Source organism: Mustela lutreola, chromosome 3, assembly GCF_030435805.1.
Source record: "Mustela lutreola isolate mMusLut2 chromosome 3, mMusLut2.pri, whole genome shotgun sequence".
Classification (NCBI taxonomy): domain Eukaryota; kingdom Metazoa; phylum Chordata; class Mammalia; order Carnivora; family Mustelidae; genus Mustela; species Mustela lutreola.
In genome coordinates, this window is record NC_081292.1 from 45,683,485 (window position 1) to 45,755,573 (window position 72,089).

The window sequence follows — 72,089 nt, forward strand, 5'->3', positions numbered from 1 at the left end:
TAGATGTACTCCAAGTTTTAGAATGTGAATCCCTCTGATTTTACAATGTGAATCCCAGGGATAACTTACCAGAAGAAGAAACCTATAGGGTTTCTGGTCAGTAAAAATTTAGAGAGCACAGAGCTGTGGAATCAAGTCCAAATTATACAAACTAAGATGGGTATTATTGTCTCAATGCATAAGCAGGTCCAAGATGTTGGTAAGAGAGTGACATCTAAAGTATTTCTAAAGATAAATATGGCAGACACATCCTAAGGTGACCTCTAAGGAATCACTCCTATATAGCCCCACCACCACCATGAATATAAGCAAAAGCTGTAACTTGCTTATAACCAATAAGACATTACAAAAGTAATGGGGTAGTCCCTCCCTTGAGTAAATTATATGCCAAACATGAAAGAATTTTGCAGATATAATTTAAGTCCCTAATCAGTGGCTTTAACATAATCAGAAGGAAGGTTATGGAGGGGAGGGCTGATCTAGTTAGGTGACCCCCTGAGAGTCTCAAGATTAGAGGCTCTCCCTTGCTGGTCTTAAAGAAACAAAAAGCCATGTTGTGAACAGCCTATGGAGAGGGGCAGCCTATAGTTGCTAAGAGCCTCAGTCCTAAAATCACAAAACTGAATTCTGCCAACAACTTAACTGACCTCAGGAAAAAATCCTGATTTCCAGATGAGGATGAAGCCTAACGGATGATTTTATCACACCCTCATGAGTCCTTGAACAGAGAACTCAGTTAAGTCATACAGACTTGTGACCCATGGAAACTAAGAGAGAATAAATATATATTGTTTTAAGCCATTAAATTTGAGGCAATTTTTATGAATTATAGAAAACTAGTTTGCCAGAGGTCAGGGGATTAATATTTCTTGTTTGTTTGTTTGTTTGTTTGTTTTTAAGATTTGTTTATTTTATGGAATGCCTGGGTAGCTCAGTTGGTTAAGCATCTGCCTTCAGCTGAGGTCATGATCCCAGGGTCCTAGGATCAAGACCCACATCAGGCTCCTTACTCAGTAGGGAGCCTGCTTCCCCCTCTCCCTCTGCCTGCTGCTCCCTCTGCTTGTGTTCTCTCTCTCCCTCTCTCTCTGTCAAATAAATAAATAAAATCTTTTAAAAAATAAAAACTTATTTATTTTAGAGACAGAGGGGAATAGAGAGGAAGAGAGTGAGTGGGAGGAGAGGGAGAAAGAGAATTTCAAGCAGACTCCTCAGTGAGCTTGGAGACTGCTGTGGAGACTGCTGTGGAGACTGCTTGGAGACTGCTGTGGAGAGAATTTCAAGCAGACTCCTCAGTGAGCTTGGAGACTGCTGTGCTGAGGCTTGACACAGGGCTTGACATGGGACTCCACTCAGGGATCCATTACAGGCTTGACTCCAGGCTGGATCCTACAACACTGAGATCATGACCTGAGCCAGACACTCCTTATGCTCTACAAGTAAGTGAACACTGAAAAAATATAAATAAATAAATAAATATAGAAATAAATATTTATTTATTTATATTTATTTATTGATATTGATATATGTATTTATATATTTTATATATCTTTATATATTATATATTTTATAAATATTTATATTTATATAAATATCAATATCAATAAATAAAATATAAATAAATAAATAAAGCCAGACACTTAACTGACTGAGCAACCCAGGCTCCCCAGATTAATACCTCTTGTTAATGTGATTGCTATGAGTTGTTATGTGTGATAGAGTCACTGAAAGAACCAAACAAACCCTCTTAGACAGTAGGAACTTTATAAATTACTGTTGATCATGAGTGAATAAATGATCATGGTTTCTGAGAACTATTATTCTAACAGAATGGATAAGTAAACTCACAGTGAAATCTGAAAAGGCTATAATATAGTTTATTCTACTGTAAGTACGTTATGGATTATTGCATATAAAATTGGTCACATTTTACAGCTAATCAACATATATTAATCACCTTCTTTGTGTGTAGCACAATGTATCTACTATAAAAATTCATGAATTTTATTCTTAACCAGCTTACAAACAAGTAAGAGAAAAGCACATAAAAATGTGAAAAGTTGAAAAATAGTGGCCAGCTAATTTTTACACATAAAAATTGGTGCAAACAGTATGATTTGACATTTCATAGGTAGAAGAGACCTTCATGGTTTAGAATCAACAGAAAGGCATCCAAGAGGCACAAACTCAGCTTGGAGGTTGAGATGAAACAGGGAGGGAAGAAAGGAATAAGAGGCAGTTTTAGGGAGGCAAAAACCACTTTATACACCAAGGAAGAGAGAAATGAAAGTGGAAATGAAAGAGAAAGCAAGTAATGGAAGAAACGGTAAAAAGTAGCAGAATCCAACTGTTTTCATCATCCACCTATATTATTTAATTATTCTAGTAGGAGTAAACTCTTTTCAATCCTTTTAGTTACTGGTAGAAAATCACAAGATCTCTTTATAGCTTGTCTGGGAATCTTTCCTGAAGAACATATTTAGCTGTGTATCCTTATGTTGCAATGATAAGATTTTGTTCTTGTTTTATTGCTGATTGTGTACCAAGCTTTATCAAAGCAATATAATCTTACCATAGCCCACATTCTGGACAGGAAGCCAGAGGACCTCAATTTTAATTCTGATGCTGCCAGAAAAACAGTGTAACTTTGAGCCATAGTTTCCCTACCATATGTTCTAAATATAGTGATATTTACTTTCCATTAAGTCTGTCAAGACTGCCATTCATTCTATTAGGCCAGTATCACCCTGAAACCAAAACCAGATAAAGACACCCTCCCAAAGAAGAGAACTACAAACCAATTTCTCTGGTGAATATGATACAAAAATCCTCAACAAAATACTAGTAAATCAAATCTAACAAAACATTAAAAATATCATTCACCATGATCAAGTGGGATTTATTCCCAGGATGCAAAGGTGGCTTAATATTTGTAAATCAATCAATGTGATGCATCATATCAATAAGAGAAAAGGTAAAATCTATATAAATATCTCAATAGATGCAAAAAAGGCATTTAATGCATGCATTCATAGTAAAAACCCTCAACAAAGTAGGTTTAGAGGGAACATACCTCAACACAATAAAGGCCATATATGAAAAATCCATAGCTAACATACTCAATGGGGGAAAAACTGAAAGCTTTTTCCCAAACAACAGGAATAAGACAAGAATGTCTACTCTCTCACCACTTTCACTCAACATAGTACTGGAAGCCCTAGCCATAGCAATCAGACAAGAAAAAGAAACAGAAGACATCAAAATTGGTAAGGAAGAAGTAAGACTTTCACTATTTACAGATGACGTGATACTATGTATACAAAACTCTAAGGACTACTAAAAAACTATGAAAACTGATCAATGAATTCAATAAGGTTGCAGGATACAAAACAAATTATATAGAAATCTATTGTATTTCTTAGGGGTGCCTGGGTGGCTCAGTCAGTTAAGCATCTACCTTTGGCTCAAGTCATGATCCCAGGGTCCTGGAGTGGAGCCCTCATTGGGCTCCCTGCTCAGTGGGGAACCTGCTTCTCTCTCTTCTTCTATCCCTCCCCCATTCCTGTGTTCTCTCTCACTCTCCTTTCTCTCTCTCAAATAAATAAATAAATCTTTATAAAAAAAGAAATCTGTTACATTTCTATACACTAATAATGAAGTAGCAAAAGGAGAAATTAAGAGCACAATCCCATTTACAATTGTACCACAAATAATAAAGTATCTAGCAATAAACCTAACCAAGGAGGTGGAAGACCTGTACTCTGAAAACTATAAAAAACACTGATGAAAGAAATTGAAGATGATATATACAAAATGGAAAGACTATCTATGCTCATGGATTAGGAGAGCAAATATTGTTAAAATATCCATACTACCCAAAGCAATCTACAGATTTAATGAAATCTCTATCAAAATGCAAACAATATTTTTCACAGAAATAGAACAAATAATTCTAAAATTTGTATGGAACCATGAAAGATCCCAAAGCCAAAATAATCTTGAAAAAGAAGAGCAAAACTGGATGTATCATAATCCCAGATTTCAAGATATACTACACAGATGAAGTAAGCAATATAGTATGGTAATGGCACAGAAATAGACACATATACCAATGGAACAAAATAGAAAAACCAGAAACAAACCTGCAATGATATGGTCAATTAACCTTCAAAAAAGCAGGAAAGAACATACAATGGGAAAAAGTCTTTTCAACAAATGATGTTTAGAAAACTGAATAGCTACATGGAAAAAAATGAACCTGGACTAATTTCTTATACTACACACAGAAATAAATTCAAAATGGGTTAATGACCTAAATGTGACACCTGAAACCATTAAAAATCCTAGAGAAGAACACAGGCAGTAATTTCGCTGACATTGGCCATAGCAACATTTTTCTAAATATGTCTCATGAGGCAAGGGAAATAAAAGCAAAAACAAACTATCAGAACTACATCAAAGTGAAAAGCTTCTATACAGAGAAGGAAACAATCAACAAAACTAAAAGACATCCTACTGAATGGGAGAAGATATATACAAATGACATGTCAGATAAAGGGTTAGTATCCAAAATATAAAAACAAAACAAAACAAAAACTGATACAACTCAACACCCCCAAAACAAATAGTTCAATTAAAAATGTGAAGAAGACATGAATAGACATTTCTCCAACGAAGACATACAGATGGCCAACAGACCATGAAAAATGTTCAACAGCATGAAAAGATGTTCAGCATCATTCGTGATCAAGGAAATGCAAATAAAAACTATAATGAGATATTACCTCACACCTGTCAGAATGGTTAAATCAAAAAGACAAGAAACAAGTGTTGGTGAGGATGTGGAGAAAAAGGACCACACTTGTACTGTTGGTGGGAATGCAAAATAGTACAGCCACTGTGGAAAACAATATAGAGTTTCCTCAGAAAAATACTAGAACTACCCTATGATCCAGTAATTTTACCACTAAGTATTTATCCAGAAAATAAAAGAACACTAATATAGCATGAGATATGCCCCCTTATGTTTATTGCAGAGTTATTTATGATACCCAAATTATGGAAGCTGCTCAAGAGTCCACCAATAGATGAATGGATATACACAATGGAATATTATTAAACCATAAAAAAGAATGGAACTTTACCATTTGTAAGACATGGATACAGCTCGAGAGTTTAATGATAAGTGAAATAAGTCAGAAAAAGACAAATACCATATGATTTCACTCATATGTGGAATTTAAGAAACATAACATGTGAGCATAAGAGAAAAGGAGAGAGAGAGAAAAACCAAAAAACACTCTTAACAATAGAAAACAAACTGATGGTTACCAGAGGGGGAATTGGTGGGGGGAAGGAGATGGAGATTAAGAAATGCACTTGTGATGAGCACTGGGTGATGTATGGAAGTGTTGAATCACTGTGCTGTACAACTGAAATTAATATAACTGTATGTTTACTGGAATTAAAATAAAAAAGACCACTACTGCCAAAATATGATCAATATTATAAATGTCAACCCATGTACTTTCATCTAGTAAAAAGGAGCAAGACCCTTATGTTTCTATTTTGTGTCCTCCTGTCAAATCCAGGGTTATTTATTTTTAAGGATTCCCATTTGTCACAAGATTCTTCAGCTTATTAACAAAATTTTCATAAAAGGTTAAGATAAATTAATGAAAATCTAATTTCTAAACCAGAAAGTTGTAAGAGCAAAGCTGAAACAGTAGTGACAATATGGAGGTGTGATTTGAAGATACAACCTGAAATACTTAGGATGACAAATAAAGGCGTTCTCCTATCTGTAATAGCACAAACAGTAACACAAACAGCAAAGTAAGTGTGTTTTATGTTTCTTTAAAAATAAACAAAAATTCAACTAAGGTAAAGTGAAAAAAAATGTGAAAAGGAGTTCATATTTAAATATGTGTTTATCTGTACTCTTAACTATCTACAAAGTACATTGTAGGAATATTTCAATAACAGCACCAATACAATGAACTCCAAAATACAAAATAAAAGACCAAAGGTAGCAAATAAAAGGGGTCAGAAATGGAGCCACTACATTAAAATATTCTAACTCAAAAAATCTATACCTGAACTCTCAGCTTCAGAGCAGCTAGGATCAAAATGGGGACTAGCAAGTTAACTCATCTTCACAATAGAACGATGTTATCAGCTTAGTAGGAAAAGCTGTTTCTTTTCCTTTCAGACCTCTGAAAGTAATTCTCATTCTGTAATTTTCATTCTTTGTTCTCTATTAAGTTACAACTTCTTAGTAAATATAAGAAGGATTTAGGGGGCCTCTACCATTAGAAATCCAAATAACTCTTAAGTGTAAGATTTGAAAGATGTCCATCAACAGATGAATAGATATGAAAGATGTACATACACACACACCTACACACATGATGGAACATTATGAGAAAGTCATGAGAAATAAGGAAATACTGCCATTTGTGACATGGGTGGACTTTGAGGGCATTATGCTAAGTGAAATAAGTCAGACAGAGAAGACAAATCCTGTATGATCTCACATTATTATAGTCAACAATACTGTATTATAGACTTCCAAGTTGCTAAGATCTTAAATGTTCTTGTCAGAAAAAAGAAACGATAATTATGTGGGGTGATAGAGGTGTTAACTAACGCTACAGTGAAGGTCATATTGCCATATATAAATTTTTCAAATCAATATGTTGTACACCTTAAACTTGCATAATGTTATATATCAACTTATCTCAATTAAAAAAATTCGAGATGGCTTTCATCAACCCAAAAGACATTTTGAAATCCAAAATTTTTGCTAACATTCAAAGCACTCATTAATGGAAAATTTAGTTGCTAAATTTTAAATTGCTAAATACAGCAGGAGATACCCAAAGAAAATGATCTTCTCAAAAAACTCCAGTGAGAAAAATAGGAAAAAAAATCTGTTCTACAGTTTACTAGTTGGAAAGATGATGCCCAGAGTCAATCAGTGCATCAACATAGGAAAACACTTGTTCATCACCTAAACCTGTATTTTTAATATGAACCAGTCTATAACGTGCTCAGCAATGTGAAGAGTTTTTATTAAGAAGATGAAAGCTGTCCCTTGCCTCCCAGAGGACAGAATGAAAGTTAATGGACTTAATAATCTACAGCAAAAAGAGTCAGTTTAGATTAGACAGTAAGGAGAATTTTTCAGTGGAGAGGGTATCAGAAGATTGAATTTCCTGCCCGGAAACCTTTTGAAATAAGAGCTCTTCTTATCTGTGTGTAGTAATGGAGATGGCGTCATGACAGCAGCGGAAAGGGAGTTGGATTAGAATGAACTCTAATCGTCCTCCCTACCTTTAGACCCTACAATTCAAATGCTATACTTTTACGGTAAAAGTAATAGGGAACAACATTGACTTTCCATCTTTTCAAGAGCCATCTGAATGTGCATCTTGACAAACTTCTGACAACATTTAGAGTTCCATTTGGCCTGCAATGAACAAGGAAAACGCTATTCATGTACCCTCCTTAGAATAATTTGCCTGTCTGGTTGATTTACTCATGAATGCTTTCATTTGTGCTACTTACTTTTGGAAAGTTTCTTCTTAACTTAACAAGGACTAGAAACCATTATCATAGAAGTTTAGCCATGGGTGACCAAACGGAATTGATTAGGGCTGAACTGAAAACGACAAGAGATCATGTTTTCAATATTAGGGAAGAGCTGAAAGCTACCAGTGATGAGCTTCACAATGCTCTCAATGAGTTCCAATCTAATCTAAATTCTCTCAACACTAGAGTAACTGAGACAGAAGATAGAATTAGAGATCTGGAGGACAAACAGATAGAGAGAAAGGATCAGGAGGAAGCCTGGAACAAACAGCTTAGAAGCCACAAAAACAGAATCAGGGAAATAAATGATGCCATGAAACGTTCCAGCGTCAGAATTATTGGAATCCCTGAAGGGGACGAGAAAGAAAGAAGCCTAGAAGATATAGTGGAACAAGTTCTTCATGAAAATTTTCCAAATCTTGTGAATGGAACCAGCGTTCATGTACTAGAGGCTGAAAGGTTTCCCCCCAAGATTACAGATTCTCAAAAGTCCTCGAGACATCTAATAGTAAGAATGAAGAATTATAATTGTAGGCAGAACCTCTTGAAAGCAGCTAGGACAAAGAAGATCCTTACGTACAGAGGAAAGCCCATCAGAATAACATCATACCTGTCCACAGAGACCTGGCAAGCCAGAAAGGGCTGGCAAGATATATTCAGGGCACTGAATGAGAAGAACATGCAGCAAAGAATACTTTATCCAGCAAGACTGACATTCAAAATGGATGGAGAGATAAAGAGTTTCCAGGACCGGCAAGGCTTAAAAGACTATGCAACCACCAAGCTGATACTGCAGGAAATATTAAGGGGGCTTCTTTAAAGGAGGAAAAATCCCAAGAATAGCATTGAACAGAAATATAGAGACATTCTACAGAAAGAAAGACTTCAAAGGTAACACGATGTCAATAAAAACGTATCTATCAATAATCACTCTCAATGTGAATGGCCTAAATGTGCCCATAAAATGGCACAGGGTTGCAGACTGGATAAAACGACAGGACCCATCTATATGTTGTCTACAAGAGACCCATTTTGAACCTAAAGATACACCCAGACTGAAAGTGAAGGGATGGAGAAGCATCTTTCATGCCAATGGGCCTCAAAAGAAGGCTGGGGTAGTGATTCTCATATCAGACAAATTAGATTTTAAACTAAAGACTGTAGTCAGAGATACAGAAGGACACTACATTATTCTTAAAGGGACTATCCACCAAGATGATCTAACAATTGTAAATATCTATGCCCCCAATATGGGAGCAGCCAATTACATAAGAAAACTGTTAGTCAAGATAAAGAGTCACGTTAATATGAATACACTAATTGTTGGAGATCTTAACACGCCTCTCTCAGAAATAGACAGATCATCGAAGCAGAAAATCAATAAAGAAACAAGAGCATTGAATGACACATTGGACCAGATGGACCTCATAGATATATACAGAACATTCCACCCTAAAACAACAGAATACTCATTCTTCTCAAGTGCACATGGAACTTTCTCCAGAATAGACCACGTACTGGGTCACAAATCAGGTCTCAACCGATACCAAAAGACTGAGATTATTCCCTGTACATTCTCAGATCACAATGCTTTGAAATTGGAGCTCAACCACAAGGAAAAGTTCCGAAGGAACTCAAACACCTGGAAGCTAAAGACCACCTTGCTTAAGAATGCGTGGATCAATAAGTTTCTGTACTTTTTGGCTAGATTTAGGTTAATGTTGTGATTGGCAATTATATATGTCAATTCGGTAAATAATATTCATAAAATAAGAAAATGAATTATCACTAAATCTCTGTGTACTTGAACCCAGGAACTCTGGCTCCAGAACTTGTGGCCATATCCACTGTGCTTCACTGTCTCTCACATCTAAAAATGATTAGATATAATATGTGGGGTTAAGTGTTATGGTGAAGATATGCATGGAGTTCCATGAGAACTGACTGAGGGATGTGAGGAAGGATATGCATGGCTCCTACTGGAAGTAGGCAAGGAGTTCCTTGGGGTAGAGTTGTTGATGGGTATTGGTTCATTGTAGGCCAAGGGGCACAAGGGAAAATTTAGGACATTTTTGCTGGGAAGCCACAAATACTATTTAAATCTTTACTTACACTAGATACATTTCAAGTATGCAATAACCATATTTGGCTATTGGCTATTGTATTAGACAGTAGTATTGTATTAGACAGACTATAGAACACTTCTATCAATGGGTAAAATTCTACTGGCAGTGCTATTCCAGACAGCACATAAATATCTCTCTTCTTCACAGCTCAGTATCTAATACTCAGCACAGGGTCTGGCATATTGTGGATGATAATAATGCCAGATAATTATATGAGCTACCTATTGTCAGCTTTCACACATAATGTAATAGCATTTTTCCATAATGGGCATTTAAAAAAAAAGATTTTATTTAATTGAGAGAGACAGAGACAGAGAGAGAGGGCGCGCACAAGTGGTGCGGGGGCGGGGGGGCAGAAGGAGAGAGAGAAGCAGGATCCCCTCGGTAGGAAGCCCAACACAGGGCACAATACCAGGACCCTGGGATCATGACTTAAGCCCAAGGCAGATGCTTAACTGACTGAGCCACCCAGGCACCCACTTAATGGGGCTTCTGATGGAAGTCTCCAAAATCTCCCCAAAGAGGCATGATATAATTAATGTAGGTGTATTTCTTTAAACTTGTGCAAGGAATTGTGATGTGGCACCTACATAAGCCTGGATGCTGAGAAATACTCAGAACTCCCATAAAAGTTTTCCAAATCACCCCTACTCTTAATTCCTCATACAGACACTGCCATTAAAATGGTCTGACACTCTGCAAAGACTTTCATCTTGTTATTTTTCTGCTCTATGCTTGTTATTTTTCTGGCCCTTTGGAAAACCATTCACCTCAATTGAAACTTGGGGCCTAATCAGAGGAACCAAACTCTTCACTCTGTTGTCACTGCTCTCCCACAAGGGTTTGCCATTCCAATTAGGTATGTCAATAGGAAAGCCACATTTCTGAAACAGTTCTTTAACTCTACAGTCTTCTCCCAAAATGTCTTCTCAGAAAGCTTGGGCAGAACTCTCGGAAATTATCACTAGCTTGGAGAGACATGAAAAAGGAGATTCATTTGGTAAACATAATGAACACATCCAGATCTATTCCTTTAATCTGGTTTTTGACTCATGGCTTGTGTATGCACTGTTTATGTGGAGCTCAATTCATGCAGGTCTTTTAAAATAGACCTATGATTCTAAGTCCCGCATCTAACAACTAGAATGACCCAAGATCTATAACCTAGGTGACAGCCCAGCTCCAGAAAAGGACTGTACCCTATACCCATGTCACACTGTTCTCTAATATGTCACCCTACCTAATACAGTACTAGACACATAGATAGGTGCTTTATTGATATGTAGACACTGAGCTTCTCTCTACTCCTTACACTACAGGAAAAAAGTGTTTGCCACTCATTTATTTTACCAGTAGTTACTGAACACTTGCTATATTTCAGACTCCAGAAGGTGAGGATAAAAAGATGATCAGGACAGATGTAATTCCCATTCCCTGCAATACAAATGAGACAACATGAAAGTGCTCTGATCAGAGACTTCCAGGGTGCTGTTGGAGCACAGAGAGGAAGCACTCACTCTACCCAGGATATTGGAAAGTCACCCTCCCTGAGGAATTGGTAAAAAACCTTTTTAAACTTTAGTTTTTAGTTAAAAACTAAAGGACCTGTGAGAATCACAGAGAACGGGGAGGAGGGTGGTGAAGAGAATGCTCCAGAGAGAAGACATAGGAGCCAAGAGGAGAGAGGGAAGTTCATTGCAGGATTTTAGAGGGTGGAGAGGAGAGAGGTGGTAAGCAAAGTCAGACTGTGAAGGGTCTTGTACTCAATTTAAGGAGTTTAGACTATTCTCAGATAACTGGAAGCCAATATATTTCAAACAAGGTAGTGACATGATATTTGTGTTTTAAAAAGATCAGCCTGCTTGCAGGACACCATTAGGAGGTTATGTGATGATCCAAATATTCCCCATCACCTAGGACTTGGTCACCATCCCTCCTCTGGTTCTGAGCATATACACATCATTATAGAGTTGACAGTTAACCATCTAGCAGTCCTCACCTCCCCATATTTCTATGATGATCACCTTAACTAGATGAGTGTCCTCATCCCCAGAGATATTTTGACAGGCTGCTTAAACACATGTGCCAATTACTCCTTTACAGTCTTGATAGAATCCCAAGTGGACTTTATAATCCATCCCCACGCTGCCTCCCACTCCCCTCAATGAAATTTCCAATTATGTCTCATTCACTTCGGAAGACCAAATTAAGCTCTTTTACTCTGCTTTTATGCTGACTCATATGCAAAAATTGTTATTTAAACATAGTTCTAACATTACGGGTGCCATCTGTGCACCTAGAAGAGTCCTAAGACATTGCTGGGAGATGTTTTTCCTATTGTGTACTCTGGCCAAAGAGTGTTTTCACTTCAGGTAGCCCAGCCATTAACCCTTCGCTAGGAAATCTGCCATCAGTAGAAGAGTCTTGATGAAGATAGGCTTAAAGTATATTAGTTTTTTAAAATTTATTTTTAACTCTACAAAATATTTAATTATAGTTTCATGTGTCATCTTGACCTGCATTTTTCTGAAGATACCATGGATGGCTCAATACTATCTTTTGTGTGTCTGGGGCTTTAGAGCATTGTCTCATTCAACCCCAGAGTCGAGTTTATGGATGTGCAACCAGTGTCATTACACAGGTGCCAGTACTAAGAAGATCCCTGGGCTTAAATATTCCGCAATAGCCTTTGTGAAAAGCATAATAATTTTAGTTGTGAATTTGTGTTTTGAAAGTGAAGCCTGTGGGTCGAAGGAGCAAATATGGGGGCTTTGGAGACTCAGCTCATGTGTGGTCCCATCTCCAGCTACCTCTTTTCCTCTCTTAGATGGGTTCTCAGTCATGCACTCACCCTCTGCAGGCACTGGGTCCCTTCTTGAGATCCCTCCCTGCCCATGTCCAGACATTTCTGCAACCCTCCACCTCCCATTTCATGCTGGCTGATTAGACTGTTCTCAGGCAACTGGAAGCCAGCATGTTGCAAACACATGTAAGAAGGGACAGGATCGGACACACATCCTGTGGTGCCTCCAGGCAAGACATAGCTGCAGCCTTACCTGCCCCAGACTGCCAGTGTCAGTGATGCATTTCTGTGGGTGACTCCTGAGCCTTTCTCACGTGTGATCCAGCTTCTGAGCATGCCTTGGCCCACAGGTGGCAATCCCATGGGGGTATCCACTCCACCCTGAGTTAAAGCAGAAGGCCACAGGAAAGGAGTTTCCTGGGAGGGGTGCATCCCCATACAAGACAGTAGAACTCATATAGCCCAGCAAAATCCACAGGGGTCAGTAGAAAGAGAAACCAAGAAAGAAAGGGAAAATGTTTATATATCTAGTACCTTTGAAAGCACTTTTTCTGCTGTTTAACCACAACTCTTTAAGACTGTAATGGGGCACCCACTTTACCATCAGGGAATCTAAGGCTCAAGAAGTGAGTAGATGAGACCACAGTCATGAAACTTGCAAACAGCAGTGCTAAGACGTAAGTACGGAGTCAGTAGGCCTAAAGCCCAGGCTCTCAGACTTCTTGCCTTTGTTACTGGTGCTGCCCTTCCAGGATCATTAGCTCCCAACCTGGATTCTCTTGAACTTTTTGATGTATAGACTAGAGATACTATTTATGGGAGTTTCACACTCCTGCTGTCAGCTAATGTGGGGTTGCTTCTATAAGGAAAGCCCAGATACGTACAGAGTGGTTCTAAATGCTCCATTGAATTCTAATTGTTGACACATATAGCTCAAATACATACAGAGAGGTTCTAAATGTTCCATTGAATTCTAATTGTTGACGCATATTCAAATCTTCTTCCTCTGCTTCCACATAAAAGCAGAGTCTTACATAAAAGATTTAAAGAAATCTTGCTAAATTTAAGCTTTCTTTTGGTCATTTACCGAACAGTACTCATAGACTTTTTCTTCCATTAAGGGCCAGTCTGAGAAAAAGAGCATATAAGGCTTTTTTCTCTAAAAGTGATGATGGAGCTTATTGCCATTATCTAGAAGTTTCCTTTGTTCAAGATTTCCCAAATATTCATCAAATGACATCAGAAACACACTGGGCTCCAACAGTGCCTCCATGAACATGAAATTACTCTCCAAATACTGAAACTGAATGCCTCTGGTTTCAGGGTCCACAAATCATGTGCTTAAAACTATCAAAATTAAGGGAACTATTGCTACCCTAACTTAACATACCTTTAAAAGATATCATAATTATGGGGAATTGACAAGCAACCACCTTGTAGATATATATAATTTTTAAAATAATAAGCAAATAAGCAAACAGATATCACTTGGAAATTTAATATATATCTATTTTATAGGGCCATTTTTTCTAAATTGACTAGTAAAAGAAAATCTTGATCATTTAATGGACAGAAGTATTATATCAACTTCAAGAATCAAAATTATCTTGGGAGAGATCAACTGAATCTTATCTTCAGCAAACTCAGAAAAAGTTTCCTCTACCTCCTTGTTAGGGGATTTCAGATTGAGATGGTAGGTAGGTGAGGATAGCTAAAATAATTTTTTAAAGGATTTTGTTAAAGATCCAAATCTATGCCAGCATTTCAACACAGGTCCGCATAAAGTTATCAATAGCATAAAAGAAATTGAAATTAAACTGATGAGGGAGCAGGAGGCTGGCTGAGGACAAAGCAAGAGCTGGCACCTTGCACCCCCCCCCCTTCATCCGCTCCCCTCCATAGGTGTAGCATTCCTCAGGCACCCTTGACTGCCATAAAATGATAAATAGTTCACTTGCTGAGATCACAATCCTGCAAGACAGGAGTCTCCCTTGGTTTGCAAATTTCCTTGAGATTACAACAAAGAAGTTACCTTATCAATAGCCCAATTTCCAAAGACACAGAACCCAGTTCCTCAAGCCTAATGTTACCCTCCCCTCCATAAAAACCGAAGGAGGTGGAGGTAGAAGGAAAAGTAAATAAAGTTAAATTTCTTCTAAACCTAAATCTCATTAACAAGGATGCTTGATAGCAGGAATGTAACATTCCACCAGACTTCCAATTGTCTTTACTTGATAGCAACTAAGCCTTCAATATCCTGATAGTATTCTTTGCCCCAATAGCCCTTCTGAACACCCCTTTGTCCTCACTTACCCAACTCCTGTGTATATAACCAACCACTCCTAACAACCCGGAGCAGCCGCATCTCCGCCTGCCCACGGGCCCTGTCCCCGTGCTCTAATAAATCACCTTTTGCACCAACGACGTCTTAAGAATTCTTTCTTTAGTCGTCGGCTCCGAACCTCCTCACCCCACCGAACCTGACTTAGGTTCTGGGACTTCATCATTTTTGGCGAGCCAGCCAGGAGATTTGTGAGTCTTTACATTTACTACATGAAACTTTGTTCTGAGCAAAATTGTCAAGCAGAAGAACATTTTTCTTGTCAATTCCTCTTTCTTTCTTTTTCTGAATTTAGCGGTAACTCTCCTCTAATTAAGACACTCAGTGTCCTCGTATACTCCTGAAATTTCAGAGCTGGGAAAGTCCTCATGGGCCACCTATTTCTTCTAACTTTCTGGAGACTACAGAGGGGATAAATAACCTCAGCCTTGATCCAGGGGGAGTGTAAATTTATATGTTCAACAAATATTGGCTGAGGTCCTATGACATCTCTAAGTGCTCTGTATACAATAGAGTATGTAAGTCCACCTTTGCTCTCAATAAATTTATATCTCTGATAGAAACTGCCCAGTACACAAGCAGTTAAAATATGGGATGAAAATTGTAGTAGCACCTAGTTTCAAGGTGCACATTGTGGGACATCTGATCTATTCCCTGAAGTTAGTTAAGATTTTGCAGAAAGAACAACATGTAAATTATACTTGAAGGGTAAGTGGGAGCAAATCAGAAGGGAGGAGTGCATTCTAGATGGAGGATGTGGCTTGTGCAGACTCCAGGGTGACAGAAAGGTAAGCCTTTGGGGCCTGCACATAGTTCAGGAGGGACTGAGGAGGTCTTCAGGGGCAGGTCCTGAAAGGTCTTGCATGTTGTACCAGGAAGTTACCGTAGTATCCTCTACTCAATGGGAAGATATGAAAATGTTTTAAATACAAGTGTGGCAAAATGAGACTTCCAGTTTGAAGGAGCTCTTTGAGTACAAGGTAAAGAATAAAGTGGAGGGGCACAAACCAGTAGCCTGATCGAGAACCCTAAAGAAGGTGAAGGCAGATATGGCAGAGTGTTTAGGAAATATGAGGAGACAGAGTTAACAAGCCTGAGGGATGGATTGAGCTCAGTTCAGTTACTGTAGAGAAGCTAAGAAAAAGGGAGAAGCCAAAGAAACACCCTAGTTTCTGTCTTGGACCATATGTTGGGCCCTGGTGCTGCAGCCTGTCCTGGGAACTCTAGTGGAGATGTTTTGTGAACATGTCTGCAAGGGACTACTGAGAACCAAAGACACGTGTTTTGTGTTTTGGCTGAATCATGTGACCCAAAAATACATTAGGAGACTTAAAGTCATTTCTTTTGTTTGAAGATACAGAACCTCTTCACTATGTAGCTTTTTAGGATTTTCTCTCCCTTCGTGCCAAAAAACAGTCCTCAGAAAAGTATCTAATAAGCTCATCCATCCTTCCAAAGGTAGAGGCTAATTAAGACTCCGCAGAGTGACAAGACGGCTAATCAAGTTTAATCCTTATATGGAATTAAGGAGACGCATTTTGTAATGGGCCATCCTTCCTTCATGTTTGGAATATCCAGAAAGGAGCACACTCACCATCCAGATCTCCTCTTTCATTTGCCAATTCAGAAAAAGTCTCTCCTCTAGACTAGTCTCCTTTTGGGATCTCTTGAAATTTAAATAAGGTGGAATTTTCCAGAACACTATGCAATCTAGAGTTCAATGGTTTTATCCTGACACTTGAGAAATTCCTTTTCAAAAAAAGACTAATCCATTCTTGTGCATGAACACATTGATTTCTGCCCTATCATGTAGGTGATATTTTTTCTCTTGTCTCGTGTCTGAGATCATCTGATACACATACCTTTCTCAGGGCAGGACTCCAGATATTCTCCTTAGAAGTGAGGGAAGTACTTCTGACTCCTTCTATCAACTCTTTCAGCACTGAAATGGCTGTTGGCAATCACATCCAATTGTACCTTCATCACCTTGTTGGAAGTGTGCTTAACAAGGAAGCCCTTTCCCTTCCTTAGATGAAATATCAGGCAGCCAGCAGGCTCAGTTTGTAGATAAAGATTTCTCCTACAAATTTTGGAAACATTTTGTGTGCCATTTGTTGTAATGAAGGAGATTTTATCCTGTGAGCAAAGGGGACATCTGTCTAGGGGAGATTTACTTTAAAACAATGTTTAATAAATGCAATTTATACTCATTCTTTTCCCTAAAGGTGAGAAAAAATATTTATTTATATCATAATGGGTAAAGGGGGGTCTTCAATATCAGCATCCTCAAGTCATTATATTTTTTAAAAGCCACTCAGAGTCATTTAAGCAGGAAACTTTTTAAAAAATTTTTACTTAAGGGGCACCCGGGTGGCTCAGTGAGTTAAAACCTCTGCCTTCAGCTCAGGTCATGATCCCAGGGTCCTGGGATAGAGTATTGCATTGGGCTGTCTGCTCGGAAAGGAGCCCGTTCCCCCCAACCCTTGCCTGCCTCTCTGCTGACTTGTAATGTCTGCCAGTCAAATATATAAATAAAATTTTTAAAAAATAAATTTTACTTAAATTCCAATTAGTTAACATATAGTATAATATTAGTTTCAGGTATGCAATATAGTGATTCAGCACTTCATACATCACCAAAGAGGTTATTTTAATTCATCCATTCATGTAGCTAATGTGCGAAGTGCTTATATACATTGATGAACACCAACGTTGATGATAAGCATAGGGAGATATAGCTGAGATTGTACCTATGGTGAGAGACAACAAGGAAGAACTCCCTCTTGGGCCTCAGTTCTTCGTATGCTACCAGGTTAAGATTTCCCTTTCTCAGAAGAGCAGGTAGAATTTATCCACAGTGACTACTATGTATTGTTCTTAAATCAAAGATGGTGTGAATGTCCTCTCAGAAACAGGCAATATAATGGCAGCATAGAAAGAAATCATTGAACATTTGCATATCCTCTGCTTATGATCCCTTAATGAGAATCATGAAAACTTGGTTCTTAATGATTTTACTTCTAAATTATTTAAGGGAAATCTTCTTGTATCTTCAGAGAGACAGAAAACTTTTATAATTGGATGTCACCATACGCCCACCAATTCTGTTGCAGCAGAGGTAAGAAAGGAAACTAGAATACGATCCAATTCTCATCAACCCTGGTGGAACACTGGCTATCCCTGTCTATAAACAGCAAATAGTATGGGTTTTGGTATTTCCTCTAAACCTTGTTCCAAAGCCAGCAATCATAGTTCTGATCTTGTTCCAATCCTTCCTTCTCTTCCTCTTCTTTTCCTTCTTTCCCTACTCCTTCCATTTTCTTCCACTCTTCTTCCCTCCTCCTCCCCTTTCTTGCATGCTCCTCCAGACCTCACAAGGTCTGCATCAGCTGATACACTGTAGATATTTTTTAGTTTCTCAAATGCAGTTGCTTCAAGGCCAGACATAATTTGAGTCACTTCAACCATTTTTCTATAGCTCTAACTGTTGCTAATACAAATGTACTGATGCGCAACGTAGCTCCTTTCTAACATCTTCAGTGTAAAGCTGTAAAACTGCCTGGTCACCACTTAGGGTACCCTGAACTTGGAACTTTATGCTGCCTTGATCATTGCACTGGTTTCGGTTTCTCCCCTGACTGTAAGCCTCATCTGGGCAGGAAGAGTGTTTATTGGGTTCTTTCTGAAGCTGGCCCAGAGCAGATGCTCAGTAAATACTGTGTATTTGTATGAACTGATTCTCTCTCTCTCTCTCCCTGCTGTGAAAGGACATGTCCCAAGATGGCCCTGGACCACATCTCATAACCCTTTCCTTCTCTAAGGTGACTTGAAGTTGTTTTTTAACTGTTTCAGGAACTCAACAGACTTCCCTTCCACTTACATTTTGCACTCTTAACAATTACCTATTGTATTTACAGTATCTTATCTTATATTTTAATGAGAGGACAGGAGTTTTTTTTAAAGATTTTATTTATTTGAGCAAGGGAGAGAGAAGAGAACTTGCTTAGCGTGCACAAACGTGGGGGAAGGGCAGAGGAAGAGAGAGAAGCAGGCTCTCTGCTGAGCAAGGAGCCCGATGCAGGGCTCCATCCCAGGACCCTGGGATCATGACTTGAATGGAAGGCAGAAGCTCAACTGACTGAGCCACCCAGGCATCCTCAGATTTACAATATTTTAATATAAAAAAAAATTAATCTGAAACATACACATTTTAGAACTAGGGAAACTTTTAAAATATGGTAACATTTTTTAAAGATCTTCAAATATAACTACCTCCTCTGCCCAAATACAAAGCCCTTCTCTTGAAACATCTGGAAAGCTTTTATGAACCCTTTATATTAGATCTAGATTTGTGACAGGTTTACCCTCTGGGAACAATCAACGTGAATCACATGTTGACAATTGCCAGTCATTTTATATATTTTATTTCTTTCATTCTTACACTATCCTATGAGGAAGGAAGGTAATACTAACTAAATTTTTAGATGAAGAACTTAACTCCAGAAGTTAAGAACTTACCCAAACCTAACTGCCAACCAGAAGAAAATTTGATCTTGATGTCACATGGCTCCCAAACTTGATGTTTTTTGTTAGTTTGTTTGTTTGTTTAATCCAGATTGATACCTTCCCTGGAAGGAAGGGAGAACCTCAGCCTCCAGGTCTTAAAACCTAGAGGAAACAAATAAACCATCTCCTCTTAGAAATCCCTATTTATAGGGAGGATAAAAGTTCATAAAGGAAAGCAATATTCCAGAATGCCCTCCAAGAGTCCAATAACTGTGAAGCAAAACAGGCAACTTTAAACCATGGTCTAACCTATCCAGAGAGAATAGCAAATAGCAAAATAGTGAATAGCAAAATCTCTCACCCACTACCACCATCTACCCATCTTTCTCTCTTTCCTCACTTCAGTCTCCTTAAGGCCTCAGTGGGTTAAATTTCAAATATGAGTTCACCAGACAGAACCTCTATTCCCTCTTCACTAGCACTGAGCATATTACTAAGACAGGAAATGCGAGCCAGCAATAACAACCCTGATCTTGCATCAGGGGAAATTTCTTTCTCCCAGGAGCTCATGACTGACTTACAACTTGACAGCTATGATAACCTCTGGCATTTCTACTTTCACTAGACTATCTGAAAAGACTTTTTTTTCAGCACTGTTAATACAGTATTTCTTTATTGGCATGTTCTTTAGTGTTGTTTCCTTTTTAGTTGTGAGTTTAATTTAACTGTGAGTTCAATTTTGATGAAACAGAATTTCAGAAACCTCATAGCAATTAAATTAAAAAAAAAATCGATGAACATGACTCTGTATGGATGTCATCATTCCTGATCATGTGGGCACTATTTTTAAGTGCAAGTTCTAGAGAATGCACTCAACTGAGGCAACCTGTAGATAGACTGTGATTTTCTTTTCAGTGTCTCTACAGAGCCCATTTTTTCAAAGAAATCAGGAAAATCTTTAAAATTTTTCCTTTACATCCATGTTAGTGGTTAATTATAGCAAATATAACAGGAGATAAAAGATTTATTTTAGCAGCTGAAAGTTGACCCTTCTTATACATTGCACACATTGAATAGAAGAAAGACCTTTTTGTGCAATTAGAAATAGGTCAATTTTTCATTTCAAAAGTTTTTATTTTCTTCTATTGAAACATTAAAGGCAAAAGTTCAATCCTTAATTATGCTTTATACTTTTTTTTTGTTCTGTTTCCCAGCTCCACCATCATTCAAAGTAAAACAGGAAACAGGCCTCCCAAGTACTACCTAGTACCATGTCAGTGTGGTCAACACATGGGCCCAGTTTTTATTCTTAGCCATGCATCTCAATCTCATTAGAGCTCCTATTAGAAGACAGAAATGAAAGGCTGGTGTATACAAACACAAGAAAAAAGAGGAAGGTTGAGTTTTTCCATGGATGCTTTAAGACTTTCTTCCATTTTACTTATGAAAATTTAAAATTCAGTCATAAATGACTGACCAGATAGGGTCTCATTCTAAACTTACTGCCATCTTAAATGTTATTATCATCAATTTCAGGTTCTGTGAAATTCTAATAAAAACTCCATTGTACATTTTCATCCTGTGTATATATTTTTTGTTTATCCCAAATAAAGCAATATGCAAATTTAACCCAATAAACTGAGTTTTCTCTACTCTGATTTTTTTAGTGTAATGTTTCTAATCATTCAAAATGTTATTAATTTTCCATGGAACAGTTACATTTTGGCTTAATTAGAGGAAAAGGAAGAGAGGAATGTGGAAAGAAAAGAAATGCTAAAACAAAAAATAGGGGTGGGGCACCTTGGTGACTTAGTCAGTTAAGATTTTCAACTCAGATAAAAATCTCAGGGTCTTGCGATCCAGCCCCACATCAGGCTCCACACTCAGTGGGGAGTCTGCTTCTTTCCCTCTGCCCTTCATCTGTCTTTCTCTCTCTTTCTCTCTCAAATACATAAGTAAATCCTTTAAAAAAAAAAACAGAGTTAATAAGAAAGGTGAGTAACTTGACAGTAACCATGACAGTACCTTCTACTAATGGCTGCTCAGGTCAATAACTAAACTTTACCTTCATGTTAGCTTCAGATGTAGAAGGATAGAAGACTCTATTACTGGAAAAGTTTAAGGAAAGGATCTATAAATAAATTGACAATTTGAAAAGTCCTAGTTTCCTAAAACATACTAGAGCACCCTTGAAGAAAGGAGGAGGGGGAAAGGGAGAAGAGAGAGGAAGAAGAAGAAAGGGACACATAAAGGAAGTTTGTATTTATTAACACCTTTTCCCTTCTTGTCTTAACACATTTCATCTCTGTCCTTGCACAGTTCCTGTAGGTTCACTTCTTAATGTGGCATTCCAGGTTAGCTATAAACACCTATCAAACTTCTCTGTCTTTCCCTATTCACCCTTTCGGAGTTAGACTGTTATTTCTGCTAATTGGCATTAAGCTCAACACCTCTTTCATTTATTAGATGAGATATGGCTGTGGACTAAGAAGGGTGGGGTCATGAGACTTCAACCTCACTTTTCAGGTTCATATATCCACTTCAGGAGTGGACTAGTAGGGCAATGTCACAGTACTATAACAAACTATACAGATGTCATAGTTGTTACCACTGTTCTTAAAAATGGTAACACCAATATTATTATCCAACAGGAGAAACTACTATGATGGGAATATCATGCCAAAACAAAGTGAAAGTCGGTGCCTTAGAAGAAGGCTTTAACACCAATATTATTATCCAACAGGAGAAACTACTATGATGGGAATATCATGCCAAAACAAAGTGAAAGTCGGTGCCTTAGAAGAAGGCTTTAGGACTTGGAAGAAGATAATTAAGGGCAATTAGAACCCACCATGGAAGCAGCCATTTATTCTTTTATTGATGATATTGTTCCTATTTTTCAAAAGCCACTAATGCATTACAATCTTCTAGTTGAGACGTATTTAATATATCTCCTTTTAAATAATTTCACCTTACAGATACACAGATACCCTCTAAGGACATTCATGTATGAGATTACATACACATGATACACTATATATACCTATTTGCATATGTATCCAACTCTTCAAAAATGAAACAGAAATTTAGAGTTGAAAATAGTTGTATGAAGCAAGGGAAAAACCAGGAGCACATTAATAAGGGGAAGATGCTTACTCTATTCATCTCCAAAGAAATTAAAAATGAACCCAGTGGGTTAATCATCAAAGAACATAGATATGCCAGAGATAAGTGCAGAAGGCCCATCATGGGAATAAAGACATGATTGAGGGGGCCTGTGGGAATGTGCCTTAGAGACTAAGACAAAGCACAGCTCTTTTTTCACTGATCCCTGTAGCTTCCTATGTCCTCAGTAAGATGTGAACACCAGTTTATGGTTCTCAGAGTGGGAAGAGAAGACTGTTTTCCACAAGGAAAAAATGACAAAAGAAAGTGTGACTATAAACTTTTCCCCAATTCAGAGTCTATAGCGGTTCCCTTCTTCAATTTTGGTATTTGTATTGTGTGCATGCTTATTCTCTATGGAGACATGACCTTGGGGTAACATTACAAGATTATGTTTATGTATATACATTTATAATGTTTATAGCTTATGTTAAGGCAGAAATTCTAATTCTCAGGTTATAAACTGATTTGGAGAGATTGGGTTCATCTCAGCTACAATGTAATTGGGTCATCTGAGGTCCTGCACAGATACCACCATGGAACTGCTGGGTGGGGCACGGTAAGTCATGCTCCTTGGCTGTGTCTCCGTTCTGTAAATGTAACGATGGATTTACTTGTTTCATATAGAGTTAGGAAAAAAATCTAGATACCTGAAATAAGAACCTGCACAACTACAGTTAAGTGTTTTGGGGAGTGGGAGGAGTTTTCTAATTCTTGACATATTATAAAAAGCTTTTACTAGATTCCACATTTACTTATTAAAAGTCAGGTTGTTTTTCTGGAGGAAAATTACTATGGGTTCATTGTTAAGCCCATCACTGAGCCCATCACTGAGTAAGAAGTAAGGGAACTTCAGTAAATGCCTACCAACTCAGTCAGAGGTTCATCTGGGGCCAAAACCCTAGTATGACCCCTAGGTGGCACCATCAGGTAGCACAGTATGGTCAACCCATGTTCGGGTCTTTCCACTACAGCTTCTGATAATGCCAAAGACACAGAAATATCAGTTGTCCACATACTAATATAGCACTGGTACCAGTTTCCAGCACTAGTCACTGAAAATTTCAAACTCTATATGCACGTAAAGAATACTTCTCTGCTTCAAAATATCTTTCTTTTTCTTCTTCTTCTTCTTCTTCTTCTTCTTCTTCTTCTTCTTCTTTTTTTTTTCAAAATAGCTTTCTTACAAGAAGGAACAGAAAATTAGTTGTTCATGTAGCCCCCATTTTTGCTAGCTACTCATACTCTCTAAAACACAACTGCCCTCGTCCTGTTCTCCCCACTCAGAAGGCAGTCTGGGCTGTCATTGGGCACAGTGGCTCTTCATACAGTCCCACTGAGGGCAAGATAACTGGAAGCATGGTCCAGTCATGAAAATCTATCTGCATGTAAACTGTAGAACAGGGAAGAAGTCTGTCAGTTTACATTGTCTTATGTTTATTCTGGTATGGTTTTCAATGTGCTACCCACACTGCTTGTCTTTTCCTCATTCGGGAGCTTAAGGTTGGTTGGAGAACTCCTCTGGTATGATTTTTCACACCCTTAAGATTTTAAACTTTTCACCCATTCACTTATTCAAAAAGTACCTTTGAGCATTTCTGATGTACTAGTATGACCAAGGGCAGGCCACCCTTCATTTTTTTTTTTTTTTTTAGCAAATAGCCATATCTACTTTGTGCTAGACACTGTCCAAGATACTCAGGATATAGCTGTTAACAAAAATCCCTGCTGTCTTGGAACACATAGTCCAGTCAGATGAGAGATAATAAAATAAATTAGTAAAACATATAGTATGTTGTTAGATGGTAACGGCTGAAGAAAAATAAAGCAAGAAAAGGCTGTAGAGAATTCTGGAGATGGGATTAAAAACATGCTAGAATAGTTAGGAAGGTCTCAGCTAAAAGATATTTGAGAAAATACCAGAAGGATGAAGATGTGAGCTGTGAGGATTACTAAGGAAAGAGCATTGTTAGACAAGGGAGTAGTCAGCGCGAAGTCTCTGAGGCAGGACCCTCCCTGACTGTACTTGCAAGGTCCAGTAGGGAGACCATGTGGCTGGGCTGCATGAATAAGGAGGAAAGCAGTGAAGCATGATGTCAAAGAGGTATCGGGGGCCGGGAGGTGAGGCTTCGTAGGCTGAAATGGTCACTTACATTACTACAAGGATTTGATCAGAAGCATGACATGATTTAAACTGCACTTTATGTGCTTAAACACATTAATTCTGTGTTAAGAACAGATTAAAGGGAGGGAAAGGTGGAAGCAGAGAAATCAAAGTATGACAGTGGTTTAACTAGAGTGATAGCATGAAGGTGGTACAAAGTGGTCTATTTATGGATATTTGAAGATTGAACTGACAAGAGTTGATGTTGACTTGTTTGCACAGTATGAGAGAAGGACAGGAGTGAAGAATGACTCCAGGATTGGTACTAAGTAACTAGAAGGAGTCATTCTTTCATTCACTCAGCAAATATTTAATGAGCTCTTGCTAAACACTGTCTGGGCACTTGAAGTACATCAATGCATAAACCAGATTCCCACTCTCAAGGAAATTACATTAAAAAGAGGGGAAATAGGCAACAAACTACAGTCATACTAAATATATTAAATTACCCAATATGTTAGAAGGTGATATATTTTTTTAAAGATTTTATTTACTTATTTGAGAGAGAAATAGATAGCAAGAGAGAGAGTATGAGAGAGGGGAGAGGGAGAAACAGGCTCCACACTGAGCAGGGAACCTGACATGGGGATGGATCCCAGGACCCTGGGATCATGACCTGAGCTGAAGGTAGATGATGAATCAACTGATTAAGCACCACGGCACCCCCAGAAGGTGACCTTTTGTATGAGAAAAAAATAAAAGAAGAATGGAAGTCACAAGAATAAAAAGGCACAGCACAGGAAATACAGTTAACAATATTATAATGGTGTTGGATACTGACAGACAGTAGCTACACTTGTGGTGTAAACATAGCATATAGAGAAACTGAGTCACTATCTTTTACATCTACCCAGTGTAACACTATGTGTCAACTACAGTCAAATTTTAAGGAGTTTAAAATAAATTCTAAAAAATAGAAGAAAGGAGTAATAGGAATGAGGAGTGCTGGGTGGCGGGGAAGTGTAATTTAAATAGAGTCATGAGGACAGTTTTCATTCGATAGCTCAAATTTGAACAACAAAAAAATTGAAACATGGAGATAATACCCATATGATATCAAGAGAAAGAATATTCCAAACAGAGAAAAGATCGGGGGCAAAGGCCTGAAGGCAGGAACATGTTTGACGTGTTCAAGGAAGAGTTAGGAAAGCAATGTGACTGGAGTGAGTTGTGTGAGGAGGAGAATGGACATGAGTATCCAAGATAATGCTGGTCTAGATCATGTGAGCCATACAAGCCATTGTAAGCACTTTAGTTTTTCCTCTGATTGAAATAGGGGCCATGCTACATTTGAAGATTGGCTTGAAATGATCTGACTTAAGATTCATTAGGATCACTCTCACTGCTGTATTAAAACCAGGGTGTAGACAGTTGTTTGGTAGTAGTGGCTCAGTCAAGAATGTGGGTAATGAATTTAGAGCAAAATGTTCAGATTCTGGATGTATTTTGAAAGTAAATGCATTGGGATCTCCTGATGAATAACATCTGTGACATGCAAAAAAAGAGTCCTTAGAGATGATTCTAAGTTTTTCGCTGGTTTGGTTTTTGGTCTAAACAATCGGAAGAATGGAGTTGTCATTGCATACGCTGGAGAAGGCTGCACACTGAGGCACTAAGTTTAAGATGTTTGTTAAATGTCTGTGTGGAGATGCTGAGTGGACAGCTCGCTCTATGAGTCTGGAGGTAGAGAGAGAGATTTAAGATGAGTTTGAGAGTTAGCTTTTTCTTAGCTAACTCAAACTCAAGATAAGTTTGGAGAGTTAGCTTTTTCCAGAAGTAATCATTTAAGGGCATGAGACGGGATGAGATCACCAAGGGTGAATACTGTATATAGAAAAAGAGGATCTTGGACTGAGTTGTGGGATATTCCAATATTACATTACAAGATTAAAGAGGAAAGGATTTACCCTCAAGAGAGATTAAGAAGTCTCAACCAGGGAGGTAAGGTGAAAAGCAGCTGAGTGTAGTATCTTAGTGGCTAAGTAAAAAGAGAGTATAAGAAGGAAAGCATCAACAATGTCAAATAAAGTAGTGAGATGGAGACTGAAAATTGACTGTTAGGTTTAGCAAGGTCATTGGTGACCTTAACAGGAGAAATTTCTGTAGAGAGGTGAAGGTAAAAAGCTGCTGGGGAAAGAGTTTAAGAGGCAGTGAGAGGGGAGACAGTGTGAATTGGAGGAGTTTTGCTACAAAGTAGGGCAATGAAAGGGGACTGTGGCAATGAGGGAATGAAATGGAATGAAAAGAAGCCCCTTTTTAGATGGGAAAATGGCCTCCTGTTTATATGGTCATATGAATAACTGGTCCACTAGACAGTGCAAAAGAAAAAATAGGATTCCTGAAACAATGGTCCTAATTTAATTAGGCAAGAGGGGGTAGGATCTGGTACACAAGTGGGAGGGTTTGCTTTAGACAGGAGTATGGAGAGCCCATTTCATGCAACTGGCAATAAAGCAAAGGATGTTGGTACAAATGATGATAGGTGGACAGGATAGTGGTAGGCGTCTATGAAAGTTCTTTTTAAATTATTTCAATATTCTTAGTGAAGCAAGGTCACCAGCTGAGAATGAGTCTAAGGGAGAAAATACTGGGAATTTGAGAAGCAAGAAATGAGGTTGAAAATAGTCATCTAAGTCATGCGAGAGCATATGATTAACTTCTAGCATTTATGCCCCACTTAGGGTTCACTTTTGAATTTATGGTGAGTCAGCCTGGTTGTGTGGTAGATAGTTAGATTCAATCAAGGTCAAAGTTTTAACAAGTATGTAGAGAGCAGGAGGAGGCAAAAAAGCATACATGCAGGAAATTGTTTGTAATGATTGAACATGAAATTTAAGCCAGATAAAGAGTGAAAGACTATACCAGAGGGAAGGAGAATAGAAAAAAGTGTTTAATAAATTGTGGACTGAAGAACTGTTAGAATTTGGGTACCATATATGGAGTGACTCTCGAGGGTGGAGGACTGGTCAGAGAGTGGGGTGCATAAAATGGGGATTGTGGAGGAATTGCAGTTATTGATAATGAGAAGATCTCAGTTATGATTTTGAGAGTGAGTGGATATGGTTGTCATCATCCAAAATGTGGGGAAGATTGTGGAAGGGCCAGATGTGGGAAGGATGACCAGAGGTTTTATCTTGGACGCATTAATTTTTTGATGTATCTGTTACAAACACCAGGGATGATATAAGCCTGGGATTCTGGGAGAAGTTCTAAATTCAGGACTAAACAACCTACAGATAGCATTTGAAGCTATGGCATTTGGATGAGCTCACATAAACCTACTGCTCTTAAATGAATTTAAATAGGCCATTACCTACATAATACAGTGCTTAAGAGTGCCTTAGAGTCAAAGCACTCAAGATCAAATCCAGACTATGTCCCTTCCTACCTGTAATACCTTAAAAATATATTTTAATATATTTTTATATTAAAAAATAAAAATATATTTTTAACCATATCCTGACACAATTAGATAATACCTGTCTTATTGGAGGGGGTTTTGAGAATTGAATAAGGGAATCCATGTAAATCACTTACTATAGTACACGGCACAGAGTGAGCTCTTAATAAATATTAGATAATATGATTACAGCCAGGATATGGACAAGATTCAGGGGAATGTAGAATAAAACCACTGCTTCTCCTATGTAAGCTGGAAAGCTTCCAATGAACCATGTGAGCTGAGTCTTGGAGAGTGAGCAATTTTCAAGAATGGCATGACTGAAGGAGACAGAAAAAGCAGACTCAAAAGTAACAGAGAAAATAAAAAATGTCAACATTTACAAAGTTCTAGAATTTACAGAGAAGACATAAGTTAATCTGCGTACACATAAACACACCTCTTTTTAAGGAACCTAAAGGTAGCTAATAAGAAATATTCTCTAAATGATCCTCCCTTGGACAATTTACTCCCTTGAAAGAGGATGCTTTGGGAAGATAGGCTATAGTTATCTGATAAGAAATTGACACTTAGATCTCTCAATAGTACTACAAATTATATATTTTTGTCACATTATGATGCAGCTTCTATCACATTTTTAAACCTCTCTTGATCTATCCAGACATATAGATGTGTTTTATTCTATGACATTTAATAGTACAAACTTCATGGTATGGAACAGATTTTAATAGCAGAAAGTGGGATTCTGGGCCACCTGTTCATCAAAAATCAGAATTACTAAAATGACCTATTTTTCACATCTGAGCTCATTAATGGAAGATGTTTTGCATGGATATTACACACGCCTGTCTCTCTGGTACTTATTGACATTTAATGAATAAAGGAAATTGAACTTTTTAATTGTGAGGCTCTCCTGAGTCTACTGGGCATGGAAGTGTATCTAAAGTGTTCATTTACTTATATTTCTCCATGAGCCAGAGACTTGAGCTAATAATAACCCCTCTGCAATGGGGGGAAAATGTTGCTATTGCCAAAGTCCTCTTCAACTCACTTGGAAAACTCAGTCATAAAATGCTTAAAAGGGGTCAATCCCCTGGTTGATAGTGAATGCCGCACACATTCAGAGTGTTCTGTTTTGTTTTTGTTTTTACACTTGTCAATAAAATGAATATGTAATAAACACGGAATCTGCAAGGGTTGGAACACCAGTTAAGGTATCTGTCAGATCTGAACTTAAACAAAGGTTCCATGAGGCAGGCGTTCTGATAGATCCCTCTTTTGCCTTAGACACCACCTTCCCTCACTGAGTGTGAGGTTATTATAGGCAAATGTGAGCCTGTCATAAGGTAGAGTCAAACACAAAATTATTAACAACTCTTGGCTCCACAGATTGAACCTAGGGCTTAGAAGGCCCCTGAAAGCCCAGACAATGGACAGACTTTTAATGTAGGATTCTAGACTGAGGGAACAATTGAGGAGAAGGGATAGTTCCACAGAGGGTACACCTGGGTGAAGAGTCCCAGAGAATGGTCTTGGCCACTAGGGAGATGTAGCAACACAAGATGCCTGTAGGAGGGGCAACCCTGATTGACCACCCAGCTGTGGGTATCTTATCTGATCTCGTGGACTGTTTTGCCATCCATAAAACGGAAGTGGTAAAATCTGCCTAACCTATGTTCTGAGGAACATTGTGGGAATAAATGTATGAATATAAATGTGTAAAACTGGAGCCTTTTTCAGGAAGTATGCTATGTGGGGATGCCTGGGTGGCTCCATTGGTTAACATATGCCTTTAGGGGACGCCTGGGTGGCTCAGTTGGTTAAGCAGCTGCCTTTAGCTCAGGTCATGATCCCAGCGTCCTGGGATCAAGTCGCACATCGGCTCCTTGCTCGGCAGGGAGCCTGCTTCTCTCTCTGTCTCTGCCTGCCACTCTGTCTGCTGTGCTCGCTCTCGCTCCCTCTCTCTCTCTGACAAATAAATAAAATCTTTTAAAAAAAGCATATGCCTTTAGCTCAGGTCATGATCCCAGGTTCTTGGGTTGAATTCTGCACGGGGTTCCTTACTCAGCAGGAAGTCTGCTTCTCCCTCTCCATCTATGCTGTCTCTCTCTCTCTCTTTTGCTCTCGTTCTCAAATAAATCCATAAAATCTCTTTAAAAAGAAAGTATGCTACATGAATTCAAGGAATGAATAGAGTTAATTGTTATAAATTGAGTTACAGTTACTAAAAAGATTACAATCATTTAGCAGTTACTGTTTATCCTGTGTAAAGCACCAAGCAGCAATCCTATTTCGAGAGGCAATCATTGCCCTTTGGTCAATGAGATAATACTTTTTATTTAATTTGGGGTATTAAGAGAAGCTTCAGAACAATATTAAATGTGCAAGTTGAATAATCAAATAAACTAGTTACACAAAAATGTTTTATAAGATAAAAAGTACAAAATAGTATTGTTTAGTACTATTTAAATCATTTTCCTGCCTCTGAAATAATTTAAATATACAAAGAAAAAATTTCAAATCTAAGAATTCAATTACATCACATATCTGTTTAAGAAATGATACAAAATTAGATAAAAGTATGGTTTTTTTTTGTTTTTTTTTTTTTTTTAATTTTTTATTTTTTATAAACATATATTTTTTATAAACATATATTTTTATCCCCAGGTCTGTGAATCACCAGGTTTACACACTTCACAGCACTCACCAAATCACATACCCTCCCCAATGTCCATAATCCCACCCCCTTCTCCCCAACCCCCTCCCCCCGGCAACCCTCAGTTTGTTTTGTGAGATTAAGAGTCACTTATGGTTTGTCTCCCTCCCAATCCCATCTTGTTTCATTTATTCTTCTACCCATTTAAGCCTCCATGTTGCATCACCACTTCCTCATATCAGGGAGATCATATGATAGTTGTCTTTCTCTGCTTGACTTATTTCGCTAAGCATGATACGCTCTAGTTCCATCCACGTTGTTGCAAATGGCAAGATTTCATTTCTTTTGATGGCTGCATAGTATTCCATTGTGTATATATACCACATCTTCTTGATCCATTCATCTGTTGATGGACATCTAGGTTCTTTCCATAGTTTGGCTATTGTGGACATTGCTGCTATAAACATTCGGGTGCATGTGTCCCTTTGGATCACTACATTTGTATCTTTAGGGTAAATACCCAATAGTGCAATTGCTGGGTCATAAAAGTATGTTTTTAAAAATTATGTTGTCTATGAATCAACTTTCAGAGCATTCATTTAAACAAATGTGATTTCAGCCTATTCTTCGTATTTTATTTTATTTATGTTTAAAGATGTTCCACAGTTTGATTCCAAATATATTTTAGTTACCAGAAAAGTTCATTTACATCCTTAAGTCACAGGCAAGAAACGCACGGGTGAGAGCTGCCATCTCTGATCACCACGAGGTCAAGGAAAGCTCCATCTCCTTCAGCCCATCTAATCCAGGCAAGGTTGAAAACTCAAAAACAAGTCTGAAAGATAGCAACCAATAAATTTCCAGCCATGTCAGAAACCACTTGCCTTTAATAGGCCATGAAAATCATTCCACGTCCTTGAAAAAAATGACCTGGACTCAGCTCCAGAAGCATGCTCACAGGCCAATAATCCAGAGATTGTGTGTGCCCTTGTTACCAAGCCACTCTGTCCTAAAGGAGGCCAAAGTTATCTCCCTGCAGACACCGAGGGAAACCTTCCTCCAGCCTGATAGCCTTCCTTAAGTGCAAAGATCTTGGCAGTGCAGCAAGGTGAACTTCTCAAAGTCAGAGAAGCAGAAAGGGATCAAAAGGATGAGCCTGTTGTTGGGAAAGCATGTGACTTGGGCACATTGTGTAGCACTGGATGATTTCCATAATGTGACTGGGACAAAGCCTCAGGGGGTGAGGAAGCCCCAAGGTGAAGATAGTACTGCAGCAGTCACCCACGTGGGAAAACCAGCCAGGGCGCTTGGCTGGGGGAGCCCTTGGTCACGGAGCAAATGTTCAGATATTTTGGTCTAGCCTAACCAGGTGACCTTTTGGAAGAATCAGGGCCTCATACAGGAATGGGGTATTTATACTCCAAGGCCCAGTCAGGTCCTGGTGAGAATGCTGCAGGTCAGGCTGATTCAGAAGGGTGTGGGGGCTCCTACAGTGGCACCGCTTGAAGGATCAGGGTCAACTGCAGAAGTTCGAGCAGGGATGAGCTAGTTCTGGTCCGATCTGGCACAGCACTCTACCTTTAGCAAGGTGAATGTCCAAACCTACTAAAGACCTGGAAGATCTCTAGAGATCAAATCCCATGGGTCATCCTTAGCAATCCGTTATCACATTTGTCCTGTCTGGTGGTCAGAAAGAACCAGTTTATTTCTAAGGGAAAATTACCTACTTGTTGAAGTCTAAATGCCTTTATTTTATTTGCCACTGACAAAGTAAAGTGTTTAGGGTTGTTCTTAAATTAGAAGTCGTCATTAGAAAGTAACCTCTCACCCCTTTCTTCCCTTTGAAAAACAAAACAGAATAAAACAAAATGAATAAATGAAAAAATATTTACTTGACCTTTATGAGACCTCATTTTCATCCCACCAATTCTTGGCAAAAGGAAGAGAGGAAAGAAAGAGAGAGAGAGAGAGGAAGAAAGAAAGAAAGAAGAAGAGAAAGGAAGAAAGGAAAGAAAGGAAAGAAAGAAAGAAAGAAAGAAAGAAAGAAAGAAAGAAAAAGAAAGAAAGAAAGAGGGAAAGAGGGAAAGAAGAGAGGGAGGGAGGGAGGGAAAGGATTATTGGGGCACTTGGGTGGCTCAGTTAGTTAAGCAGCCAACTCTTGGTTTCTACTCAGGTCATGATCTCAGGGTTGTGGGATGGAGCCCTGCATGGGGCTCTGTGCTCAGTGGATAGTGTGTGTGAGAATTCTTTCTCTCCCTCTCCCCCTGCCCCTCCCACCCCTCATGGTCTCTCAGTTAAATAAATAAATCTTTAAAAAAGAAAAGGAAAGAATTATATAGGTAACCACATTTTCAAAATACTGCTTGACACTATAGACCTTTCCTGGAAATTTTTGGTGCATATTAGCAAATTAAAACCTCTAAAGAAATCAGGGAGATATATGTTAATTGGTATGCAAATGTAAAACGATGAATAGAAAACTAACAGACCCTCAAAACATATGTTTTAATAATGTTTACCAGAATCATTTAGTATACAAAGAATAGTGAAGTGTGCATGGAGGTTATTAGATTGGTAAAGCAATATGCCAGGATTGCTGGAACCCTGCTGACTGAAAGGCAAAATTGATGGGAAATTTCAGAATCAATCTGCCCAGAATCTTGACAATATTTTTAAATATTGGATGTCATTCTCTAAGGCAGCAAGCAAACTTGATAATATTGTACAGAAATTCTTCTGGGAGCAAGAACCTTCATTTATTTTTTTCCTGAATTTATTTTTATTAAGGTTTAGCTCTGTTTCAGCATGGGAGCTATCATTTCTTATATAAAACTTTGTGCACACATGAAACTTGGCCAGTATTTTCAAACTACTAAACCAGTATGGGTTTCCCCCCATACATTGGATTCTCCTGAGCTGTTCTACCAAAAGAGCCCCATAAAATGGGGAAGTTGGAGGAAGATGAAAGGATATCTCAGAACATCCATAAAAGCAAAGCAAGAGGTAGAAATTCACTTCTGCCACTCATACTTAACCCTGATTCTTACAGAAGGACAAGAGAGGTAGGTTACGTTTTAGACTGATGACCCTGCTGCTCCAGCCTTGAGAGAGATCTGTAGGTGGGATGACTCAAATCAGAGAAGCTTTGGGGGGCCTCTGGAAGGAGACTCCTCACAGGGCATGCTTGCAGTATGGGTGAGCCCCTGGGGTGGACGCAAGCAGCCGACAATGACAACACACTGGGTTTAGGCAGAGATAGAACAGCCAGCAGCTCCCAGGCCTCTCCTTCCTCCTTTGCAGGTTAGAAGGATTCCTGGACTTCCCTAGTGGCCTCAGAGGCACACAGAAATCACTGGGATCTAGTGGAGAGCTTGATGGCGGTGGACAGGGGCAGGGGATTGCCATGGGGAGTGTGAAATGAGCACACATAGCCAAGTGTTCTACCTCTAGCCAGGTCCCAGATAAGAGCCACAGCAGACCTGAGCCATTCTGCTGGGAAGGAATGGGACAGAGTAAACAATAAGTGTGCAAGGGAGTCCTGACAGAGCCATGAGAACTAACTGGATGGTCACCAGGCCTACAGCCAGCATTAGGTACCAGAGGTGCCTAAGAAAAGGCAGACAAGGGACCCAGTGAGGAAAGCAAATGAGACACAGAAAAGCAATATGGTGCAGTTGTTCCTCTGAGCATGCCTTGTCTCCCACCCTATCTTTTTCAAGGCCATGAGGTTCTACATTGAGTTCCTTACAAAAAGCCATCCTATGGAGAGACAGAGGACAGGAGCAAATCTGAAAACTGAGCTTTAAAACAAATCACTGGGTCACTTAAAGGGAATATTTACTTTATATGGGCAGCTGAGTTTACCAAGTTGGATTAATTTACTGCGTCCCTCCATGTCTGTCCCCCACCTGCGATCTAGTGGAGTATAGCTTATTAGGAGGTGCAATGATCCGTGGTAAATCTAGAAGCTACATCTTCTTTGCCCACTTGTATGTAGAGCGTGTAGACTCATCAGTCCACTACACACAGAGATGCGAAAATGGAAAGTGCAACCACTGGCCTAAAAATCGGTTTCACCTGATGAGGATGAAAGACACAGCTAGCTGTGAACCTTTTCCACTTAAAGTTTGCAGGTGATGCTGAGGGTGTGAAGAAAGCAGGGCTTTAGAACCAGACAGACTTGGCTCCACGCCCGGGGCCATCATGTCTCACCTGCCCAGCCTCTTGAGACTCAGCTTACTCTTCTCAGCTCACTCTGTTGAGATTCAGCTTATATAAAGTATGTTTTCAAAATTAACAGACATTACATGAAGTACTTGGCACTTTGAAAAACCTCAAAAACATAGAGCTCACAGGTTGGATTTCCAATGCCGGGGATTTTAGGATGTCCTCTTGATGTGAGTTGAATTACCTCACCTTTTGGTGGACAGAAGTTACTGTTTTAGGAAGGCAACAATGTTTTTATTTATTTTTCCATGCATAAGGGTTCCTTTAAAATCACTTCTAGGGGTGCCTGTGTGCCTTCAGCTCAGGTCATGATCCCAGGGTCCTGGGATAGAGCCCAGCATTGGGCTCTCTGCTCAGCAGGGAGCCTGCTTCCCTTCCTCTCTCTGCCTGCCTCTCTGTCTACTTGTGATCTCTGTCAAATAAATAAATAAAATCTTTAAAAAATAAAATAAAATAGCTTCTAATTTTCCAGACCAATATAAGTATTAAGCATTAAATGATTTATGTAGATTCTTTTTAACCAATAGTGAATGGAATAGTATCTTCAGACTGCCAGAGAGCCATGGGGGAATAAATGTCACAGTATTTGTGAACTCCAGATACACAGATCTATGTTTAATATGTTGCCTATCCCAGCCTGAACTTCAAACAGGTTTTTGTTTGTTTGGGTTTTGGTTTTGTTTTGTTTTTTGGTTTTTGGTTTTTGGTTTTTGTTTTCTTTTTGGGTTTTTGGTTTTTTTAACTGGAAAATAAATGTTCAGCAGATCTGGAACTCCAAATATGTCCAAATGCATTTAGGATTTACTTCACATTTATCTTTCATGGGAAGCAACACATTTATGTTCTCCAGGATCCCTGATGCTGATGGGAAATTGAGGTTAGAGTAAGACTGTAAAGATAAAGAAAAAAGAACTTAACCTTTGGGGTTTCCAAGAAAACCACAGAATGTGGAGAGTCCAGCCTTTGGACTGAAAAAAATATTCTCAACGTTTAGGCCATCTAGAAGGATCTGCATCCTCCTTTTCTCCTGAGGCCACTCTTCCCACCTTCCTTGGGGAACCTCCTTAATCTTGCTTTTTTCTTCCCCTTTAGCAAGTGCTATTTCCTTTAATCAACCAATAATATGGAGCTGACTTCATTCATCCATGGTTATCAAGAAAAAGATTCTCACGTCTATCTAAAAGATTCTGAGGTCTATTCTCCTGCCTATTAAAAGACATTTATGAATTCACATATTTTTATAGAAGATATTTTCAATCACTTTATGAGTTTTGAAAAAAGAAATTTAGATTCTTGTGAATATCAATTAAAAGAAACTTTTTACCTCATATTCATTGGCTAGCACAAAATACCTGATTTCTAATGGGGACTGTGCAGAAAATTTTGTTTTGCCAGTTATGAGTAGGAAAGCAAGATGCAACTTGGAGTGTTTTCCTTATAAGGATTACATCTCTGATGCCTTGGCCTCTTCAGGTCAAAATAACCACGATTTAGTAAGTAGTGACATTTGTACTGTGTCTCAATATAACCCATCTTATTATCATAAAATGGGTACTATTTTAATGTTGATTATCCTACTTTTGTAACTCTAAACCAAGATTATTATTTCTCTTACACAAGTTGACATTTCACTGAATATGTTTTATTTGAACTTACTCCTTATGGCTAATTATCAATTATCCCCGTAAAAAAAGCATAAGCCAGAAAGAAAAAAGTTAATTACTTTACTTTTGCCATAATTTTCTTATTGTTTTCATAAAACTGTTGGATAAAATCAAGCTACCAGGATGGGCAGTGGTTTATTAATTTAGAATTTAATAGTATGACGCCCAGAATCCCATACAATTTTCTGGAATCTTGGGTGACAGAACTCTAAGGGATAATCAAATATAGCTCCAAGTACTATACTAATTTTCATCTACTTCTTAATAGAGTGCAAACTCACTGTTGTTTGAAATAGCTTAACAGCAGGGTATTTCTCTAATGACAATCAAGTAATGGTCTTCAGCTCAGGGAGCTAACTAACAAATACTCAGAACAGATTGCAGATTGCAGGACTCTTCTAGACCTTTTCTTCTGCTGCTTCTGCTTTCTTGGGTTCATCACCACAGAGGCCAATGTCCACAGCCCCCCACCCCATTCAACAATCCCATAGCAGAGATTGTCCATCTCTTTCTTCCTTTAAAACACATATTTTTCTTGATTATAAATGGCCAAAAACTCAAGCAGCCAGAAAACCTGGTGCTTTAAAACCATCAAAATGCTTAGAAAACTACAACCACTATTACTTCAAAACAGCTTTATTTGGATAGTCTTGCATTTCATTATAGATGTTTCTTAAGCATCACTTTGAACCTGGCCATTTATATTTTTAAATCTAAGTCATAAAAACTGAAAAGCAACCAAGAATCTTAAAATAATTTTGAAGCAAATAGGTTTATTTGTGGAATGTTTCTTCTAACCCAAGTTACTCAATTTGCTTTTTGTTTGTTTTGTTTTGATTTTTTCTGTCACTCAATGTATTTATGCTGGGCAAAACTGGTTTTTCAGTGTCTTGCATGCAATTTAATTTTATCATCATTTTTGAACTGAAGAAAATGTATATGATAATTCCTAGTGCTGACTAATGAGACTAAGATATTGAGGTTAACTGCTCCCTATATATAGTTTGATAATTTGATTTTCTCCCTAAGATTCCAAACTATCCCCTACGTATTTTTAAATTTAGACCACAACAGGTAGAAATCACATGAGGTCAAATATATAAATCTACTGAATAATTAAGCTACATACTATTCACTTTTTAAAAAGAGACTACCATTACCCACTGATTACAAGAATGAAAATCTATACTTTGTCAGGTCCTTATCGTTCAGTGAGAAGCCAAAGAACGTGGCCTTTAAGAGCTGAGATTTGGAAACATTGACTGGTTTAGATCCTGGTTCTACTGCTTGCTAGCTGGCCTTGGGGAATTACTTATCATCAAAGGGTCACTGCTTGCTCATAAAATGGGAATACTACTAGAGTCTACCCTGGAAGAGTTGTGATAAGGATGAAGTACTTCAATCAACATCTAGCAAATAGCAAGTCCGCAATAAATACACATCCTCTCATGGTGTTATTCACTTTCCTTTAGTGCTAAAATAGGCTACATCTGTGAATTTAGGGTGTTCCACTTTGGACTTCAACACTAGAAAATTCTTCCCATACCACTAACATTTGCTTAGCCTAACAGCAACATTAAGGCCACCTATTTGCTAATGTCATGGGAGAAAGGCACAAAAACTAATGGTCTCAGATCTTGTTTTCAAGCAATTTACTCTCTAATAAGAGGTATGACATGGACACAAACCACTGAAATGTAGAGTAAATGGTAGTAAATGCTGTGAGCTAACATGTTCTAGGACAGTGGTTTGAAAGTGGGGCTCCTGAACTCAGCACGTCACCCCTACCTGGGAAGTTCTTAAAAATGCAAACCCTCAAGCCTTACCCTATCTCCACAGAATAAGAAACTCTGGAGGTGGGCGCAATAATCAGTGTTGTAATAAGCCCTCCAGGGAATTCTGATACATAGGAATATTATGCAGTCATAAAAAGGAATAGGACCTTGACATTTCTGACAACACGGATGGACTAAGAAGAAGATATTATGCTAAGATATGCTAAGTGAAATAAGTCAAACTGAAAAAGACAAATACTGTATGATTTCACTCATATGTAGAATCTAAAAAACAAATAATTATTAATAAGATTTCTCATTAATACAGAGAACTGAGGGTTACCAGAGGGAAAGTGGGTAGAGGGATGGGCAAAATTGGTGAAGGGAAGTGAGAGATACAGGCTTCTAATTATGGAATCTATAAGTCATGGGAATAAAAGTCACAGCATTTGGTGTACAGTCAATGGTACTGTACTAGCACTATACAGTGGCATTACACAATGCTACACTTGTGGTGAGTATAGGATAAGGTATAGAGATGTTGAATTACCTTGTTGTATGCTTAAAACTAATATAACATGGTCAAGTATACTCAAATTTAAAGTTTTTTTTTTTTTAAAGATTCAGAAGTAGGACTACAGGAGAAAACACTCACAGTTGAGGGGATCAGGAGGGATGTGGATGGGATGGCATTTGTGCCAAGCCCGGGAGTAGGTGTGATTTGGACATGCAGATATGCAGGAAAGGAATAATTTATATTGAGAATATCAACGTGTTCCCTTTGGCTTAAACATTGGTTATATGAAGTGAAGTAGTAAAGTGAGAAAAACAGGTTGTGGTTAAATTAGAAAAGGTTTGGTTGTCATGCTGTGGTGGGTTGTCTTGGACCTCTTTTGCCTTGGTCTTCTGTAAGGACATGGAAGATTTCTAGCAAGGGAGACTCATGATCAGTTTAGCTTAGCACAATATATAGATGAGAGAAGGTTTGAAGACTAAAGATTGTTGCAGTAGTTTTTGGAACTTCATAAACACATGAATTCAAGAGTGTTTGTGCTCAGACTGCCAGGATACCTCAAGTCTTGTGCCTCAATTATTTCAAGAGTTCCCCCTCTATAATACTATTGAACACTTACTATGAGTCAGGCAAATGCTAAATGCTCTCCATGCTTCATCTCCTTCAACTCACAACTACTCAGTGTCACAATCGTCCCTATATTACAACTTAGGAAATTAAAGCTTTGACAAAGTCAGGCAACCTGGACAAGTTCTCACAAGCCTACACAAGCTAGTGTACGGTGGAGTCTGAAGCTGAATCAGATGGTCCGACTCTAGAAGCCATACTCAAAATTAATATGCCATGCTAACATAGCCACACCTAACAGGAAGTACGACTTCATCTTCTAAAACGTAAATGGATCTGCCTGAAGAGAGAAAGTATTAACAGAAGCATAAGATGCCTAGAGATTGGAGTCTAGGAAAAAAAATCTCAGAAACCCATGGTAAAGGGGTGATGAGCATGATTTTTAGGAACAGAAAGCAGACCCGAGTTTAATTTCCAACCAGTTCATAATAACTGTAATTATGCGCAAAGACTTAATACTGCCTCAGAATGTCAGCTTCTTCATCTGCAAAAAGGTCATTGCAATGAGGTATTTTATGTAAAATGCATAGTCCAGACTATGATACAAAGTAACAGCTCAACAAATTTAAAAAAAAATGCAAGAGATGGAGGAGAAAAGACAAATGCTGTCTGAATGTTGGTGCTTAAGAGTAAATTCATCTAAATAAAGTCAAATGATTAAACTAGAAACCTCATGTTTCATAATGAGGAAAAGACAAGAGGTTTCAAGTCTTAGCTTGCCTGATGATAACTAACCCTAGAACCTTCCTTACTATGTTACTTAGTAGTTACAATGCCTTTAGAAACCTCTTATTGATATCTATGTTCCAGACTATGTTGTGTCTAGGAATTAGATATGGCTCTTGCCCCAACAGCATAAGACCAAGATTTTTTTTCACTGATAAAATAGGTGGGTGGAAGGTGAGAAAGTTTTTAATAAGATGATCTCAACTATTTTGATTTGATTTGATTTTTTAAAGATTTTATTTATTTATTTGACAGAGATTGCAAGTAGGCAGAGAGGCAGACAGAGGGGGTAGGGTAAGCAGGCTCCCCGCTGAGCAGAGAGCCCCATGCGGGGCTCTATCCCAGGACCCCAAGATCATGACCTGAGCAGAAGGCAGAGGCTTAAACCACTGAGCCACCCAGGCACCCCTATTTTGATTTAAATTAAAAAATTAAAAATTTAGCTTTAGTTGTCTTGCCAAAGTGAGTCAAAATAACAAGAACTTTGCTCAGTTAGATTTTGTTTTTCTTAGGTCTATTCAGATTTAGATCAGAAAGAATGGGGTGGGGGTGAGCTTTCTATTGGTGGTTCTTAGCTCAGGCTGTATCATTTTGCACCATCATCTCACTGACTATAAACAAATGTCAGCCTTTGTTCTAATGTTGACGTTTTAGGAGACAGTGCTGTCTGAGAATCAGCCTAAGCAAATAGTTTTATCCTCTCATCATTATATCTTTTAAATGTGGTGGGTTTTTTTCTTATTTTCCATTTTTAACAAAATGATTCTTCTTCTGGGCTCCTCTATCTTTGTGGATGCTATAGTGTTCTTTTTTCTTCCTCTTTTTAGATTTTACTACTAAGACAAATTGTTAAGCAAATAGAAAACCAAAAGGCTACATATAGAGGCAATGAGCAGTAAGATCAAGATTGCAGCCAGCAGGGTTGATAACATGGTGACCAATGGATTGGGTTTTAGAATTAGAGTTGGACACATCTTGATTTCTTCTCTGCTCCTATTGATTGAGACTTTGGGAAAGTTGTTCCTCTGTTCTGTGCCTTGGTTTCCTTATTTATCAAATGGAGACAACAGGGATGCTGTTAAGAATAAATGAGATGTCCTATGCACAGCACTCAGTACTTTCTCTTAGCACAGAGTCAGCATGCAATAGTTAGAGTTCTTGTTATGAAGTCCAGATAAGTTTAAAGCTGTCATTTATTTTTTTCATTTCCTTCCCTAAAGTACACAATAAAATGATCTCACACTAAATGTGCTCACTAAAGATTCACTCATATGTCAAACTCCAATGCACATTATAATATTGGGCTGCCATGGCAATAAAGTGATTTGGTAACTTCTCTGTCTAGTTTATGACTTTGAAACAAAAACTCTACATTCTTCTCATCCTTAATCAATAGTGTGATAGAGAGGATAGAAAAACAGAGAGCTACTGGTTCATAGGGATGGCACTGATTCTCTGTTGATAAAATGCAAGCTTTGAGTTCTTTCTGTGGTGGCGAAGCATTCATTTACTCCATGCATCTGGCACACCACCTCCTACAGTAAGTCTTATCAGGCTCAGGGGCTCTATTGTACTCCAGATAGGCCTCTCAGTAAGCATACAGTAAGCATATGTATAACTTATGGGGAAAAACCTTCGAGATGGTTTTCCAATGTAGCAGCAAAATCATGCATTCCTATAAGCCACACATACGAGTTCCACTTGTTCCACATTATTGAAGCATTAAGGATGATCAGATGTTTAATTTTAGTCATTCTAATAGGTGTGCCATGACCCCTCAGTGTGCCTATGACTTCCATTTCCCTAATGACTAATGAAGCTACACATCCTTTTGTGTCTTCTGTTTGTTGTATTTTAGAGATTTTTTTTTTAATCCTTACATATTCTGGATATCAGTCCTTTATTTGGTAAGTATTTAGTGATTATTTTCTTTTGGTGTGTGGCTTGCATTTTATTAAGGATTTTTTTTTCAGAAAGCAAAATATACTAACTGTGATAGTCTAATTTACCATTTTTTATTTATGTTTTTATATCCTATCTCACAACCTTTATTGTTAAAGATCAAGGTTTAGACAAATGAGGGGCTCTACTACTCTCACAAGGAACTAAGGTGTCATATAATTTTTCATATAGGTTTTTAGCATAAAGAACAGTAAAATCCTTTATGTATTTTTCTCCCTCCAAATGGAGAGCAGTTCTAGAGAGTTTTAACACCAAATGAAATTTGGCTGCTCATGTTACCACTCGCTTCAGAAACTGAAATTCTAAATCGCTGCTTTATTAAGATAAGGAAGGGATGAAGTTTGAGCCATGCGGGCTTATCTCTGGGATCTCCCAGTCATTTTACAGAAGACTGGATTCCTCAGGAAGAAATGCTCATCCTATTAATCGACATGAAAGTTTTCTTTCCCAGCATTATAAGTTCAGATGGTATGAGAAAGGATTGGCAGTACTTTTTAACTAGAAACTTCCTTGCTTTTCATCAGCTCAGCCACATCTGCAGAGAGTTTTTATTTCTGTTCTTAGGAGGGCTCCGAGCAGTAAGCTGTGTATGTATGCTGCTTCAATGAGTTAAATTACTGAATAAGTCAAGCCGGATGCATAACCAGATGGACGGCACCTGGCCAGATTGAATTAGGGCCAAAATACCCTTTCTGGGGGTGTCAGTGGATAAAGGTCTATCTTTTCCTTTGGGGGGTAATACATACTTCTTGAGAAACTAAACCTTTCCATAATGTGCATGACCTAGAAATTTCGAATGAACCCCTTTAGAGAACTAAAAGCATAGCCAATATTAAGATTGATGAAACTACATAATCACACCACCAAGATTACTAGGGGGAGAGCACAGCATGGTAAATAAAAAGCCCTCTGCAGTCAGAAGGCCCATGCTATGTGACCTGGCAGTAGGCTTTCCTGGCCTGGGTGGGAAAGTGAGAATAAGAAGGACATCTACTCCACAGATGGTCGGCAGGATTAACCAAGATACTGTACTTAGCACTATGTCCAGTGCACAATCACCTAGCAGTCACTAGCAAGTTTTTGTTACTTCTGTTACTATCACCAGAGACATGTGGTCTACTAATGGAGCCTTCATGTCCCCAGGTTTCAGTGACTATCCTCTACTTCCCAAAGGCTGGTTCTAACTACCATTTTTATGGAAACAGGTCCAAGAATCCTGCCATGTTTCCCTTCCGCAGGCTGCCCCGGATACATGCCGCTGCTTTTCCTGCGCCAGCCTTGACACTGTTCCCTCTGTCATAAGTCAGCCTTTCTAAACACAAGCCTCTCCCGTTTCTGCTGCCTCGTTTCACTCCTCAGCACCACTTCCTACAAAGACCGCAACATGGCTCCATTCCGCGGCTTCTCCCCTTGCTCTCGTAGTCATCCCTGCCCCCTCCTCTCCTGCTGCATCTTCTGGGCGCTGACCTCCAACTGCTCCCAAAAGGACCACATACCTTCTTGCCCAAGTGGAAGAAGAATTTCCCTTTATTTTCCACCCTTTGAAACAACCAGGGATCTGTGGCTCCTATCTCTTGGTAATCAAGAAGTTAATCCTTGGTCTTTCAAGGATGTCTCCCTCCTAGATAAACTTTACATAGTATCCAAAGTCTAGCCTGGAAACTCTTTGGGTAATACCTCCCACGGCCATGATGCGTGGGTCATTTCTTGGCTTGTGCTCCTTTCCCTTCCCTGCCCCTCCTCTGTTCTGATTCTTGCAAATTACATTTTCTAAATTTCCTTGCTAATGGGTTTTCTGTGAGGTTTGGGGAGTAGGAGGTACAGAGACAGAATGGAAAGAGATTAGAGGCCAGAATGATTTTTCCTCTCTCTTCCTTTAGCCAGCATCTCTGTAGAAGCTAGTTTGGTTGGTGGGTCCAGGCAGGCCTTTCCTCTGGACCCAGCTCCTTCCAGGGCTCTGGAAGCCTTGCAGGGCTACCCGCCCCCTCCCCAAAACGCTAGGTTCAGATAACTCTGTTTTCTCCCTTGGCCCTCCAGCCCAGAGAGAGTGCTTCCTGCAGTTTGTAATAACTGGGTTACCTCACCTTACTCTGCCTTTTAGCTCTTTTAATGCCTTTGTAACTAATTCCTCGTATTAAATTGCTTTTTGAGCCATCTGCTCCTGACTAGATGTTGACTGACTGACATTCCTTAACCCTTCCTTACTGACACTAATCCTGAATGCTGTTAGAGGACACAGAGCCTTTGACTATTTGGGGTCTGACCAAGTCCCTGCTCTCTTTCAATGCTCATTCCAGGTAGAAGAGACTTCAGATCCCTGCATATTCAAAAAGAGTATTGATCCGAGCATCTAAGGAACTACCAATCCCCAAGTTATCCCTGATTCTCCAGCAACTGTAGACTACCCTTTGTAAGGAGAACTCAGATCAGACAACTTTGTTGTCTTTGGCCACAAAGACAGATTCAAGCTGATCCTGGCATTAATAGTAGTAAAGTTGCTGTAAAGTATAATTATTAAAAAAATTAAACTGAAAGCTGAACTCACAACAAAACCTCAAGACCATTTCTTAAAAATAGATCTCCAGTGTTCCATCTGAGAAGGTTATTGTATCGCTGGAAGGTCTGAATTTTAAAGTAAAATGTGGTATTTAAAAAATCTGTTTAAATATACCAATTCTCCCTTGCTTCCCTTGCCTTTTGCGTTGTTCCTAGGAAGATGTTGCTGCGGCAGAGGTCGAAGAGGTTGCTGCCCGTGTTCTCCTCAAGGATTTTGATGGATTCCTTTCGTACATTGAGGTCCTTTATCCATTTTGAGTCTATTTTTGTGTGTGGTGTAAGGAAATGGTCCAATTTCATTTTTCTGCATGTGGCTGTCCAATTTTCCCAGCACCATTTATTGAAAAGGCTGTCTTTTTTCCATTGGACATTCTTTCCTGCTTTGTCGAAGATTAGTTGACCATAGATTTGAGGGTCTATTTCTGGGCTCTCTATTCTGTTCCATTGATCTATGGGTCTGTTTTTGTGCCAGTACCATGCTGTCTTGATGATGACAGCTTTGTAATAGAGCTTGAAGTCCGGAATTGTGATGCCACCAACGTTGGCTTTCTTTTTCAATATCCCTTTGGCTATTCGAGGTCTTTTCTGGTTCCATATAAATTTTAGAATTATTTGTTCCATTTCTTTGAAAAAGATGGATGGTACTTTGATAGGAATTGCATTAAATGTGTAGATTGCTTTAGGTAGCATAGACATTTTCACAATATTTATTCTTCCAATCCAGGAGCATGGAACATTTTTCCATTTCTTTGTGTCTTCCTCAATTTCTTTCATGAGTACTTTATAGTTTTCTGAGTATAGATTCTGTGTCTCTTTGGTTAGGTTTATTCCTAGGTATCTTATGGTTTTGGATGCAATTGTAAATGGGATTGACTCCTTAATAACTACTGGGATTTCATCAAGATCAAAAGCTTTTGCACAGCAAAGGAAACAGTTAACAAAATCAAAAGACAACTGACAGAATGGGAGAAGATATTTGCAAACGACATATCAGATAAAGGACTAGTGTCCAAAATCTATAAAGAACTTAGCAAACTCAACACCCAAAGAACCAATAATCCAATCAAGAAATGGGCAGAGGACATGAATAGACATTTCTGCAAAGAAGACATCCAGATGGCCAACAGACACATGAAAAAGTGCTCCATATCACTCGGCATCAGGGAAATACAAATCAAAACCACAATGAGATATCACCTCACGCCAGTCAGAATGGCTAAAATCAACAAGTCAGGAAATGACAGATGCTGGCGAGGATGCGGAGAAAGGGGAACCCTCCTACACTGTTGGTGGGAATGCAAGCTGGTGCAGCCACTCTGGAAAACAGCATGGAGGTTCCTCAAAATGTTGAAAATAGAACTGCCCTATGACCCAGCAATTGCACTATTGGGTATTTACCCTAAAGATACAAATGTAGTGATCCAAAGGGACACATGCACCCGAATGTTTATAGCAGCAATGTCCACAATAGCCAAACTATGGAAAGAACCTAGATGTCCATCAACAGATGAATGGATCAAGAAGATGTGGTATATATACACAATGGAATACTATGCAGCCATCAAAAGAAATGAAATCTTGCCATTTGCAACAACATGGATGGAACTAGAGCGTATCATGCTTAGCGAAATAAGTCAAGCAGAGAAAGACAACTATCATATGATCTCCCTGATATGAGGAAGTGGTGATGCAACATGGAGGCTTAAGTGGGTAGAAGAATAAATGAAACAAGATGGGATTGGGAGGGAGACAAACCATAAGTGACTCTTAATCTCACAAAACAAACTGAGGGTTGCTGGGGGGAGGGGGTTTGGGAGAAGGGGGTGGGATTATGGACATTGGGGAGGGTATGTGATTTGGTGAGTGCTGTGAAGTGTGTAAACCTGGTGATTCACAGACCTGTACCCCTGGGGATAAAAATATATGTTTATAAAAAATAAAAAATTAAAAAAAAAAAGGAAATTAAAAAAAATAAAAATAAAAAATAAAATAAAATAAAATAAAATAAATATACCAATTCTCCATCTACATTGGCTCTGGAAACCAACTAACAATTGAGAGAAGAGAGAGATGACTTTGATGGTCTTCTCCAGTGTTCAACCCTGACTAAAACACAGTCACTAAACTAGGGAGGCTTCTGGTTCTGTGGATCCCATGTGACAGCTGCTCCTACCAGCAGCAAAATTTCAGTTTCAAATGAGAGATATATTTGTTTTCAAATTTAATATTCTTTAATGTAATTTAATTTCTGTTCTAGGCTGTTCTTGATACTGTCAATTCTATGTCTATTTTATCCCTGTAACTTTTTTTAAACATTCATTAATAAAAATGTTTATTTTATTGTGGTTGCTGACCTTCAACGTAGTATGTAAGATTGTCTCTCTGGTCTCCCATTTTATTACAAGGTGACGCAGTTGACTTTTTCTTTTTGAAGGTCATGAAATGAATCACTGTATAGATGAGGTCTTTGTCTGTCCTCAAAGGCAAAGGTAAATGTTGCTTTGATTTAGCAGTAAAATGGAATTCTTTCAATACTGTGCAGGGATTTCTATTCTAAAGCATCTTTACTCATAAGAAGTAAGTTAGAAATTACATGTTCATAGGGAAAACTTCGGAGTTTACAGAAAAGGGTGTGTATCTCTTTGCGCCTATGTCTAGATATATTAAATCTAGAAGTCCTACCTTTTTTGTGGAGTTAATATTTTTGAAGAGGAAATAATAGAGTTTTTAATTATTCTACACAGTAGTTCTGAAGCTTTAAAGCAACTTCCACTGATATGGGATAGGCAAGAAAATCAAGAGAGTCCAAGAAATAGAAGGGCAAAGGGGTGAAATAAGGAGAGAGTGCTCTTTTAAAAAGCAAGGTAAAATTAGAAAGAAATGGGTTACGCTAAGTGAAATAAGTCAAGTAGAGAAAGATAATTATCATCTGGTTTCACTCATATGTGGCCATAAGGAATAGCACAGAGGATATTAGGGGAAGGAATGGTAAAAGGAAGTGGGTGGAAATCAGAGGGGGAGATTGTTGGAAACAATCTGAGAGTTTTAGAGAGGAGAGGGTTGGGGATATGGAGCTGCACAGTGATGAGTATTAAAAAGAGCACGTGCAAATAATGAATCATGGAACAAGGCATCAAAAACTAATGATGTACTATATGGTGACTAACATAACACAATTAAAAAAAAAAAAAAAGAAAGAAAGAAAGGAATGGAAACACTGTATCCCAAGAATTCAGATTTAAATAGAAAACACTCCACTTATGGATGGGATTAGTCACTTTTAGAGGAAGATTGTTAACATTAATGGCCTCTTATTTCCAGTCCTAAATATGACAGATTAAAGGGGAAGGAAATTGAGAAGAAGCTCAGTAAATATAGGACAATTAGCAAACTTGTGGGAAAACCAAAAAAATTAAAGGAAAGACTACATGGTCTTACCAAACTGCATTTTCTAATTCATTAACAATTTATAGCAAGAAAAGCATGTGATAAGAATAGATGTTTAACTTTCAAAACCCTCGAGTAGCAGAGTAACAATGGGATGTAACTGCATTTTTATTTTACCAATGTAAGTACTCAAGAGACAAGCAAATATGGGATAATTTTAAATACATATGTTAGTAATTATGCAGAGAAAAAAATACCTAAAAGAAAATACTCTTAAATGTTAATAGCAGCTTGTTCCTAAGTAATAAGAATTTCAGAGATAAATGGATAAATGAGCGACAGAGAGACAAATCTGCATTTTCCATTTTTTTAACATTCCTATTATGATACATACATAACAGAAAAGATAGCTTTGAAATATTCTGTGCATTTGTTTTTCTTTATTAGCATTACTTTAAAAATATTGCTACCATCTCTGTGGATTCTATATATGTATGTGTAAGATAAATAAAAATAGCTTGGACTATGAATGGCCCACACATATTACCCAAAATGCAACCTAGATCTTGTGAGATTTTTTATTTGTGCTTAAGTATGTGTATATATTTGAACAAAGAACTGACCATTTTTCACACAGGTAGTAAACATTATGGGTAAAGACATTCTGTGCAGGTCATAAACAGGCACCACTTTCAACACAGCCTGTTTGAAGTAACCATTATCTGTTCCAAAGCTGCTCAGTGACCAACATCTGTTAGTCCCTTAGGAAGCAACCTAAATTAGATGAATGGTTGCAAGTTAGCATCTGTAGCTCTAGAAAGTCAGGTGTCTTCAGATAGTAATGTTAAGGTAAATTGGAGTACTGTTACATTTTACTGTTACAGTTTTTCTGATTATAAAAGTAATACATGATAATTATAAGTTGGAAACTATAAAAATATATGAAGAACAAAACATTTCAGTCCTGTAATCCCACCTCCAGAGACAACCACAACTAACATTTTTAAGATTTCCTTCCAGGGAAGTGATCTTTAAAAGATGAGGAAAAGAAGACAGGATAAATGAAGATAAACCCAGGAAGATATGTATTTAGGGGTATAACACTGAGGAATCCATAAAAACTCCTGGAAATTTATAATAAAGATAAACAGAAGTTATACCTGCCAATATGCCAAGGATTCGTTTTTAGAAATTACGAGCTTTTAGCCTTAGGAATGACCTTTCATTATATAGCCTAACTTTAGCTTATTTTTAGTCAAGATTATTAACATATACATATTGTGAAAATGACATATTTAGGTGTACAGTTCTGTGAATTCTGACAAACTCATACAGTTGGGTTTATAATACCACAGATAAGAGATAGAACATTTCATCATTCCAAAATATTTCTTCAGACCCCTTTGAAAGGAATTTCCTTCTTACCTGTCAGAGACTGGCAACCACAGATCTGATCCAACCTCTGACTTGAGAGTTTTGCTTTCTCCAGAAAGACATCTAAATGGAATGATATAGTATGAGCTTCTTTCTCATTTGAGATTCATCAATGTTGTTGTAGGCATAAGTATTTCATCTTTTTTATTGCTAAATAGCATTGCATTGAATAGATTTACTATAATTGACTTATGCATTCACCAGTTGCTGGACTTTCAGGGTTTATTTTTAGGTGTTGGTAATTAAGAATAAAGCCATTATAAACATTTACATACAACTTTTTGTGTGGACATGGTTTTCACTTCTTTGGGGTGAAGTCCTAGCAATCATATTGTTGGGGAATATGGTAAGTGTATGTATAACTCTAAAGGAATCTACCAAACTGTTTTCCCAAGTGGCAGTAAAATTCTGCATACCCACTAACAGTAATGTTTGATAGTTCCACATGCTCCATATTACTGTAAGTGCTTAGGATAATCAGATCAGATTTTTTTTATTTTATTTTAGCCATTTAGATAGATGGCCTGTGCTTATTATTTACATTTCCCTAGTGACTAGTGATGCGGAGTACATTTTCAAACTTTTTTTTCTATCTGTGTATCTTTTTTGGTGGGGTGTAGGTTCAAATTTTTGTCCATTAGATTTATTTTATTCATTTTAAAGAGAGAGAAAGAGAAAGAGAAAGAGAGTACACATGACCACAAGCAGTGGGGGAGGGCAGAGGGAAAGAGAGAATCTCAAGCACCCTCCACACTGAGTGCAGAGCCTGAGGTGCAGCTCAATCCCATAGCGCTGAGATCATGACCTGAACCGAAATCAAGAGTCGGGAACCCAACTGACTGAGCCACCCAGGTGCCCCTGAGCCACCCAGCCACCCGGGCACCCAACTGACTGAGCCACCCAGGCGCCCCTAAAATTGGGTTATTTCTTTTCTTATTGAGTTGTGGGAGTTATTTATATACTCTGGATACCAGTCTTTTATCAGGTAAATGTTTAACAAATATTTTCTTCTAATACCTGACTTTTCAATTTATTAAGTTTTTCAAAGAGAAAAGGTTATGATTGTGATGAGGTCTGATTTGTCTTTTTTTTTTTTCTTTTATAATCTATGCTTTTTGTATCCTAACTAATAAGTGAGTTCTGGCCTAATCCTATGTCTCAAAGATTTTCTTCTTTGTTTTTTATAGAAGTCTTATAGTTTTAAATTTTAAATTTTGATCTGTGGTTCATTTTCATATGTAATAAGAGATAGAGATCTAAATTCATTTTTCCTTTTCTTCCCCCATATGAATATTTCAGCATCACTTATTGGAAAGATTACTTTTCTATACTGAATTGCCTTAGCTGTGTTTAAGCAGGTAATGAAGAGAATTGCATCAATCTAATCAGGAATTTAAAGATTTTATTTATTTATCAGAGAGAGAGAGGGGGAGAGAGTGAGCACAGGCAGACAAAATGGCAGGCAGAGGCAGAGGGAGAAGCCGGCTCCCTGCTGAGCAAGGAGCCCGATGTGGGAGTCGATCCCAGGACGCTGGGATCATGACCTGAGCCGAAGGCAGCTGCTTAACCAACTGAGCCACCCAGGCGTCCCTCTAATCAGGAATTTAGAGGAGTTTGGATTTTGTTGTTGTCAGTGCTCCAAAGCATCAAATTTCTCCAGGATACCCTGAATGTAGACTGGGAGATAGGATTGCTCTAGAGTTTTTCCTCAATATTTGTGATCTACCTTCCTCTTTCAATGCTCCCTTTATACCTTTACCACAGGGTTGGGGGTAGGAGGCATCTCTCCAATCACTTGCCCTCCCTTTAGTGAGGTAGGTTGCAGTAGCTTGATAATTGTGTGCTAAGCTGACAGAGAGAGAGCTTTGTTGTCCTGGTTGAGCTCTAATCTTAGGGAAGCCCTGTGTACCTGAGCCTCAAGGTGGGGTTTTTCAATATTCTTGTCCCTCCTCCTGATGGCAGTTAAACTCTGCTTTGTATTTGTGGAAGGTCTCTGTGTGGTTCTTGAAGTATGCTTTCTACCCCTCCCACAGAGGAAGGATACCTCTAATGGTATCAGTTTCGGCTCAGTCCTCTTTACTGCCCCGCAGGCAGGAATCAAGGGATTCCCGGCCCCTGCCCCCATCTTTTCCCAGCTACACTAGTTCTTTACCTATGCCCTGAGTGTAACAAGGTTCTCTGAAACTAGTCTTTTCATGAACCTCTGGTAGTGATCTGTGGCAAAGAGCCTGTGAGACATCTAACCCTTCTATATCTGAGATTCCCGGAGATTTTCTCAACTATCTCAACTGCCAAACCTCAGCCTTTAACAGTTCATTGAACTGTGAGCTGACATTTTCTTCCTACCATTCCTTGCCATAGGTAGGATAGTTCCAGTTTAAGATAGTTCCATCTAAACTTGGAGGGGGTGGTGGTTATGGGTTTTTCTTCCTTGGACTCAAGGCCACTTGGTTCACTTGACATCTCAGCTTTCTGAAGGTTAATAACAATGAAATTTGTAGTTTCTCTGAATTTTCTTATTGTTAGTAAAGAAATAATACTCTACAGCTACATCTTATGCAAGAACCTACCATATATTTTTATTATGATCTATTATAGTAAACCTATCTTCTGAAAACATGATAGCTAAAAATCTCCGTTTTAAAAATTCAGATCCCTGGGGTACCTAGGCAGCTCATCCAGTTAATCATCCAACTCTTACTTGCAGTTCAGGTCATGCTCTCAGGCTCCTGAGAAGGATCCCTGCACTGGGCTCTATACTGGGTGTGGAATCTGCTTAAGATAGTCTTTCTCCCCCTCCCTCTGCCCTTCCCCACCGCAGCTCATACTCTTTCTCTCTCAAAAAAAAATTAAAAGATTAAAAATAAATAAAAATAAGAACTTAGATCTCTTGCATAGAGATTAGAAGCAAGACTTCTAGAGATTATTGTATTTATTTTGTGTTTCCCTAGGTGATAAAGCTAGACAGTGATCACACTCTAGCAAGAGCTCCACTTTCCTGAAGTGAAACCTTGCTGGTTCCCAGTTCTGCTTTTCTTTCCCTCCTGAATAATTGTTCGCAATTCAGAAGGATCATTTCCCTTTAAAAAATGTCATAACATGATTAACAAGGAAATAAAACTCCCTAGCACATAAGTAATGTAACCCCATTTACTAAAATTCAAGATACAATCCATCAGGAACAAGTCAGGTAAAGGACAGGACCTTGATTCAGAAAACAAATAGAACTGATCATATTGAGAGGGGGCTTCTGTCACCATAGGCATTCTCAGCACCACAGCCTGCCACTGAAAAATATAATAAAGAGCAGAGGAAACAGAACAGCAAGGAACTGTCACTTGTCAATTAAATGTGTGGCTTCATTACTGACACAATAAAGCAGGATTGTCACAGAGAAGACTAGCTGATTTTTTTTTTATCACATAAAATGGGAACAATTAATTTGAAATATGTTCCCCTTTGGCTTACCAAGCTGCTGAAGTCTCATGGGAATTTGTAAAACACATTCCTGATAGGAGCTGGTTCATCAGCATGCGGTTGCTACAGTTACAAAATCACGGCAACAGTAATCCAAATGGTGATGCCTTGACATCCTTTCATTTAGAAAAACTGGAGGAAAATTATTTTTAACTGTCCAGTAACCTTTAAATTTATAAACATGGGGGAGGAAGGTTATTAAAACAGTCTAAAATTTTTTCAAGAGACAGCGTAATGCTATCAATATCTCATGGGAATTAGGGTAAATTACTCTCTCCTTAATGGATAGGTGTTAACTGAAAGTTTTCTTTAAAAATTATCTTCAATTTCACCAGGTAATCATGCAAGGGATATTTCTGTTGACTTTTAAAATATTTCTGATTTGAAGTTATAAAGACAATGCTTTGTTTTTCTAATAGAATAATATGCTTAATCTCAATTCAATACTAGAAATCACATTAGATTTTCTTGTTAGTAAATATTTTCTTATTTTTCATGGCTTTCTAATTAACAGCACAAAATCACCATTTGAAGAATACTGATTAATGTGAAAGAGCTCTGTTTGGTTTGGGGGTTTTATATTTTAGTTCTGTTTTTTAATTAGTTCCTACCTTTGGGAACTATTTTCAAATTAGTATCCATTTCTAGTCAAACTTCTCAAGTATCAAAGTAAGCATCTGACAAAGAAGGATTTTGGATACACATGAACACTTTTCAAATTGGAATAAATCAAAACAAGTCTTTTCTACATTTCCACAGTGTTTCAACACACTCAGAGGTGTAACTATGAGAAATAAAGCAGAGGAACATGCTCACCAACTGGGCTGGCATTTGGGAAGGGACTTATTACCACCGCCAAAGGAGAAAATAGAAATGTGAGATATGGAGAGGAAATGTTATTGTTGTGTTTTACCAATAAAAGAGCAATATTTTTCAAGACTGCATCTTTTGGGTGAGATGATGTATACATATGTCTGCAGAAAACTTTCTAGCCAAACTATATAAGACATCATCTCTAATTCTTTCAGAGATGTAGTTCTTGAAAAATTACAATCAACAGATGTAAACAACATGCTTTCCCTGCTAAGCAGTGTGGGAAAGCCAGAATAAGAAAATGGCATATTCCCAGACGTTCAAGAATTTCTGATCTGATTAAGGCAGAGAGGATTAAGATCTAAAACTTGAAAATAAGAGGGTAAATAACTGAAAAACTAAATTGTATGGTAAAATCTATCATTGTTGGTGGAAAAGACATCAGCAAGCACTCAGGATAATTTAAGAAACCTTCAGCAGGAAGGTTCAACTTAAACTGTCTTAAAAGATAGACATTCATTCATTATTTATTCAACATTCATTTACTAAGAACTAACTCTCTACCAAGCATTGTTTTTTATTTTTGCCTTGACCTCATAGTACACACAGTTATTCTAAGAAAGATAAATACATAAACAAATGATATTAATACATTATTAGAGTGATAACATAAATAAGAGAAGATTGAAGTACAGAGGTCAGGAAAAACCTTCTAAATCTGAAGATGCATGAGCTAAGTTTTAAAGACCCAGTGGTCATTTACCAGACATATGTTTGGGGAATCATGTAGCCTTATTAGGCCAAAGATACAGAATCAACAGCTAAGACACTTGGTAGAGAAGATGGTGGTACAGCACTACAAAGGAAAGCAACATTATTAGATAAGGGATGGAATAAGGAATAAACACTGGTGATTCTAGGACAAGTCAGCCTAAGTGGAAGGTATATAGTGGTAAAAGGGAAAAATTAGATTGGATATGTGAATCAGAATCCATGTTTTCTAAGTAAAAAAAGCCAGGAAGAGGAGCTTTGATTTTTTAACTTTTAGAGGGACACTTCTAGAGAGTTAGATTTTTTTTTAATAGGTGTCTGATATGCTTACTTAGGAATATTAATCAGGCAAGTATATGAATCAAGAAGCTATACCTAATATCCACATGTGATTGAAGGTGGTGTCTGAGTAAAAACATGTTTGTTCACAAGAAACGATATTTCAATCCACTTAAGTAAAGGGAGACATTACTCTAGATTTGGGGGATAGAGTGTTTGAACTTGAAAATGCAGCAAGGATTGAGACATCCAGCAAGGAGAGCATGATTTGGGCAATAGCTATGGGAATTTTGGGGAAAAAAAGTAATATTTGAAAGAAACACTAATAGGATTTGGATGAGAAAAAGAATATTTCAAAGTTGTTGTAGAAAGTTTAAATTTAAGTAATTAAGGAAATGGTAGTTTTTGATGTGACCAGAGAGCTTAGATTGATTGAAACAGAAATGCAGTGTATCCCATTTGAAAAAAAGGGTGAGTTTGAGGTAGTAACAGTACATTCATGTGGAATAAAGTTGATGGAAATGTGGGATTGACATTTCAATTATGCATTTGAATTAGCTATTTAATGGGGAGAGTAGAAGTCATAAAAATGTACACATGGAAAAGATTTTTCTGAAGGAGACTGCAGAAAGGGAAGAACTAAACACCAAGAACTAAGACTTTGGTAATAAGCTGAAAAAAGGAAGATTTGTGACTTATAAAAAAATTTCCAGCAAACAAAATTGAGAATGAGCAAAGGAATAAAAGAAAAATAGTAATAGAATTGTGTCATAAAAAAATGTCAACTTCTCTCTAGCATTTATTTATTTTGTTTTGTTTTGTTTTTTGTTTTAAAGATTTATTTATTTTGAGAGAGAGAGAGAGAGAGAGAGGAGCAGAGGGAGGGGGGGAGAACCCTCAAACAGACTCCCAGCTGGGCACAGATCCCAATGTGGGACTCAATCCCTGGACCCTGAGTTCATGACCTGAGTTGAAATCAAGATTTAGATACTTAATCAGCTAAGCCACCTAGGCACCCCTCTCAAGCATTTGTTTTAATCATCCCAAATGATATTCCAAGAGAGAGTAGTCAATCAGAATTTGTCCCGTTTATTCATTCCATTTTTAATTTTTTTAAAACTAAGAATTTTTTTTCCATTTTAAATGTCAGTTATTTCAAATCCAATATTACCTTAAATATTTACTAGGGTTTGTTTGGCTTTTTTTTTTTTTTAATAAGAAATTAGTTAGCTCTACATGAATAGCTGAAAAAAAATAATAAATGGTTTTCACTTAAACCATTCTTTCCTTCAATAATCCCCTTCCCTGAACTAAGACTAAATTTATGAACTTTTAAGTTCAAAAGAGATCCATTTCAAAATATTAAGAGTTCATGAAAAGAGGCATGAACAATAGAAGTCTATTTTCAATAGTGAATGCTATAATAAGAAATTGGCTACAGCTTCCTCCCAGCTAGAAAAAGAGAAGGGAATCTGCAGTCAAAAGTTTGCTGCTCTTAAATTAAAAAAAAAAAAAAAAAAATCAATGAAATCTTCCTGAAGTAAAATTTAAATAGGAACAGACATAAGACCTCATACTTTACAGATAATCTGATTTGGGCATAATAAAGAAATACTAGGAACTTGAACCCACTCTTCTACTAGGTTCCTTTCTTTCAAACATTGCTATTGTGTTTAAACTAAAATGTAACAAATAATGTGGCTATTAAATATAAATACTCCATATCAAAGCTTCATGGTTTATTAATTACTGTAGTGGCTACTTCATACTATTGATTCATACTGATCTGAGATTTAACTAAAACCCCTAAGACTTTTTTCAATAAACTTAACAAAGACTATTCAAAATGCGTTTGAATTTGAATTTGAAAGTTTGCATTTTCTTTATGATGTTTTATTTCTTTAATTTCAGTCCAAACCTTTCAAATCTTTTTTTTTTGGGGGGGGGGGATTTTTATATCATCAAAGACATATCCGCTGTTTTCATAGTTTTCTGGTACTTACAAGTGTAATTGCCATGCCACATTTATTCTATCGTTCATTCTAAAATTATTTCTGCTGAATGGGAGATACTTCACTAGATGTCAGAGATACATAGAGAAATAAAGTAGCCTATGCCCATAAGAGCTCCCCCATCTCATAGGAGGAAAGGGAGGAAAAAGCATTTTAACATATATTGTGATAAATACAGTAACAGAGATCTGCACAGTGGATTATAGGCACTTTGTTTTACCACAGAGAAACAAATGTCTTTAATAGTAATGAATCTACCATGACAAAGCAATAGAAACATCTAAAAAGCATTATATGGAGAGTGGCTTAAAAAAGTCAAAATGCATTCCTCCGGATAAGCAGACATGAGAATTATCTTCAAACATTGGAAAAACTGGCAGTTCCTTAATCCATCTTAACATAATTTTTTTTTTCACTTATCAATCTAAAAAGAAATAACCGACAGAAAGACCTGGATTCAGACCAGAGAGGAAAGTTCCATCAACGGAAGGAACTGGATGGAGTGGGGGTGGGGGGGAGAGGGGTATGCATGAAGAGTGTGTTGTGTCAAAGAGAAATGTGAAATCCTGCAATATTCCAAGCAGATGAGAAGACTGTTTAATTTGGTGAGAGAAAAGTATATACCATATACTTTCCTAAGTAAGGTCTGATACCTCACTTTGTAGGACTGACTATTCCCTTGGCAGGTTATTCTGCATGGTCATACCAGCCCTCCAACTGAAAATGCTCTGTGCAAATAGATTTCTGTGAACGGGTCATCATATTCGTATCGTCTATGTCATGAATATAAACACAGAAATAGAAATATTATCTATATATTCTGAAAGTCCTCATGACCCACTTTATTTGTGGTGCCCTCGCAGCTGCTGCTCCAAGTTCACACACATATATGCTTTGGGCCCCATCTTCCTATAGGCTTATCAAAGGAGAAGCGAATGTGCAAATATACCAACCTTATGAACATTTATTCGTCTACCTACCTCATGTCTTAGATGGTGTTGAAACATGCATCATTTTAAAATAATACATTTCCGTTAATATCCCCTTGCATGAGTATTTGTTCTCTGCTAAAATGAGGTAAATGTGTTTTTTTTTTTAACCTGAGACAGGCCTGTGATCTATAAAAAGGGAAAGGTTCCTATGAGATTAAATTTCAATGCTCACAGAACTACATCAAAGCAATTAAAAAGGAGTGAGTTAAATATAGCTTTCCCCTGACAGAGAAGCTGCCCTTAGTAGGACACATTGCTATATTCTGTAACCAGAGACACTGCCCCAGTTTACTTTAATTCTAGCTAAATCTGTATATCCTTCAGAGCAATATCCTTGAGAAGCCAATCCCCATGGTTTTTAAATCAATGATAACGTGAATAGCAATAATGAGGCTTACCAGGAGCAAGTGATTGGGAGATTTGTGCACCAGATTCGAAGTGACAGTGAACACACATTGACTACAGAGGCCACGTGAAAAGTAGGCAAAACATACTGGGAAACAATGATAGAGGAAATACTGTAAAAGTGCCTTATATCAGAAACCAACTCTTTCAAGAGTTAACTGCTGTGCCGGCACCTTGTATGCCCCATAATTAAACAAGAGCATTAAAATTACAGTAAAGTTATTTGCCTTACTATGTGAGTTCCTTAAGAACAAGGATCTTGCCTTACTCATTTTAATATCCTCCAGGCCTTGGCAAACACTGAATGCTCAATGAGTTATTAACAATTAAATAAATGAGTTAATCTGTGAGAGTTGATCGCTCCAGGTTACTACATTCTTTCTTTGCTGTATCACTTATCATATGGACCACCAGAGGTTAAAATAACCACCAGAGGTTGCTATTTTGTATTTTTGTTTAACTTGTCATGTCTTTACTATGATGCTTTTTAAAACTATAACACACTGCTACAAATTGCATTTTCCAAAGAAACCCACAGTCATATATTCTGTCTCACATGTTCTTGTTACCAGTGACATTGGCATTCTTCCCACTGCTCAGGGGAACCCATGCCCCTTCTCTTGGATCTGGATAAATTTTGTCATTGCTGTGACCATCGGATATGGTAGAAGTGATGTTGTATCAGGAAATCATTAAAATGTTATGCACATCTGCCCTGCTCTATTATGCTTGCTCTTGGAACCCAGCCACCATGCTATGAGAAAGCCAAGCATTGATATGGAAAGGCTAGTTGTAGATGTTCCAACCTGCAGCCCCTTGTGTATATTAATTTAAAAAAAAATCTTCAGTACCAAAAGCTAAGGAACTCGTTAAGTGGTGTCTATGTTGTTATTTGATGCAATAAAACAATGAGCAAAACTTGATAGCTGCTAACTGGCAATTCATGAAAAGACCAGACTACTAATGCTCAGCCTTTATGAGTTACAGCAAACAGGAATTTTTAGCCGTCTCTCTAAATGCTTCTGAAACCAATGCCTAATGTTACCAATATTATAAGGTTCTGACAGCATTACTTTCTTTTAACACAATTCTGGTTTTGTTTTTGATTGTTGTTGTTCTGTCACTGTGTCTTGCTAGTCTTCCTCATTCTCTCTCACCTTTTACAAAGTTAACACCCTCAGCAAAATGCGTCTGTTTTGTCTTGTCAATTGTACTCATCAATACCCTACAAAATGCTCATCATCTTTTTTTTTAAAAGATTTAATGTTTATTTATTTGTGAGAGAGACAGAAAGAGAGCACACAAGCAGGTGGAGGGGCAGAGGGAGAAGCAGACCCCCTGCTCACCAATATGGGGCTCGATCCCAGGACCCTGAGATCATGACCTGAGCCGAAGGCAGATGCTTCACCAACTGAGCCACCCAGATGCCCCACAAAATGCTCATCATCTAACATAGCTCATGACAGGATTAATGATTCATGATTTCTTTTTGATAAATTAACGATTTTTTCATACAAGCTCAGTTACTCCAACCCAGCCATCATCAGTTGAACCTTGAGTATGAACGGCGCTTCTGCTATGCCTAAGACACTGCAGCAAACTCTGCAGGAGACGAAGCTGTATAAGTAGCAAACTTTGCTTGGCAAAATTTCAAGTCTAAAGCTCAGAAGCCTATACTTTTTCTGAGTCTTCTCAAGCCCCTATCACCTTTGCTGCCTCCACCTTCATCCTACTGTCAGAGCTATATCTCCTTATTAATATTCTCTTATATGAGTTTGTTACTCCTCAAAGTATCACACCCTTACATCGGATGCACCCTGCATCATCATTGTCTCAATTACTTAATTAACATTTCCACACACAATCTTTTTTTTTAATATTTTATTTATTTATTTGACAGAGAGAGATGACAGTAGGAGAGAGGAAGGGAAGAGATCACAGAGAGAGAGGAAGGGAAGCAGGCTCCCTGCTGAGCAGAGAGCCCGATGTGGGACTCGATCCCAGGACCCTGAGATCATGACCTGAGCCGAAGGCAGCGGCTTAACCAACTGAGCCACCCAGGCGCCCCTCCACACACAATCTTAAAGCTCTCTCTTCAGTCTCATATTTTCTTACATCCTGCTGGACTTTTCCTCTTATACTTAAGTTAAACATTCAAAACCCGATTTAGACTCCCATACTTGGCCAACATGGGATAAGCAAACTGCTGCTTATCAGGCCCCCCGATTGTACCTTAAACTCCTAGTCAAAATATGAATAGCAAGATCTGAGGACTCTGAACAGATGAGTCGGAAAGAGGGATGCCAAAACCTGAAGGAGGAACTATAATAGGCATGATTATTCTCCACTTTTTTCCTTTTTTAAAAAATCTCTTGGCTTTAACCCAAGAGAGAGCTCACCCAGTGCATATGTATGCAGCAGGTATGCGTAGCAGAGAGGAATCTTATCTTTCTTGACTGAAAACTAGCATCTGTAACATCTGTATTCCAGTAACTGTGTATGTTTGGGTTTTTATTTTATTTTCCTCCCCCCCACACACACACCTTTTTTTTTAACTCCCAGCCCTGCCTGTAAGGGAGCCTCAGTTACAGAGCTGCATTACAGCAGTGAAAGCAATAATACAGATACTTAAAACTACTTTTCTGGCCAAAGGAAATAGGAGAGGGTAGGCCCTGTGGACCCATGGATATGAAGTAATACCAAATCTTTCCCTCTCTTTTCTCATAACCTTAGCCCAAAGGCAGCCTCAGTGATGCAGAACTATGTAACATGGACATATAAAAGTCTAGGAGAAATTCTCTCTCTTTCTATCCAGGTGACCAAGAAAAGAGGTAAATCTTATACCTGCATTTATCTGTTCAATCGGGAGACATGTATCCTTTATAAACTTTGAGAAAGATTTCGTGTTCTTTTAAAATTTCCTCCCTTCACTTTTCTGTGCTCAATTTCTGAAACATTTTTCCCCCCAAACATAACTTTATTTTTTCAAAGACGAGGTGAATTCTGAAACTCTTTTTAACTAGATTTTAAGCTTCCTGGCTTAGTGTTCTATGTCTGCAACATTTTTGCATATATTTTTTCAACTTTTTAGGAGATTTTCTTAACTTTTCTCCCCAAAACTCAAATTGTGTTTTCTTTTCCTTTCAACCATTATTATTTTTGTAAGGGTTCTTTTTATGTTTTCTAATAGTTTTGTATTGGTTTTGGTCTTACATCGTTAATGTAGTCTTTTAAAATCTCTAGAATACCAATTAGTATTGTTACTGGATATTTTCTTTTAATTTTTAGACAGTTTCTTTCTACAGTGCCTGGGGTGGCTCAGTCAGCTAAGCATCTGCCTTCAACTTAGGTCATGATTTCCAGGTCTGTGGATGGAGCCCCTAACTGGGCTTCCTGCTCAGCAGGGAGCCTGCTTCTCTCTCTTTTCCTCCCCATTGCTTGTTCACTCTCGCTCGCTCTCTCAAATAAATAAATAAAATCTTTTAAAAAGGTTTCTTTCTGTTTCCTAAATGTTCTGTTTTCCTGTGTGCCCATTTTTTTTCTCTCTCCCTCATTTGTACTTGCTCTGTGACTGTATGTGTATATATATATATATATATGTACACATACTATATATGTATATACATACATACATATATATAGTCTTTATCCCTGTTCTCAATACAAAACTTCTAAAACACTTGGAATTTCCCAGGTGATAGAAGTGGTGGGAGTCTTTTATTATCTAAAGGAAGTCTCTTTCAACCATACCCGAGTTTATGCTAATGAGGTGACTCTTGATGGTATCTAGATAGCTTCAGCATGGGGGCTGCTTGCTAAAGGAATCTGCCATGTGATTAGAAGGTTGGAGCTTTCAACACCAACCTCAACCACTACTAGAAGAGAGAGGAGAACTATTAAGTTCAATCTCCAATGGCCAGTAATTTAATCAATCATGTCTATGTAATTGAATATCCATAAAACCCCTAAACAGCAGGGTTTAGAGAGCTTCCCAGTTGGGAATCACATCCACATGCCAGTAGGGTGGCCCACTCCTGGGCCACAAGGACAAAACCTCCTATACTTGGAACCCTTCTGGAACCCCTTCCAGTCCCTATGTATTTCTTTTTTTTTTTTTTTTTTAATTTTTTATTTTTTATAAACATATATTTTTTATAAACATATATTTTTATCCCCAGGTCTGTGAATCACCAGGTTTACACACTTCACAGCACTCACCAAATCACATACCCTCCCCAATGTCCATAATCCCACCCCCTTCTCCCCAACCCCCTCCCCCCGGCAACCCTCAGTTTGTTTTGTGAGATTAAGAGTCACTTATGGTTTGTCTCCCTCCCAATCCCATCTTGTTTCATTTATTCTTCTACCCATTTAAGCCTCCATATTGCATCACCACTTCCTCATATCAGGGAGATCATATGATAGTTGTCTTTCTCTGCTTGACTTATTTCGCTAAGCATGATACGCTCTAGTTCCATCCACGTTGTTGCAAATGGCAAGATTTCATTTCTTTTGATGGCTGCATAGTATTCCATTGTGTATATATACCACATCTTCTTGATCCATTCATCTGTTGATGGACATCTAGGTTCTTTCCATAGTTTGGCTATTGTGGACATTGCTGCTATAAACATTCGGGTGCATGTGTCCCTTTGGATCACTACATTTGTATCTTTAGGGTAAATACCCAATAGTGCAATTGCTGGGTCATAGGGCAGTTCTATTTTCAACATTTTGAGGAACCTCCATGCTGTTTTCCAGAGTGGCTGCACCAGCTTGCATTCCCACCAACAGTGTAGGAGGGTTCCCCTTTCTCCGCATCCTCGCCAGCATCTGTCATTTCCTGACTTGTTGATTTTAGCCATTCTGACTGGTGTGAGGTGATATCTCATTGTGGTTTTGATTTGTATTTCCCTGATGCCGAGTGATATGGAGCACTTTTTCATGTGTCTGTTCGCCATCTGGATGTCTTCTTTGCAGAAATGTCTGTTCATGTCTTCTGCCCATTTCTTGATTGGATTATTTGTTCTTTGGGTGTTGAGTTTGCTAAGTTCTTTATAGATTCTGGACACTAGTCCTTTATCTGATATGTCGTTTGCAAATATCTTCTCCCATTCTGTCAGTTGTCTTTTGATTTTGTTAACTGTTTCCTTTGCTGTGCAAAAGCTTTTGATCTTGATGAAATCCCAGTAGTTCATTTTTTCCCTTGCTTCCCTTGCCTTTTGCGTTGTTCCTAGGAAGATGTTGCTGCGGCAGAGGTCGAAGAGGTTGCTGCCCGTGTTCTCCTCAAGGATTTTGATGGATTCCTTTCGTACATTGAGGTCCTTCATCCATTTTGAGTCTATTTTTGTGTGTGGTGTAAGGAAATGGTCCAATTTCATTTTTCTGCATGTGGCTGTCCAATTTTCCCAGCACCATTTATTGAAAAGGCTGTCTTTTTTCCATTGGACATTCTTTCCTGCTTTGTCGAAGATTAGTTCTTCATCTGACCTATCATTTGGATTCTTTATAATAACCCAGTAATAGTAAGTGCTATTTTCTGGAATTTCAAAAAACAGTCAATTATATATATTCTATCCAATTATCAAACATGGAGGGAAGGGTTATAAGAACCTCTCAACTTTGTAACTAAGTCAGACAGAAGTTGTGGGTAACCTAGGAATGTGATTTGTGGCTGGCATCTGAAATGAGTATGGTCTGTGGGACAGACCTTTAACCTCTGGAGTCTGATGTTAACTCTAAGTAGTTAGTGTTAGAATTGAACTGCATTGTAAGATACCCAGTTAGTACCCTGGGAATTGAAGAGTGATATGGGAAAAGACACCACAAATTTGGTGTCAAAAGAAAAATCCTACACTTTTGGTAATAGAGTGCTACGAGAAAAACAGCACAGTCTCTCTCTTTCACATTTTAGAATATCTGTAGTCCAGAAAAGACCATTTTTATTCTTTGTAATTGTTAACTGACAGACTTTGCCTTAAGACATGAGAGTAAAAAACTGACCGTCATCGTGGATGGGTGGTCCATAAACCAACAATATAGAGGTCTGAAATATCAAAGCTTCTTCTTTTTCTTTTTGTTAAGATTTTATTTATTTATTTGACAGACAGAGATCACAAGTAGGCAGAGAGGCAGGCAGAGAGAGAGGAAGAAGCAGGCTCCCCGTGGAGCAAAGAGCGGGGCTCAATCCCAGGACCCCGGGATCATGACCTGAGCTGAAGGCAGAGATTTTAACCCACTAAGCCACCCAGGCGCCCCAAGAAATATCAAAACTTCTAAAAGCTGCCTTACTCTCAGCCATATAGATACCCATTTTTCTTCAGAGAAGGTACCTGTGTAGGTTTTGGCTTGTGCTGGGAAGTAACACTGATGACAGATATTCTAAATATAGCGATTTGGAAAGAAAGGATAAAGCCATTAATTTTTTTCACGCAGATTTCAACTAATGACCTTCTGTCTTAGTTATCTACTACTATCTAATATAGAAGGTCATTAGTTGAAATTGCCAAAACCTATTGACTTAAAACAACTTAACCTATTTACTTAAAACAATTCAACCTATTGACTTAAAACAAAAATTAAAACAAGATCTTATAGTTTCTTTAGATCAGAACTCCACATGGGCTCAGCTGGGTCTTCTGCTTATTTGCAAAGCTGAAATCAAGGTGTTAGAGCTGCATTCCTTATTGGATGCTTTAGGGGAAATCTGCTTTCAACCAACGGGAGTTTATTGGCTAAATTCAATACATTTTGAGAGTAGGAATGAATACCCCATTTACTTGTAGGCTATCAGGTGGGGGAAATTCTTCAGTTCTAGAAACTACCTGCATTCCTTCTCATTCCAGACACAATAGGTTGAGTCTCTTCCATGCTTCACACCTTTGACTTCTCCTTGTGCTCCATTTCTCTAACTCCATCCAGACAGAGAAAGTTCTTTGCTTTTAGAAACAGCTGTGATTAGACTAGGTCCACTCATATCATCCAGAATAACTTTCCTATCTTAAGGGCCACTACCTTAAATATAACTGTGAAGTCCCTTTTGCTATATGATGTAACATATGCACAGATTCCAGGGATTGGCTTAAGGACATTTGGGGGGCCATTTTGCCTACAACACTTTCCTCTTTGTCCTGTCTCATTCCCACATTCTATTATAATTGCAACTTGGTAGTCCCAGACAGCTACAGAATTTTACGAAGTATATCAGCCAGCCGCAAATTCAAACTATTCCATATATATTCTAGGTAATAAGAACAATAGAACAAGAGTGGAATTAGACCAGTTATCGGTAATGCCAGGTGCTAAAAGTTATGGAAGAGTGTCTTCAGAATTCTGAAAGAAAGCTATTTTCAATCTAGAATTTTATGCCCTAAAAACTTAATTTTGATTACATAATAAAGTATTTTTAAATAATCAAGAACTGAAAAATTTATGTTCCATGTACCCTCTTTTAGTACAGTATTTGGAAATGTGCCCCAGCAAGACAAACAAGTAAATGAGAAAAGAAGACATAGGATTCAGGAAATAGTAGAGTCAATGCAGTATGTTAATGAAAAAAAATCCCAGAAAATTGGTTGTGCAGTGGTCCTAGAAAACAGGGGTAGAAGGCAGGTAGAGAACCACTACTTTTCATACAACAGTTTCTTACTATTTTATTTTTTTAAAGCCTGTATGCCTCTATTACATTTTATTTTATTTTTTAAAAGACTTTTTTTTTATTCATTTGACAGAGAGAGAGAGGGAGAGAAAGAGAGAACATAAGCAGGGAGAGTAGCAGAGGGTGAAGGAGAAGCAGGCTCCTCGCGGAGCAGGGAGAGAGACGCAGGGCTCTATCCTAGGACCCTGGGATCATGACCTGAGCTAAAGGCACATGTTTAATGTGACTGAGTCACCCAGGTTCCCGTTACTTGGATTTTAAAAAGACATTTCCATACATCATCACTCTAAAGCCAATCTGGCCTGAATCAAATATTGCTTAGACAAATAAAATGCAACAGAGGTAACATGGTGTAACTTTCAAAACTGGACTTGAAAGATCTTCAACTTCTACTTAGAACTCTAAATAGTCAAACCTAAGCACAATGTTTTGAGAAGATTAAGACATATGGAAAGGCTACGTGGAGAAAAAAAAAAAAAAGAGGCATCTTGGTCAACAGGACCAACTGGACTTCCAGACAACATATAGTTCCAACTGCCAGTCAAGGGGGTTGATGTAGACTTTCCAGACCAGTTCAGAGTTCTGCTCACTTTAGCCCATAGCAACTATTCACAGAACAGAAGTACTGCACAGTGGGACTCAGCCAGTCCATAGAATCCTGAAAGATAATAAATAATTTTGTTGTTGAAGCTACTAAGTTTTGGAGTGTTTTATTATGTAACAAGGGATAAACAAAACAAAATCCATTTAATGTATTTAATCTATTTAATGGATTATCAGTGTCTGGATGAACATAATATCCTTTGGATTATCCATTTACGCAAATACCTTATTTCTAACTTTTATATCTTTTGGCTATTTATTGGCTGGGCAGAAATAATTTTCCCTTACTAGTAATTATTAATGAGGCATATGTCTTGTTTCTTTTCAGAATAATTTATTGCTTTTCTGGAAACAGCTCTACCACATGTGAAACAACACTGGAAAATTTGCTTTTCAGAGATAAAAATAACCACTTACAGTTCATTCAGATGTGTCTTCTTAGAAAAGTTTATTTCACTATTAATCTTGCCAAGAACCTTTACACACACTATTTTCATCCTAATTATTTTGATTCATTTTTGGATACACACACACACACACACACACACACACACACACTATCTCTCTCTCACACACACACAAATTTTTTTAAACTTCTATTCTTCTCAAAGAATACATGTTTAGTTACATAACAAATGCTTAAGATAATCTCTAGATGTATACTCCATATAAGTCACCGACCTTTAAAGTTATACTTGAGACCTTCTCATTCATATGAAATACCCATACCTCTCCTTGTACTTTCTTTGTAATCATGCCAAGTCTTTCACCTCTGAACAGACTTACTTCCACTAAGCCTACCTTTTACTCTCATTGTTTCTGTAGCCTCATTTCTCCTTCATGTTCTCCCAGTCCATGAGACTTTTCTGATTTTATTAACAGTAACCTTCCCCTGTCTCTTCTACAGGATCAACCATTTCAGTGGATCCTACATAAGCACTCTAGTATGACCTGGTCATCAGAACCTGTACTATGCTAATCCCTCTGGCAGCTGAGCAGGACAGAAGAAAAACACAATTTGTTGCAATCTGCTGCATCATGATCTAGCTGAGATCTCACTGTGACTGAACAGTAATTTTTTATATTCTCAGTTCCTTTATACTTTTACTTCAATGGCTGTTTAAACATTTACCACTCCTCTTAAGTCCCCAATTTACCTGAGCTTACCTGACGCTTAGTCCATGATCTCATGTCACCCAGTCTCTATTCATTTATTTGACTAGTATTTGGAAAAAGTGATTCTTCTCCTTCCCAAGACTAAATTCTCAAGGGTTAATCCCTAATTATTTCCTCTTTTGTAATTACCTCTCCATTAGCTCCTTCTGTTGAATTTACCAATATATATTATGTTTTTTTATAGAATTATGGACTGTCATGGCTTTCAAGGCCTTCTTCTTAGACTTCTGCAATAACCTCTTAAGACTCATGTTCCCTAGGCCTCACTGTGGGCACATTAATAATAAGAACTCAAGTTTCTTTAACTTATGATCCTATAACTATGCATTATTGTTTCCCAGCATTCTCTGTGTTTCCCCCTAGATTCCAGAAACATGTTCTAACCTATTTTCTGGTGGGTACATTCCACTATATTTATGTAGGCTTACATCTTCTTCTGTCATTTACTATCACTTTTACTGAGTCGGGAGGAAGAAGACAAGTGCACATAAGTGATCATCTTGAGTGGAATTCAATGTTCACTTTTCACAGTATGCTGATCTTATTTAATACATGGAATATCTTAATCGATATGTCTAAAGCCTAATTTAAGGTTGGGGTTTTTATTTTTTCATTTTTAGGAATTTTCCTGTTTCCTCTGATGCAAGTTCCATCTACTCTTTCTTGTGTTGCAGGCTTTCGTCAAATTTCTGTGATCTTTTGATGCTTTTTCATATGTAAGATTGTGGCATTGGAAGGCTTACCAGGTGCTCTATGTGAGTTGCTGGGCATGTTGACTGAGAGACTTTGTTTTAAATTGAGTCAGAAAAAAGCTGACACTTATGCTAGGGGACCCCTTCTCTGAATCTGCAGTGCCTGTGGAACCCTATCGAATAAAGATCAGATGTCTCTTTGACTCGAGTTGTCTTCAAGCATATTCTAGACTGTGGTTTCCTTTACTCAAATCATGAGTCACAACCACTTCTACATTTTGAATTCCATAGATACTTTTATTATTTTTTATTTTATTATATAAAAAACTTTTTTTTAAAGATTTTATTTATTTATTTATTTGACAGACAGAGATCACAAGTAGGCATAGAGAGAGGAGGGAGCAGGCTCCCCACTGAGCAAAGAGCCCCGATGTGGGGCTCCATCCCAGGACCCTGGGATCATGACCTGAGCCGAAGGCAGAGGCTTTAACCCACTGAGCCACCCAGGCACCCCTATAAAAAAACTTTTTAAAGAGTTCTTAATTTATGTGTGTGAGAGAGAGAGTGAGTTGGGGAAGGGGCAAAGGAGAGAATCCAAGCAGACTCCCTATGGAGTGCTGAGCCAGATGTGGGGCTTGATCTCATGATTGGTGAAACCAACCAAGAACTGGAAGCTTAGCCAACTGGGCCACCCAGGTGGACCAATTTTATTTTTTTTAGAGAGGGAGAGAGGGGGAGGAAAGGGGCAAAGGGAGAGGGAGAGAGAATCTTAAGCACACTCCATGCCCATTGCAGAACTTTGATCTTACAACCCTGAGATCATGACTTGAGCCAAAATCAAGAGTCAGCTGCTCAAAAAACTGAGCTGCCCAGGTGCCCCTAAATTCCATAGATTTTTAAAAATGTTATGTTCACTGATAGTCTATTTTCCAGTCCATTGTTTTTGTTGAGTAATACCTCCTTGGTGTTATTACTATTTCTGTTAATTAGGTCATAGAAAGAAATCTTGATAAACAAGTCTTTAGTCTGACATTTGAAACTAGAATCTAATTTTTCCTTGTGGTAATTGACTTTTTGAAATGTAAGTTTCACAGTTACTCTGTCTCTTTCCCTAGCTGTCAATCATTGACACTAGAATTTTATTGATTTCTGATCATTATATTAAAAAGTAATAGAATAATTGTTCTTAGTATTATTAGTATTAATGTTAGTAACATTAATACTAATAACAAGAAGATTTCTTGTTCTTTCTTTAATGTCTGTCTACAAACAATCTTGGCTTCCACCAACATCAGTCTAAGCCTGGAATGACCATTCCTGGTCATTTATCTGCTTCTTCCTTCTGTCATCATCTTAGCCCTTTGTTTCCATTAGATCTTGGTGACCCCAACATCTTATTATGACCCTTCTCACCTCCTTCTGTAAATCCCAACAGATACTCTGTACTTTAATAACCACATATGTGTCTAGATTAAAAAAAAAAAAAAAGAAAGCAAAGTGTCCATTAATTTTGCAATGATGACAGCCAATAGCTAGAGAGCTAACTGGGACAAGCAATTCTACTTCTTCTTTCTTCTACCTTCCAAGGCTCTAACTAAAAGGTAAAGAAATAACAGGAAAACAAAACAAAAAAAGTTGAAGATATATGTCATTTTATCACTTAAAAGTTCAATACATATGGTAATGGGAGATTCCTTCATAATGGATCTAATGTAGCCCCTACAAATGTGTTATGACATTCAATTTTTATTATACACATCAAACACATATAGAATGTTCCCCCAAATTGACATATAACATAGTTTGATTCTTTATTTAGGTTTCTAGATCAATGAAGATAAAATTACTTGGATAACAAGTTGCTAACATTGGTAGATTTCTAGTACCCTGTTTATTCAGGTTTTACCATACTACTTAAACAAGGAATAAATCTCTTTAGTTTTATTGCTGCCATATCATTAAAATTGATCTTTTTAGGATACTTAGTCTTTCTATTACTTACTCATCATGGAAGATTTTATAAACATCTAAGAGTATTTTTTAGGGAAAAAAAAACTCAGTGTAATTTCATGATTTATTACAGGTCACATCATTTATTTTTGTCCCTTGGGTTTATCCCAACAAAACAGAGAGAAGTTTTGAACTGGAGAACTGCATTTTGATGCAAAAGCAACTAACTTGATTCTATAACTGAAAAAAATTAAAATAAAGGAAAATAAACTAATTATAGAGAAAGATTTGTTTTCATGTAGTTCAATCTTACCTCAAGAAGTCCTCCAGCAAATCATAAATCAATTATTCTTACACCAGGTCTTTGTAAACATACCTTTATCACAGTTATACCTGAACATGTTTATTCTATAAGCAGAGCTGCCCCCAAAACACCTCAACTACTACAAATCTTGAGAAACTGAAAACAGAAATAATCTCAAAAGATCCATTAGGAAAACCAGACATAAAAGACTTCACTAAGACCAGCAGATGAAGGAGCTTTTGCAAGAGAGTCCTGTTTGTGCCACTGATCAGCAGTCAGATTCTCCTTGCCTGAAATGAATCAGCAGCTATGTTTCTACTCAAAACCAAGGCAATGTACTCCTTAAGATGCAAGGTGTGAGTACCTCAATTAGTCTATGGATAAAGGTGAACGGTGAAAAGCTTCAGAAAACCCCAACCAGGAAAATGGGGGTTGGGGCCATGTGGACTGCTTAATATAATTGCAGCCCCCAAACTCACAGATAAATACCATCAGTCCAAGAAGACAAGATGGTTGTTAGAGAAATCATGAGAATGAATTGTTTGCTCTTGACAAGATGCATGCAATATTTACCACAAATTATCCCTGAGGACTAAATACAGATGGGAAAGAATGATGTTTTTTTCCTAATTTAATGGATAATTTTTCTGAAAAGTAAAATCATGATCCATAATAAGATAAGATAAACACATGCAAAAGACCTTTACTCATTTCTAATGAGAAAACAAGGTGTCACAATTGGTCCAAAGAAGAATTCAAACTATCACACTTACATAGGTTAATCAGGAATTCTGAAATGAATTTGCAAATAAATGCAAAATTATTTTATCAGAGGGGAGAATTAGATCAATTTTCTGTCACTCAGCAGAATTTATAACATGTGGAAAGTAATCAGTTGCATTGCTATCAGTTATCTATAATTTACACAGTTTAAAAATAGCTCAATGACAATAAAAGGCTGAATTTGGATAAGTAATCTAGTCAGGACATGTTACCAATCTTTGTATTACTTTGGCCATCCCAAAGTCTTCCACAATCTCTCCTGACACTAGACATACTAAAATTGAGCCTATTTTTTACATGATGTTGTTGCTATCCTTGATGCATCATCATCCTAAAAGATGGAGAACCCTTGATTGGATTCTTACCCCTCCTCCCTCCCTTCTGATACCACCAACTTTCAGATGGATATATGTTAGAAATTAAGTAGGGTTTGAGAGGTTACATACTCTTGCACCAACTAGATTCCCAAAATTTATTTCTAACTATTTCGATGCTTACTAATTGGAACAAAAATAAGCCAAATTCAGCTTGAGCCATTATTCTCACCAAACC